General features: G+C 51.9%; 2 long non-coding RNA genes across 3 annotated transcripts; one reads left to right on the top strand and one right to left on the bottom strand.

Moving 5' to 3' along the window:
• Positions 1-5,225: 5,225 nt before the first annotated feature.
• Positions 5,226-7,829, top strand: LOC123579128. Its single transcript, XR_006702637.1, has 2 exons — positions 5,226-5,772; positions 7,151-7,829. It is a non-coding gene; the product is annotated as an uncharacterized LOC123579128 (long non-coding RNA).
• Positions 7,830-19,261: 11,432 nt separating this feature from the next.
• On the bottom strand, positions 19,262-34,871 carry LOC123579127. Of its 2 annotated transcripts, XR_006702636.1 has the most exons (4): positions 34,728-34,871; positions 33,384-33,894; positions 22,105-22,190; positions 19,262-20,831 (listed from the first exon to the last, which is right to left on the bottom strand). It is a non-coding gene; the product is annotated as an uncharacterized LOC123579127 (long non-coding RNA). The 2 variants fall into 2 exon arrangements; XR_006702635.1 differs by lacking the exon at positions 22,105-22,190.
• Positions 34,872-64,716: the final 29,845 nt, after the last annotated feature.

Genomic DNA, 64,716 nt, shown 5'->3' with positions numbered 1-64,716 from the left:
CTAGTTGTTGGGATCTCTGTGCCTTAAAACTGGCAGCAATTCCGTGGCCTCCGAAGCAGAGGTCCAAGAAAGCTGAGCAGCCCGACTGCGGCTGATGACAGGCGGCTGTGGGTGCCTGGCTGAGCGGGACTTGCAAGCCCTTTGCGGACCTGGCCTGGCCTGACCACTTCCCAGGACTCAAGACCTCTGGCTCCGCGAAGCTGCCTATGTCCGACTCATTCGGATCCTCTACCTTTAGGGGGATGGGTGGGTGTGTCGAGTCACGGTCTTCCGGGAGCTCGCAGGTGACAGAAGGCCCAGAGTTCTCTGAGGCCTCCCCTTCCTGGGGGTGAGGCAAGACCAGTTTGAGTTTCCTCTGGCCTCACAGACCCGGCAGGGAGGTACAAGAGAGCAGGAGGGTGATTTCAAGGCCCAGGCTCCATGAGGAAACTGAGGGCCACCCAGCTGGAGGGCAGAGCTGCTAGGAAAACAGCAGTACAAGGCCTCAGCCACAGAGTGCCTTCACTCCCCTGGGCCGCAGGCCTCCTGCACCAAGAAAGCTAGGATGTGCACCCAGGAAATGCCCTGGCTTCCCCGTCGCCTCCTAACTGGGAACCCACAGAGTTGCTGCCAGCCAAAAGCCTGCCCAGCTCCCATGCCAGAGGGCACCCAGCCCTGCCCCTGAGGTGCCCGGTCACGGCGAGGAGCAGGACAGAGCTCGAGCTCCTGGCCTGGAGGATTTAGGCCACACGGAGGCAGAACGTCCAAAGCAAAGTGATTCTGGCCCACTGGACCTCAGTTTCCTCATCTGCAAAACGGTAACAAATACCATGAACATCACAGGCCTTTTGTGAGGCTTACATGATTATCACACATCAGGCACATACGTGGTTGGTGCACAGAGACGCCGGTCGCCTTGCGGAGGCCACCCCCATTCTCGGCAGCCAGTGACCCAGGTGACACGTCAGACGGCTTCCTGGGAAGCTGTGCTCCCTGTCTCCTTTGCCGATCGGCCGTGCCCGGAACTGGGAGAAAGGCCTTTGTCCCAGCCATCTGTTCTTAAAGGATAACCGCAAGGAATGTAGGAGAGAACGGGGACCTGGGCTCATCCTCGTCTGGGCACCAGGGGGCCAAACACGGAGAACAGAGCAAGAACAGGTGTCCTCAAGTAGCTGAACAGAGGAGCCAGGAGCAGGGAAGTGGCTGTAAGGGGCCTTGAGGATCCAGCGGGAGCCCGGAGACTAGATTTAAGAGTCGGTTATAAATAGCAGCTAAAAACTGTCCATGACATGTTAGCCAGCCTCCTGCACGAGCTCCGTGGGGAACTGTATTTTTCAGACGGAGAAGCTGAGGCCCCAGGGCTCATACACGCACCTACTAAGTGACCAACCTGGGTCTCAAACCCCAGTCCCCAGAGTCCTCTGGATTAAGGTCCCGGCTCTGCCGCTAACTCACTAAGGGAGCTCAGGAGAGTCCCTGCTCCTCTCTGGGCCTTGGTTTCCCCACACTGTTGATGACGGGAAGGCCTTCCCCGTCCTAAAGCCCCAGATCCCAGGACTGCATGGTGGGCCAGCACCAGCTCTCCCTCCCCTTTGGGACTAGCCACTCCCACGGGGAACCCTCCAGCCATGCTTTGGCACTGATCCCCAGACCGTCCTGCCCTGGGCAAACAGCAGCCAGGACCCCCTGCCCCTGGGAGTTACCCCAGCTCTGAGCGCTCAGCTTTCTGGAAGAATGACCCCATTCTTCTCACTCATCGCTGTCCCCAGTGATGCCCCCAGGCCACTTCCTCTCCCTGCCCCTGGAGACAATGCCCCAGGCCCAAGCGAGACCCCTGCTCCCCTCCCAGCCCCCCGCTCCACACACCCCGGCACACACACGCTCACTCTCCCCAGGCTTTCGGCATCAGGCATCTGCTGCCCTTCTGGAATCTGTGTCAGGCAGAGCAGGGGCGGGCAGGCCTCCAGCCTCAGAGGCCCAGGGCCCCTGCATGCCCTCTGGACCCCCCAGGGTCTACCCAGGTTGCTTGGGAAACCATTTCAGGTCATTTGAGATGATTAGGAGTCTTAACTCCGTTCTGAGCTAACCAACATGAAGAAACAAACCCCTGCCTGTCAAAGTCTGGCCGAAAGAGCTCTCCGGGGGGCCTGGGAGTGGAGGCCCACCTCTCAGGGGCTGGCTCTTCTCCGCTGCCTTTTCATTCAGCTCCACAAACATTTATCAGGGGAGCTCCTACTGGGCTGGCATCAGCGTCTGGGGAGGTTAGAGGGAACGGGTGGGTCGTGTGGAAGAGAGAGGAACCCCAAGAGGGAACAGCCAATTGTGTCCTCTGTTTCTACGTGGTCCTAGGATGGAAAGGAAGGACCCAAAACGTTGGCCATCACTCTCTCGTGGGAGGCAGACATTCTCATTGTCCTTCCCTGGGTGTTCCAATTTAGTGCCATGAGCAATTATGACTTTAAAATTGGATGACAAGGGTGTCTGGGTAGCCCAGTCGGTTAAGCGTCCAACTCTTGATCTTGACTCAGGTCATGATCTCATGGTTCATGAGTTCGAGCCCCGAGTCCGGCTCTGCGCTGAGCGGAGCCTGCTTGAGATTCCCTCTCCCTCTCTCTCTCTCTGCCCTTCCCCCACGCATGCTTGCTCGGCTCACTCTCTCTCAAAATAAATAAATAAATAAACTTTAAGAAAATGGAAGACAGGGGCGCCTGGGTGGCTCAGTCGGTTAGGCATCCGACTTCAGCTCAGGTCATGATCTCACGGTCTGTGAGTTCGAGCCCCGCGTCGGGCTCTGGGCTGACAGCTCTGAACCTGGAGCCTGCTTCAGATTCTGTGTCTCCCCCTCTCTCTGCCCCTCCCCTGCTCACATTCTGTCTCTGTCTCAAAAATAAATAAAAACATTACAAAAAATTAAAAAAAAAAAAAAAGGAAAATGGAGGACAAAGGTTTGCGGGCTTGTATTTCTCCAATGTAGAGAGGATTTATTGGAGGTGGCTATAAAAGTTATTCTGCTGCCTGTAAAAATTCAGACAAAAGTGAAAACAGTAAAGAAAGTGAAACATCACCCATAATCACTGATTGGGCAGGAGAAATCTTGTCCTGCGTTTTCTGGCCCACAGCAACATAAGGCCTCAGGAACCGATGTGGCAGGGGCCTGACTGTGAACTCCCTCCCACAGTGGGGCTCGGGCCCGGGCCAGTGGGGTGCTGTGAGCCTTGGCTTCCCTAAGTCTGTGCTCCTCAGAACCACCTCCCAGGGGAGGTAGGGAGCTCTCCACCAGGAGAGGAGTTTAACAAACGCTGGCCTGTGCCTTCTCCTGATGCTAGGAGGCACACGTTCCCAGACATTGGCCAGCATGCAACAGTCAAATTTCACCCAAATCTGGCTTATCAATTTGATATTGCCAATTTTTAAAATTTGTGTCTTATGGCAAGCAAGGATTTTTTTAATGTTTATTTATGTATTTTGAGAGAGAGAGAGAGACGACCGTGCATAAGCAGGGGAGGGGCAGAGAGAGAGAGAGGGAGAGAGAGAATCCCAAGCAGGCTCTGCTCTGTGAGCCCAGAGCCCGACACGGCAATCAGTCCCACGAACTGTGAGATCATGACCTGAGCCAAAATCAAGAGTCGGATGCTTAACTGACTGAGCCACCCAGGTGCCCCCACGCAAAAGGATATTTGAAAAGAAAATCAGCAACTATGCGTTATCACCACAATGTCATAAAAGAGTGGATATTTAAACAGCAAAAGTAGGAAGGGCTAACTCTCAGAAGAAAAAGCTTTATGAAAAACTCAGGGGCGCCCGGGTGTCTCAGTCGATTAAGTGTCCGACTCTTGATCTCAGCTCAGGCCTTGATCTCAGGGTCACGAGTTCAAGCCCTGCACTGGGCTCCACACTGGGAGTGAACCCTACTTCGAAAAGAAAAAAACCAAAACAAAACTCAGTAAACTGCCTCGGCTTGCCTTATCTTGCCGTGGGGGACGCAAGCCTTAGAGGAAGCACTACATTGTGGAGCCACCCCTTTCTTTGGGCCTCAGTTCTCCCATTTGTCTAGCATTCTTTTTGCTTAAAGTTTCTGAGTCCCTTCACCCCGCTATGATTTCTCTCTCTTCTTTTTTTCCTCTTTTCGGTGACAAACTGTGTTGTCCCAGTGATCACCTTCCAACATACTGTACCTAGCAGGTTGTTTGAAAGCGCCAGCACCTGGACAGACCAATAGAGTGACAACCTGGCAGGAACAGACGGTGACACGTTCACGCACAGGAGGGGGCAGAGAGCTGGAAGGGAGGGAGAGGGAAGGTGATAGGTAGAGGGAAAGGCAGAACCCACCGGGGGTGAGAGCCTCTGTGATGTTCTAGAAAGAGGTGTAAGGTGTAGAAGAGGCCGTGAGAACATTTCCAGAGGTAGAGTCATTTTCTAGATGGTCTCTCTGAGCATAGAAGCCAGATGATGTCTGCCAGCGAGGTTGGTTCACAGGAGGGGCCCCACTAGGAACCCCACATGGAGGATGGAAGGAAGGAGAAGATTCTCCAGCTTGCCTAAGTTACCCGGCACCGTTGCTCCCCCAGGAAGCCCATGGGACACGCTCTGAATGCCCCCAGCCGAGGCCTATCCTCCTGGGGCTGAGGTCTCATTAGGAACGCAGGACGGGAGCCAAGAAGCTTCCAGTCCCTACTTGTGCCTTCAGCACCCTCCTCTCCTTCAGCACCCGTGCACGCTCTTCCCAGGGTCTCCCCATCCGAAAACTCTGGCCACCCAAATCAGGGGGAAGCACCGGGCGGTGGAAGTCAGGGCCAAAGGGGGTCTGGATCCTCTCATTCATCCCTCACAGGGGGAACTGAGGCCGGAGGAGTAAAGCCAACCCCATGCCAACAAGTTAGCGGCTGAACCAAAACAAAAATATTTCTATCCCTAATAATAATGATGATGATACGTGTGTGTTGAATCCCAGTCCCCCGTGTCTCACTCCAGGATGTAAGCTGCAGGAATGGATATTGGAGCTGGTGGACTTTCAGATCCCGTGGCCTGAGGTGAGGAAGAACCTGGGAAGAGAGGAGCTTCGGGCGCCTCTCGGATCGTCCCACGTGGGCGCCCTCACCGACGGGCGAAGCCTGCCGCGTGCAGACAGCTGAGCGCCTCCCGACGTGGACATTTCTAAGCGGTTCGATTTCCTCTTCTTCCCGACCCTCCGCCCCACCCCCACCCCTCCCCGCAAATGGATAACAGGAAACAGCCAAAGCTTCTTAACTTTTCTTTAATCTTCCCCTCTCTGGCAAACGGAAAAATCAAACGGTAATTGTCTGGGTGATCTCATTATTGTCAACAAAATCCCCGCCTTGAAGTCAGAATCCGCTGAAACGCTGACACATTAGACACAAAAGGAAACCATGCTTGCATCTTGTTCAATAAATAAATAAGGCTGGCGGGAGCTCGGCGCGGGCCTGGCACGCGGAGGGGCCGGGCTGTCGGAAATGCCGGGACCGCCAGGCAGAGCGGTAGGACCTGGAAACCGCGGCCTCCGGGAAAGACGGGGGCCGCGGGGGTGGACGTCCTACCCCTTCTGCCTGTGTCAGTCCAGGCCCCGGCGGCAAACAGATGGCATCTTCCGGAGGGACGGCGAGGGGACTTTGTGACGGGGCCATGCACGCGGGAAGGGGAACGGACGTGGGCCGCGAGGCACCCTGAGAGGACCGAGCACCAGTGGTGAGCGGTGACCCCAGCGAGGCCCGAAAGGACTAGGATTCGGAGCAGGTACCAGAACCCAGAAGGGGTGAGCTCTGGAGAGGCCGCCAGGTAGGAGCTGAGGCCCGGCAGGGAGAGAAGCAGGGAATGAACGGCTTGACTGATCCCTGGGTGCCACGTCCGTTAGCCAAACACAAGCCAAAGTGGGGGGGGGGGGGAGGGGGTCACCCCCCCATCCCCCCTGGGACACCACCCACAGCATGCCACACCGGGGCCAACCTCAGCCCCTGCGCGCCCAGAGATGGGAAGCCCACCCTGGCCTCCCCTGCAGGCAGCCCATCCACGTTTGAAACATTCCACACCCCAGTTCCCTTGGGGCAAAACCAGGTTCAGGGTGTGGGGAGCAAGGCACACACATACTAGGGCGGTGAGCTGTAGTTTAAGGTCAGGAGGGGGAGTCTGGGAAGGCCGGGGCACAGCTGGCTAGGAGGCCTGCTTCCCTGGTCAAGGCAGAAAAAAATAAGGGTATCTCCCATTTGATCCCCTTTTGATGCCGACTGGTCTTGATTTTTCTGCCTTCGTATCAGAATCCTAAAAAAAAAATAAATAAATAACAATGTCACGGCAACAGATTGCGGATCACCCTTATGGAAAACGAGATACTTTAGGGGACTGAGGTATGATGGGGGTGTCACCTCCCTGCTCCCTTCCTCTCTGGGACGTTGCAAGCTTGCAGGGATAGACCAGGCCTCAGGAGAGGTCCCACGTCCTGCTTACACACAGGGCTCGGTGTTGACTTTGTGCCCTCTGACCTCCATTTCGCTCTGCCCCGCAAGGCAGCCGTGGAGGGGGTGGCAGGAGGGACAGGCATCCAGAGACCCGAGTTCCCACCTGCCTCTGCCACTTCCTGGTTGTGTGACCCTGAACAAATCTTTCCCTGCTCTCAGCCTCAGTGTCCCCATCTTACAAGGGAAGGACACTTTGATTCGGATCTCTACCAGCTTAAGGCCCCAACGTGGAGAAGAGTGCCCTCCCTCCCTCTGCAGAATCCCCCTCCCTCCCACAACTCCCTTCTATCCAAAAAGGAGCCACTGGCTGCTTCTATACTGAAAAGTCTCATCTTACTTTTTGTGAAAAAATTCCCGCGAGCGCTTTGGATTTTTGCAAAGAGCCTCTTGCGTGTTTCACATTTGGCAATTTGCAGACAGTGCCCCCTGTCTTGCCTGCTCAGCCGGAGCCCGTGCAGAAGGAACGAGGGAGGACCCAGGCATCCCTGACCCACTCCTCAGCCCAGAGACTTTCCAGATCCCCCCCCCCATCCCTCCTCCCTTGTGCCATCGCTGCATGTCTTTGGCAAGATGGTTCACCTCTCTGAGCCTCAGTTTCCTCACCTGTAAAATTGGGGTACTCATAGTAACTATATGACTGACAGTACGTATAGCACTGGCTTGATGCCTGGCTCACGGTCTGTCCTTCTGTCTGTCCACAGACAGCTACTGAGTTACCAGCCTCAAGTTCTGCCCTCCTGGGAGGCTTGGTGCACTTGGCTTTCCTCCGCAAAACCAGATGGTTCTGACGCTTGCCCGTCCAGTCCCTACGTGGGCCTCCCACACGCCATTCCCCGTCTTACTTCTCATACACCGGCAGGAAAAATCCTCCCCGGGAGACTATGGAAATGAGGCTGAAAAGCCTTCTACAAAATGCAAAGGACCTCATGCTTCTAAGGAACTAAGAAAATATGTTTATCTTTTCATCTATCTATGCCTTGTCACCTTGAACAGGTTCTAAACTCTTTGAGGGTAGAAAATAAAGGCAGGAAACTAATGTTTATTGAACACTGTGGGAGACACTGAGTTCTCCCCAGTACCTGGTTCACTTTTCCTCCCCAAACGTACAGAAAACTGTATATCCCAATGTCCTTGTTGTTAGATGAAGCCATGTAAGTAGTTCTGTGCAATTAATTGAGGGCAAAAGGGCTCTTCCCAATTCTTTAGCTAAACTCTTCCCCTGCCACAGTGAACATGGGGGCTTCTTGTTGAAATGGGGGAACCAGAATTTGATCTTCTGGATCACGTATCACACGCATGGGGGAAAGCTGCCCTGGGGAGTGGCCTAGGTCTACAGCAAACCTTATAAGAGTGAAAAATAAACTCAGTCTGTTGCGCATCCAACTTTGGCTCAGGTCATGATCTCACAGTTTGTGAGTTTGAGCCCCGAATTGGGCTGTTGTCAGTGCAGAGCCCACTTCAGATCATCTGTCCCCCTCGGCTCTGTCCCTCCCCCACTCATATCCTCTCTTTCAAAAATAAATAAGCATTAAAAAAAAAAAAACAACTTCTGTTGTGTTAAGCTACTGAGCTTTGGGGGATGTTTGTTACTGCAGCATAATTTCACCTGGACTGACTGATACAAACACTATTAGGTGCAAGTATGTTCATATACATTATTACCTCACTTAATTCTCACCACTCTTAAAGTAGGTATCTTATTATTATTATTATCATCATCATCATCATCTCTGTTTTCCAGATGAGGAAACAGACAGACTCAGACATGTTAGGTCACTGGCCCAAAGTCAATAAGAGGTAGGTAGACCCAGGGGTAGAACCCAGGTTTGTTTGCCTCCTGAGCTCTGGGTCTTAACAAGTAGGCTCCACCACACCCAGAATGGGGAAACTGGGGAGGCAGGCATGTAAATGGCTAACTTGATATAGAAATGCCCCTGGTCAGTTTGGGGTCTTTGGTGAGTAAATCATCATCCTTCAAGTGTGGCCTTCAAGAGTCTGGGAAAAAATGTTCCCAGCTAAAAGTAGCTACAGCAGAGGGTCCCAGCCAAAGTCCAGCCAGAGGCTGGCAGACTTCTCCGATGGCTTGAAATTCCTGCTGGCCGGGGTTCCACTGGCATGGAAGTGTTTATGCTTGCCTCATATTAGTTCTCCCACGCCTTCCAGGGCCCTAGCCCGTATTTGGGATGGAAAAGAGAAAATGAATCCCGGTGGGGATTCAAAGGCATCAGAAAAATTCCACAGGGGCCGCAGCATCTCCACACGGGGACCAGGGCTCCAAGCAGTAGCATCTCTGGGGCTTCATACCTGGACTCTTTGCACAGCAGGGCGGCCGGCCCGCAGGACAGGAATGCCCTCACACACTAGTTCAGAAGAAAGGCACTTTTGGAAGGACCCTTATGAGGGCGAGCACACTTCCACAGCCAAATTAAGGGCAGGAATCGAGAAAGAAGAGAAGATCTAACTTGTTTCTTGTCCGTTGAAAGCGGGCCTTTCTTTCTCCCTTCGAGAAGGTGCTATGGGATTGGATTCCTTTGGCTGTGAGAAGCAGACACCCCAAATAAAAGCATCTTCGTGGAAAGAAAAATTCCCAGAAGACCATGCCGCATGTACCCTTTTATGATGCCTAAAAGCAAGCAGCACAAAGTAACGTACTGTTTGGCCGTACATTTATATCGGACAAAACCACACACACACACACACACACACACACACACAGGAATAATAAATATAAAATTCAGGGCACTACTCAACAGGGGGGCTCCGGGGTGGGGTGATCAGGGGGCTAGTTCGAGAGAGAAACACGTACCAGGGAGTAACTACAATGGGCAATATTCGAGTTCTTGAGTTTTGAGTTGAGCGACGGGTTCCTGGATGTTCGTTATATTAATAAATATACCAGTGGCATGTCATAAGCCAAGGCTTGTGATTAATCCAATTCTGTCTACCTGTTAACTTAGGTCTGTCCTTAAAGGGGGCCTAAATAACAATCAACACTAATATACCACTTCCTGGGTGCTAGATGCTATAATAATCGCTTCACACATGCAAACCCATTTACACCTCCCAGCAGCCTTACAAGGTGGATCTTATTCTACACTCATTTTACAGACGAGGAGACTGAGGCAAGAGAGGTTAAGCGTCTCGCCCAGGGTCACACTCCTAATGAGTGGTAGGTAGCTAGGCTGCAGAGGCGTCACTCTTGGTCGCTACACCGATAAGGATGTTGACACCTCGTATAACCACAAGCCCAGAGTGGAGCCATTTGCAGGGCGGGTCAGTTCCGTGGCTCGGCGACATCATCAAAGATGCCGCCGTCACCGCATCCCGCACGGCCACGACGTCCTTGCGTTTTCAGGCAGTCACGTGCAGTTTGGTAAAAAGAGTAATTTCCTCTGGTGTGCGGCGTTTCATTGGTGAGGAAATCCTTTTCCAGATCTAACTTTTGAGACCGAGCTGAGTCCCACGCCCAGATTCAAACTGATCATGGGCCACACTAATGGGGTTAGAACATTCACAGTTCACCCCCTGAGACCGTGAGGGTAGGAGGGAACGGCTGATGGCTCAGAGCCTGGAGCCTGTTTCCGATTCTGTGTCTCCCTCTCTCTCTGCCCCTCCCCCGTTCATGCTCTGTCTCTCTCTGTCCCAAAAATAAATAAATGTTGAAAAAAAAAATTTAAAAAAAAAAGATCTCCCAAAAAGGTGGACTGGGGGAGTCCGAGCCCAGATTCCCCAGAAAGCTGAGCCTGCGTCAAAGCTTACCTGCTAACGTGTGACTGACAGACACAATCCCAGGGAAGCAAGAATGACGGGCAAGGGTAAGTGAAGCCGGGAAGGGGGGTGAGTGGATCCCCCTTCAGAAGTGGCGAACTTACTCCCCAGCTCTGGGAGTGCTGGGGGCAGGTGGCCCCCAACTGCCTGCCCTCTTAGGAAATGCTCTCCTGAAGTCCCCTGTCCCCTGGTTACACCCCCTTCTGGGAGCAGCCCCATCGCTGGCTGATCAGCAGAGGGGCATAGAGGCCCTGTCCCTCACTCACCCCGACTCAGGACAACTCCGAAGGGTGCCTCCAGCCTCGGGTCTCCCACTGAGACTGCATCACCCCCCACTTCTCCTTGAGTCCGACCTGCTGGTCCACAGGCCGGGACCCCAAGTGCACGCCCAGTAAACTTCCCGCAGAGGGAAGGGAACCCAGAGGGGCAGAAGGAAAGCAAAATTGAAACGTGAGCGTGACCTAGCTGGTCCCGGCTTCCCGAAAAATCCAGCGGAGTGACGTCTTCACAGAGGACCCGTGGAAGAAGACCCATCTCAGAAAAGTCTGTGGAAGCGAGGACGGTGGGAAACTTCTGCCTCCTGACTCTCACTCGTCCAGGTTTGCCTCTTCCGTGTGCCACTCGGCCCCTCCAGGCAGCTGCCAGCGCCCCCGTGGGTACCGCTGGATCTGCGCGGGAGCTGCTCCCTTCCCCACCTGGGCAAGTACAGAGGAGGCCATGCCACAGCCCGAGCTTTGCCCCCAGGGTCGCCGACACAGCTAGCGGTGCCAAGAGATGCGATGACAAGAGATGGTGGCCGGGGCTTCCCACGCGCCAGAGTGGCTGGGGCCACTCCGGCTGGGGACGGAGCAAGGGACCCAGGGCCAAGAGCAGATGGGGTCATATGGATCTGGTCGAGGCCTGGTACACGGAGCCAATCTGAGTCCCTGCTCTGGACTGGGGGGCATGAGGGGAAAGTCCGCGAAGAGCAGGAGAGTCACCTTCAGGGTATTTCTTCTGGGCTGAGGAGCCTGGGCCCCATGCTGAGGGGACAGACAGACAGCCCTATGGGACAGCCACCTGGCACCCTGAATGCCCTTCCCGTCCCAAGGCACTCAGCGGAGCAGCAACCGTTCCTATTCTTAGAGCGTCAGGAGATTTTATTGAGGTCACTTGAGGGGCTCTATCTCTTGTGGCCACAGCAGCTTCGTGCAGAAAGCAGGGGGGCCTGAGTCTCCACCTCCCGCTTCTAGAGGAGTCCAGCGAGAGCCAGGCCCCGGATTTAAGTTGGACGGTTGGGGAAAGAGACTTGCTCCGCAGAGTGTGCCGCGAAGTTTTTCCTCCAAGCGCGGCTCTGTCTATCTTGGCGACCCCTGAGGCGGCCCTGGAGCAACTGGGGTTGGGTGGGAGAGGAGACCACTGGAAAGCCAGGGAGGAAGCCACCACCGCGGCAGCCACAGTGAAGAGAGCACTGGAGAAAGAACCCAGATGAACAGGGAAACCAGACTCAGTACAAGAGTCGCCCCTTATCCACGGGGAAGATGTTCCAAGACCCCCCGTGGACGCCTGGAACCGTGGAGATACCGAACCCTACGTACTCGGTTGGGTGTCTGACTTTGGCTCAGGTCATGATCTCACAGCTTGTGAGTTTGAGCCCCACGTCGGGCTCTGTGCTGCCAGCTCGAAGCCTGGAGCCTGCTTCCGATTCTGTGTCTCCCTCTCTCTCTGCCCCTCATGCTCTCTCTCTCTCTCTCTCTCTCTCTCCTTCAAAAATAAATAAACATTAAAAAAAAATAGAAGTTAGGCACAGTAAGAGATTAGCAACCATAACCAATGATCAAATAGAACAATTATAACAGTTTACTGTAATAAAAGTTATGTGAAGGTGCTCTCTCTCTCTCTCTCAAAATATCTATTGTGCTGGGTTCTCACCCTTCCTGTGATGATGTGAGATGATAAAATGCCTACTGATGAGAAGAAGTGAGGTGACTGATGTAGGCATTGTGAGCTAGTGTTAGGCTAACTATCGACCTTCTTATGACATGTCAGGAGGAGGACCATTTGCTTGCAGAACGTGGTTGACCGCGAGTAACTGATACCGCAGAAAGCAAAACTGACAATAAGGGGTGGGGGGTGGGGGGATGCGTTTCAGCCTTGAGCCTTTTTATCTACATTCCTTCTTCCGTCAAAAATTACCCTTCTGAACCCTTGTGCACTGTGGGTGGGAATGTGAATGGCACAGCCTCTATGGAAAACAGTACGGAGTTTCCTCAAGCAATGAAAAATAGAACTACCCTATAATCCAGCAATCCCACTTCTGTGTACCTACCCAAAGGAAACGAAATCATTATCTGGAAGGGATATCTGCACTCCCATGTTCACTAAAGCGTGATTCACAGTAGCCAAGACACGGAGGTAACATAGGCATCAGTCAACAGGTAAATGGATAGAGAAAACATGAATGTTAGTGAGAAGGCATAAACTTTTGGTTGTTAAGATGAGTAAGTTCCGAGGATCTGATGTATAGCATGGTGGTTCTAGTTGATCAAACTGTGTAATATATCTGAAATTTGCTAAGAAAGGAGATCTTAACCATTCTCATACACACACGCACAGACACACACATGCACAGGTGACCATGTGAGGTGACGGACCTATGAATTAGCTTGATGGTGGGGATCTTTTCACAGTACACACATATCAAATCATCATGTTGTACACTTTAAATATCTTACATTTGTTGTCAATTATACCTCAGTAAGGCTGGAAAAAAAATTACCCTTCCTCAGCACCTCTCCTTTGGGGCCCTCATAGGAGATTAAAACCAAGCTAGAAATAAACAATCCAATTTATTTCTTTAAAACAATCCATTTTGGGGGCACCTGGGTGGCTCAGTCGGTTAAGCATCCGACTTCGGCTCAGGTCATGATCTCGCGGTCCGTGGGTTCGAGCCCCGTGTCGGGCCCTGTGCTGACAGCTCGGAGCCTGGAGCCTACTTCGGATTCTGTGCCTCCCTCACGTCTCTGCCCCTCCCCGCCTCGCACTCTCTCTCTATCTCTCAAAAATGAATAGACGTTAAAAAAAGTTTTTAAACGATCCACTTTAAAAATGAGTTAAGGGCTTGAGTAGTTATTTCTTGAAAGAATATGTGCAAATAGCCAATAAGCACACAAAGAGATGCTCGACATCACCAATCATTAGGGAACTGCAAATCAAGACCACAACGACATGCTACTTGATATTATTAGGATGGCTGTTATCAAAAATATAAAAAAAAAAAACAGAAGTAAAACAAGTGTGGTAGGGATGGGGTAAAACAGGAGGCCGTGCACATTGCTGTTGGCAATGTAAAAACAGTGCAGCTGCTTTGCAAGACGGTAGGAAAATCCTCAAAAAGTAAACACAGAATGACCATATGATCCAGCAACTCTACTTCCGGGTATTTCCCCAAGAGAAGTGAACACAGAGACGCAAACAGACGTTGCGACACCCATGTTCATAGCAGCAATATTTACCATAGCAAAATGCAGAAGCGACCCCAGTGTCCTTCAGCAGACAAATGGATAAGCAAAATGGGGAATGTGTGTACAATGGAATATTATTCAGCCTGAGAAAAGAAATTCTGACACCTGCTACAACATGGGTGAATCTCGAAGACACAGGCACTATGGTAAGTGAAACTAGCGAGTCACAACAGGACAAATGCTCTAGGTTTCTACTCATATGAGGTACTTAGAGTAGTCAGATTCATAGAGACAGAAAGAATGATGGTTTCCAGGAGATGAGGAGGGGAAGGTGAGAAAGGGGAGTTAGTGTTCCATCGGGACAGAGTTTCGGTTAGGTAAGATGAAAAAGTTTTGGAGACCGATGGTGGGGATGGTGGTGTGTGTATAGAATACCACAGAACTGTGCACTTAAAAATGGCTGTCATGGGCGCGCCTGGGTGGCTCTATCGGTTGAGAGTCTGACTTCGGCTCAGGTCATGATCTCTCCGTCCAAGAGTTCAAGCCCTGCGTCAGGCTCTGTGCTGACAGCTCAGAGCCTGGAGCCTGCTTCGGATTCTGTCTCTGTCTCTGTCTCTGTCTCTCTCTCTCTCTCTCTCTGGCCTTCCCCCACTGATACTCTGTCTCTCTTTCTCAAAAATAAACATAAAACAATTTTTTTAATGGTTGTCATGGTACATTTTACGTTATGTGTCTTTTACCACACACACCAAAAAAGGAGACTATTTGGTCAAGTGCGAGGCCGCTGTGCCCTCATTCATTGTGTAGATGAGGCTGAGCAGAGAAAGAACAGCCGTGACAGCAGAGGCAAGAGAGAACTTAGGTGTCCTGACACTCCAACCTTCAGCCCTGGCCCTTCAGTTCAAGCTTCTGAACTCCGTGACCAGCATCCCGACGCACGTCTTTACACAAGACCCTGCCCTTCCAAGGCTCTGGAGATCCACCACCTGGATCACGGACCCATATTCCCGTCAAGAAAGGGACAGGCGTAGGAGATTCACAGCTCCAGGCGGTAGGTAGGTATGCCAAGACATAGCCCAAGCTTTTCCAGAATGTTCCTTAACGTGAAAAACCTTGGAAGTTCCCCTGTTGCAATTCTGACCACAAATCCCTCATGGCGCCCTGTTGGCAGTTCATTGAGGAGTTGCGTGGATTTCACGCCTCTCTCGGCAAATGTGGTCTGACTCCCGGCTTCTCTAGCCAGCCAAAACCCTGCAAGACTGCCTGGTTTCAGAACCTATCTCAGAGTATCTCTCTGACATCTACACTGGGATGGCAAAAAGTTGGCACATGGACCACTATACACCCTCCGCTGCCCATGGTAGGCATCACTAATCAATCAAGAGTCTATTCCCCACAGAGCAAGGTAAATGCCCCTGAAGCGTATGGTCATAGCCTCCAGCTGTCCAATCACTCAGCAGTGGCACCTGAGGTAAGATCCAGTTGCCAGTCACCATCTATGCCAATCGAACACATTCTAGGCTTTTGGGAAATCCCTTCTATCTTGACCTCAATTTCTTCACCTCTAATGTGAAATGATTTTTATGTCCCTGCCAGTCCTGCCATCCAATGAATTCTATTAATGATGGACTGAACAATTCTACATTGTGGATGGCAGAGAGAAATTCCATAGGTTTCAAATGAAATTCTATGGTGTTTTTACTTTTTTTGGGGGGGGGGGGGCAATAGATCTGGCCTCCCCATTTTATCTGCATCAGGGTAGGTCGTGAAGCCAGACATCGGGACCTGATTGTGCTCCTAGCCAGCGAGGTCACCAGTGCTTTCTGGGAGCCATTTCCCAATTCCTGGAAGGCCCCAGAGCCAAGTTGGTTCCTAACACTTCTCTTCGAAAACCTCCCAGAAGGAGAGAGTTAGGATTAACATTTCTGTCCCTCACATTGCCTCCCACATGGCACCCGACTTGTCCTCTGTCCTGGAAGGGCGGCTATGTCCCTGCAATGGCGCACACATAGTGTTTCTCATTTGCCTGCCGGCCAGCCAGCCAGCCAGCCAGGCGGCCCTCTCCACCCAGCCCCTGGCCAGCCAGCCAGGCTGCATCAGAGGGAGGGGAGAGGACAGGGCCGCCACTTGCCACCGCGCACTATAAAAGAGAGAGTATTAAATCTTGGCCCCCATCAGAGAACTGCCTTAATTAGGGTGGCGCCGAGCAGGACGCTGTAATTAACTGTGTGTCTGCGTTTCCATTTGAAACATCCATTTCCAGATCTTTGTGATCCAGTCTTCCAAGGGAAGCTCAGCCAGAAGCTCGGCACCCGCGGCCTCAGCAGGGGAGGGATGGCCGCTTTCCCTGCTCTTTCCCCTCCTTGCCCCCCTCGGGATGAGTCTCTGGAGGTGGGAGCCGCGGGTCCTTCTGATAAGGGTGTTTATTGTGGGCTCAGCGCTACTGGCTCCCAAAGCGAGGGAACGGTGTCAGCGCAGGTAAGATGTCCGTTAGTTTTGTTTGGCCAGCAACCATCATTCCAGTAACTTTTATTTTCTTTGCAACAACAGCTCTAGGGACAGGCCATCTGTAGCTCTAGGTCCATGATCTAGGCTGGCCAATCAGAGTGCACATCCCCTGGCCAATGAGAGTGTACCTCCCCTGGCCACAGTGATTGGTTCAGAATTGGTCATGTGACCGATGCTGAGCCAATAAGTGTCTGTGGCAGGACTCTGGCTGGAATAATTGAGGAAAGGGGTATTTGGTGCTGGGGCCACATTTGCTGCCTCGATGGAAGAGTCTGCCTGAAGATAAGGCCAAATTGGAAAAGGTATTTTTAAAAGATGAAGGGTGACAGAGAGAAAGAGAACTGATGACATCCTTTTAAATAACTGAAGCAAAATACTCGGCAGACTTTTAATTATATGAGAGGCAATACATTCCCCATTTTTGTTTATGGCGACTAGAACAGAACGTCACTTGCAAGGTAAAGAGATCTGGTTAAAACAGGTCACTACATGGGCTCCATGAAATGCGGTCAACACGGATGTACTACACATCCGTGGTATGCCAGGCAGCGTGGAGAATACACCAGTAGACAAGAGTGGGCACCCAACCTTAGGGAGCTTCTGGCCTCATGGGGATGAGGAGACGTTAAGGGTAAAACCAGACTCACTGTTCTAGTGCCCCCCACGCATTGATGGCTTATCTTCCTTCTGGGTAACTTGAAGCACCGCCTGTAGAGGAGAGTGTCGTCTCTTTATTGGACAGCTGCTCTTGTGTCTACCCAGAAAGCAGTCCCTCTTAATCTGACCACAGTTCCTTGTGCCCGAGTGACTGGTGTGGAGTCACTTGTATGAATCAGCCCCTGGTTCCTAGAGTGGCCACATAACCAGATCTGAATCCTTAAGACACTATGCCCCCAGCCACAGTGACTAATGTAGGAATGAGCACAGGAATCAAAGTAGACTCATCATCATCATCAATCCTGGAGCTTTTTCTGGAATTGGTGGGGAAAAGATATTATTTTCCCTGGAGGTGCTAAGTAGGATATGGGCCTGATGCTACGGTTAGGGAGCACTCTCTGAGAATGAAGACGACAGAGAGGAAATTAGAGCCAAGAGAAAGACAATCAGAGAGTCTCTGTCCTGATAGCAAATATAGTTTGAGCACCTAGAACCAGCTGTGCCTGAAACCCAAGCTTTTGGATAGTTTGAATGGGACTTCTGTAAGTACAAACCTAAATAATGTTGACTAATGCCCTAGGACTGAAGCTCCTGTCTATCAAGCCTCAGCCAAGCTTTTCATTCTTATCTCTAATAATAAGCTTCATACCCCAACTGACTGAACTGCTCCTCGTGCTGCAATACACCCAGCACTTTGTAGCACTTTTAACTGCCCATGAGAATCCTGCCCATCATTCAAGACTCACCTCATGGCTTCCTCCTCTGAGAAGCCCTCTGGGGGGCCCTCTTCTGCACCATATAGCAGCTCTGGTCCCTTGGACCTATAGATACACACCCCTGGCTCTCACCTTTCTTGTTGGCCAACGAACTCCAAGAGGGCTGAGAAGTGGGTGGGACAATTTCCCCATGACCTCTTTCGAGCCTGGTTCCAAGCCTGAAACCAAATCCATTGCCAAAATTTTCAGCCACAGGCCAATGAATTACATTTTTTTTTCTTTCCATAAGACTGAGTTGGATTTTTGACTCTTAGAACAAAGAGTCCTAACGGTGAAGGTGTTTTTCCCTTGTTACAAAAGTAATACATACCATTGAAGACAAGCAGAAAATTTGATACACAAAAGAAACTAAAAATTACTCCTAGTCCCCCCACCCAGAAATGACTTTGAGTACAATAGAGTAAATGTCCCTTTAGGCTTGTTTCTGTACATATACATGTAGTATTTATTTAGATGAGATCCCACTTTAGTGCTGGTGGGTGCTTTTTATGTGTTTTACTCTTTTTTTTTAAGGTTTTATTTATTTATTTTGAGAGAGACAGGGACAGCGTGAGTGGGGGAAGGGCAGAGAGAGAGAGAGGGAGAGTGAGAATCCCAAGCAGACTCCACACTGTCAGCACAGAGCGCGACGCGGGGCTCAAACTCACGAAACCATGAGATTGTGACCTGAGCAGAAACCAAGAGTGGGATGCTTAACGAATGAGCCACCCAGACGCCCCTATGTTTTTTTTACTCTTCATTGAAATAGAACATGTATACAGAAAAGAGCCCAAATCACAAGGATGCAACTTCATAAACTTCACAAAGTGAACACATCTGTGACCAGTGTCAGCCAAGGACCTTCAGCTCTTTTCCAGTTCAGCCTGCAATTGCAGAAGGCATTGCTCTCCTGGAAATCGCCTCCTTGCCTCTCTTGAGGAACAATCCATTTGTTTCCAGTGTTTCACTATTGCAAACAATGCTGCAGGGAACATCCGCTGTACTCACGTCATTTTGCACATGGGAGCCTATATCCCAGGATACATTGCTAATAATAGCTACCATTTCTTAAGCCCTTTCTGCCAGGCACTGTGTTAAATGCTTTTAATGGCTTAGCTCACTTGAGCCTTTTAACAATTAACTGAAATAGGGAGTCTCATTGTCCCCATTTTACAGAAGTGGGACTGCAGGGTCAAAGGGCAGGCACAGTTTGCATCTTGACTCACATTTTCTAGCTGCCCTCCATACGACTGTACCAATTAATTCTCCCTCCAGCGGCGCAAAGGGTCAATTTTCCTTCCACGCTTGCCAGAGCTGGATACTATCAATTATTTTAATTGCCAGTCATGGCCAAACAGATAGGTGAAAAATTATAGCTCATTATAGACATTTGGTCATTTCTTTCATTTTTTTTTTTTTTTTTTTTTTTTAGCGAGACTGTTTATTTATTTTTGAGAGAGAAGAAGTGGGAGAGGGGCAGAGAGAGAGGGAGACACAGAATCCAAAGCAGGCTCCAGGCTCCGAGCTGTCAGCACAGAGCCCGATGAGGGGCTCAAACTCACAGACCATGAGATCATGACCTGAGCGGAAGTCTGACACTTAACCGATGAGCCACCCAGGTACCCCAAGGTGGTTTTTTTTTCCATTCTTAAGGTGATTTTTTGTGACCTAAAAGCCTGTGGGGGTTTTGTGGAGGGTTTTTGTTTTGGTTTGGTTTGGTTTGTTTTTTTTTTTTTTTGCATTGGTATGACGTGACAATCATCAGCCATTCTCTTTATGATTTCCCATTTGTAAAGTGAGGAGGGAGGGATTAATCTGTTTTAAATGTGATCCACTTGCCTTAGGGGTTCTGGGACTCCTCATGGGCTGCTTGGGGAGGTGGCACCTGCAAAAGGGTCTCGCCCATCTCTTTCCTGGGCTCCTGGTCCCACTCAACCCAATCACTTGGATATTGGTTAAGGGTGCCCGTCCTTTGAGCTGCGAAGCTCATCCACTTTTGCCGACCAACCAGCGAGGCTACTCTCTCACACAGACTTGAAGATGGGAACCCCTCTCTCTCACAATCTCGGGGGCGTCTCTTAGATCTTCTCTAGCACCCCTGCCCTCTGAGTTCTTATATGACCTGGTCAGTGTGGGGTCATGTCACCATCCTGCCTGCCACGTCCTGTCTTGTAACTGCCTCAGATAGGAGCCCCAGCCGCTGCTTCCCTGGACTGTCCCGCTCTCCACCAGCATCAGCATCATTCACGCAGAGCTCTTGGTGAATATCAGCCTGGATCAGTTTTCAGGCGACGGGGTGGGGGGTGGGGGGTCATAGCATGGTACCACACAGGAACAACCCCGAACTAGGCATTCCTGTACTTAGAAGCCCTTCGCCTGCCATCTTCCTCCCCAATCTGTGGTCTTCCACTGGCCCTGGTCCTCTCTCACACACTGGACACCTCTCGTTCCCGTTTGCTGGAATCTTCCCTCTAGGACTCTATCTAGAAATTTTATTTTCACTGGATTATTAGGCTACGTGTATCTGGCCCTCCTTCCACCATCTGCCTACTTATATATGTGTGGAAGTCATAGATCCCTGGTTTCCAAAGTGTGACCCCAGGGGTCCCCACGACTCTTTCAGGGGTTCCACAGGCTGAATTATTTTTGTGATAATACTGTAGTGGGTTGAATGGTGGTCCCCAAAATGATAGGCCCATGTCCTAATCCCCAGAAACTGAATAGAAACTTCTTTGCAAAAAAAAAAAAAAAAAAGGTCTTTGCAGATACAATTAAGGATTTTGAGTTGAGGAGATAAGCCCAGATGATCTGGGTGGGCCCTGAATCCAATGACAAATGTCATAAGATAAACACAGTGCTATGAAAATGGAGGCAGAGAATGAAGTGACACAGCCACAAGCCTAGGGACATGGACAGCCACCAGAAGCCAGCAGAGGGAAGGACCAGGTTCTCCCCTAGAGTCTCTGGGAACCACACAGCTCTGGTAACTCCTGGACGTCAGGCTCGCGGCCTCCAGAACTGTGCGAATACATTTCTGCTGTCAGTCACCAAGGTTACAGTCATTTGTTACAGCAGCCACAGAAAACTAATACAAATCCCGCGATGGCCGGTGCTTTTCTCACTCTCGTTCTCCCAGGATTTGCACAGCGGAGTTTTCCAGGGGCTTCATGACATGGGATATTGGAACAAATTGAACGCAGAAGCCAATATGAGAACCCAGCTGTCTTCTATTAAGCCAGACATTAGGAGACCTGCAAAAACAGAAACAGTGCCACTCTTCTTACCAAATCTCTTTTGTTTTGGAAAATCGAGTTCTTTTTCATTAAAAAAAAAAAAAAAAAGTTACTTATGTTAACCTAAGGTGGAACTTTTTAAAATTTAATACATAAATCTTTTTCAGCATTCTCAGTTTGAATTTCAAATATAGTAAATATTGATAGCTCCATGCCACAAAAAAACAAGTTCTTTGGAGTCCTCGATAAATTTAAGAGTGCAAAGCCGTCCTGAGATGAAAGCACTTGATTATGATCTTAAGTAGATCGTATCTCCCTCACTCTCTGGTCCTACCCCTGCAAAATGTGCAAAGACAGCCTGCATTTGACTGCAAAGGACAGAACACCCAACTCGAAGTGACTTACACAGCAAGAAAAATGTGTCATCTCACAGACCAATGAGTCCAAAGGGTGGGCCTTCTGGGTTTGGTCAGTTCATTGGTTCAAGTGCATCACCACTTCCAACCACCATGTTTCTGCTGGTTCTGCTCTGCCACACTTAGAGACCTGTCACCTCATGGTTACAGAATAGCTGCAGCTGCGCCAAGTATCATGAACTCACACAGTAATAGCCAAAGAAGGAAAAAGGAGATATCCTGTTAACCTTAAAAGCAAAACTGCCAGTTATTTTACAAGTAAAAATGGGTTTATTTTTAGGGAATAAATGGGAAGAGCAGAGAATTGCAATTTGGGACAAGAAAGCTATAGCAAAACCATAAACAAGTCCAGAGAATGAAGGAAAGGTACCCTCAAAGGAAAACAAAGGGGGAAGTAGGGAGGGCTATTATAAATAAGAAGTCTATGGGAGTACACTGGGAGTTCAAAGTCTAGTGGCTTTTCATTGGCTGAGTTGTGACAGTCTCCCATTGGCTGGGCTGTTGTCAAGATAAGAGGAAACCTTCCTCCTGCTGCAACAGCTAAAACAGTATTGACCTGCAGGGTCCTCCTCAGGCCTGCTGTGTCTACAATTGGCCCAAGTGGCAGGGCACAAGAGCTCCCCCTACTGGTGTCCCAATTCCATTGTTTTAAGTTTATTTATTTTGAGAGACAAAGAGAGCCAGGGAGGGGCAGAGAGAGAGAGAGAGGGAGAGAGAGAATCCTAAGCAGGATGTGGGGCTTGATCTCACAAACCATGAGATCATGACCTGAGCCACAACCAAGAGTCGGATGCTTAACCGACTGAGCCACCCAGGTGCCCCCTCCAAATTCCACTTTAAATAAGGTTTCCTTTATTCAGTTTCATAATCCTTACCTTGAGCCTCATTTTAAGCCAAGGAGGGCCCCTTCCCTGATTTTTTCTCATGCTTCACTGGCCAGAATCGCAACACAGGCCCATCTCTGCCAGGAGAAAGGCATTATTATGATTGGCTTAGTCTGGTCAAGACTGACCTCTTCAGAAAGATAGTCTCCCACGAAGACTGGAGTTTTATTAACAAAGAAAGGGGAGTCAGGCTGTAGGAGATGGTCATGACACCCACCATCGTGAGGGTCTGTGGAAACAGGCAGCCACATTCATATCAACCTGGCCCTCCACTCATCAGGTATTTAGGCCACAGCCAGACATGAGCCCCGCTAAGGCCCTGCCCTCACTCCCATCCCCCACAGCAACACCAGCCCATGAGCCCCAGACCCACGGTACCTTAGTGCCTCTCACAGCGAATTAGTTCTCCGTGCCCTCAGCCAGTGACCAGCCCTCCGGTCCTGCCCCCTTCCTTTGGGGACAACTATATCAGAGGCCTCATGCACCCTTCCTGGCCCCAGTCTTGTTTGGAGGCCACTCTTGTCCGTTTTGACAGGTTTTAAGAACTTTGAATGTCAGGAAGGTGGTCCTCCCAGGAAACACCCAGAGTGTTTTAGAAAATGTCCCATGTTTTTCACATTAACCTTAAGCTCTGCACTCTTTTTTTTTTTTAGCTCTGCAGTCTTTAAAATACTGTAAAGTTCTCCTTACCAGCCTATCACACACACAAACAGGTGCACACACACACAGACACACACACATACACACAAACACCCACAAGCACACACACACACACACACACACACACACACACACACACACCAGGGTTAGGAATGACTCAGATTCTGGAATCTTTGTAATTTATCTGCTCGGCATCTTGGGCAGGTAACTTACCCACTCAGAGTCTATGTTTCTTTATTTCTAAAAAGAGGGTTATGATACCTATGTTTTAGGATTACTGGGGATTAAATGAGATGATGTATGTAAAGTCACTCATTGTCAAGACTCAGAAACTGCCAGTTGTCACACTGTCATTGCAACTCAACATCTGTACAGTGTTTCTAAGCCCACAGAGTGCTCAACCCCATCTTATCATCTGAGATTCACTGCACCCTAGGAAGCCACCAGGGCAAGGGTTATGCCCCCATGTTACAGGTGGGGCCGTTGAGGGCCGGAGGGGCCAAGTGATTCTGCCAAGGTCACACAGGCAACTCAAAACCAGTTCTAGTAGCCAGGCTCTCAGATTCCAAGCCCAGGGCCCCTCCCTGACCTCCAGCTGTGTGACCCAGATTGCTCAGCTCCCAAATGCCTGAAAAGTTGTGCAGGAATCAAGTCTGGGCCTTGGTGCCCACGTGGCCAGGAGTAGCAAGGGTGGCTGCAAATACCCAGGAGAGGGGAAGAGGGAAGTCGCTTCCAGTTCACGGCCCATGACCGGAGAGCAGTTTCTTAAAGGACCCAAGTAAGGAGAGACCTTCCAAGAATGCAAACCCAGAATACAGAAATTAAAAAGATGGGCACATTTGACAACATAAAAATATTGATCTCTTGTGAGGCAAAAGATACTATAAGCCAAGTTAATAGACAAACAATAAATTCAGAAAAATATTCGTGATGCAGAGGACAAAGGGTTACCAGCTATAATATACAAAGAGCTCTTACAAATTGAAGAGAAAAGGGCAAACAACCCAAAAGAAATTATGGCAAAGGACATGAATAGGCAATTCACAAAAGAATGAAGCCAACTGGCCACAAACAAATGAAAAGATGCTCACACTCATTAGTGGTCAGGGAAATGCAAATTAAGCTGACAATGAGATATCACACAGGCAAATTTAAAAGAACAGTAACCAGTAATGCAATTGCTGGCAGGGATTTGGAGAAAGCTACATTCATCTGTTGTTACTGAACAGGCAAATTATTGTAATCTTTTTAAGAAGAAAGCTGGCTACAGGAATTAAAACTTCAGGAGTTGTATTAAAATTTTGCATTAAAAAAATATATATCTAGGGGCGCCTGGGTGGCTCAGTCAGTTGAGCTTCTCTTTTTTTTTTTTTTAATGTTTACTTATTTTTGAGAGAGAGACACACACAGATGCAACCAGGGAGGGGCTGAGAGAGAGGGAGACACAGAATCTGAAGCAGGCTCCAGGTTCTGAGCTGTTAGCACAGAGCTGGACGCAGGACTGGAACATGAACCATGAGATCATGACCTTAGCTGAAGTCAGACGCTTAACCGACTGAGCCACCCAGGCACCTGGAGTGTCTGACTCTTGATTTCAGCTCAGGTCATGATCCCAGGGTCATGAGGTCGAGCCCCACATTGCGCCCTGCACTGAGCGTGGAGCCTACTTAAGATTCTCATATTCTCTCTCTCTCTCTCTCTCTCTCTCTCTCTCTCTCTCTCAGTGTGCCTGGGTGGCTCAGTCAGTTAAGGTCCAACTTCTGCTCAGGTCATGATCTCCTGGTTTGTAAGTTCAAGCCCTGCATGGGGCTCTGTGCTGACAGCTCAGAGCCTGGAGCCTGCTTCAGATTTCATGTCTCCCTCTCTCTCTGTCCTCCCCGCCCCGCTCACTCTCTCTCTCTCTCAAAAATAAATAAACATTTAAAAAAATTGTTTTAATTCTCTCTCTTTTCCCCCCTGCCCTCTCCCCCACTTGTGCTCTCTCTTAAGTGTGTGTGTGTATTTGACCCAGCAATCCATACCCTAGAAATCTATCTGATAGAAATTAAACTACCATATTCTAAGGACACATGACACATTATTATTCATAATAGCAAAAAAAAAAAAAAAAAAAAAAAAAAAACAAAGCATGGCAGAGACTGGCACACAAGGAAGACCTTGTTTTCCAGCCTCCCTGGCATTTTGGTTGGGACCACGTGACTGAGTCTTGGCTAATGGATTGAGGGGGAAAGAGATCTCCTCTGCCTCCCTGCTCCTGCAGTTAACTGAGGAGACCCCATGATTGGCCATGGAAGGAGCGGGAGCCCTGAGTCCCTGTCTGGAGAACACCACCCCAGGGCTGCCCGACCACGCTGCTCTGGGACACAACAAGAAATAAACTCTGGTGGTGATAAGGCACTGCAGTTTCTGGACGTCCACGTGGCAAAGCCTGGCACGCTTCAGTGCGCAGGCTGGGTGTCCGTCAGTAGGAAGTGACGGACCAAATGACGCCATAGGACACCCTAGACTCAGCCTGCACGAAGAATACATTCGAGCTTGACCCAGGGAAGGCCACAGCAGAGGAGGAGAAAAGCGACATGCAGGGAAGCGTCTGCAGTGCCTCCCTTTGGCAATCTACACAACAATCGAGGAAACCCTCTAACCGCGCATGCGTCCCGTGCACCTGCGCGCGTGTGTTCTGCGTACGTGTGGCCCCCTGAGAACGGACAGGAACACGGAAGGATCCTTCTGGTTTGCAAGCATGAGTTGGAAGGGAGAGGGAGAAAAGAAGGCGGGGGAGGCCAGACAATAAAATGGAAAAAGCGCATTACCCGTTTGCACGACTACATTTTTGCATTTATGAATGGCAGATGTAAACAACAACGTTTCCGTATTAGAGAACAAAACCAATCTTCTCTAGTTCAAGGGGGAAAAAGGTGCTCAGGTAGCTGGTGCATCTAGAAGAGAAAGGGCTATATAAGCACCAGGAGCGGGATTCAGGAAATCTAATCCCGGCCTCAAATCCAATCACGCCTCTCTGTCTGAAGGAGTCTGGTCCGGACATCTCCCGGTTTGAGAGGTGGCTAAAAACAAGGAGAGAGGAAGGTAACCAAACTCTAGGAACCATGCTGGTGTGGAAGCTGGAGCCAGAGGGTGGGGGCTGCCTCCCAGTCTTCTGAGAAAATAGGCAGCCTTCAAGTCAGCAGCACAGGAGTTTAGCCAGCATGTTGGGGAGAATCTTCTGGGACACAAAAGACCTTAGAAGTTACTAGAGTCCAAAGTCACAAACCAGGAGCCCAGAAGCCAAATCCAATCCATAGTCAGATTTTGTTTGATTTGCACAGTGATGTCCAAAGAATGCAAATTGATTGCCAATACACTTGAATTGGCAGATTTCTCTCTCTCTCTCTCTCTCTCTCTCACGCACACACACACTCCAAATTTAGTATCTCCAGCTTATAGTGAAAAAAGTCAGATTGTCTGGCCACATTCCTAAATGGCAGCACTGGCCCAGGAGCTAGGGAGTGGCTCCCCACTGTAGACAGAGTGTGAGCTCTTCGGTTTGCTACAGTCCCCACAGTGCCCTGCTGCTGCACCCACTTATATATTAACCAGCCAGCCCCGAAGTCACATTTGTGGGTGTGACTCCACACCTCCATCAGGTGTGACCCCTCCTACCCACCCGCTCTGGCTAAACAAAGTGGAACTCACATTCTGTGGGCTTCGGCACCAGACAGACGGGTCCAGACTCTGGCTCTGATGCCCCTTAGTATCTGCAATGCCTGGGCACCCTGTCAGCCTGGCTAAGCTGGAACCACATCGCCCCCGAATTTCCAAATGGCTCTGAGTTAGCGTTGGCCGAAACAGACCTGTGGGTGAGCTGCAGAAGGTGAAAGTCTAGTGCAGCCATGTTCTTCTTGCTCCCGAGGCCAGTGTAGGGCTCCGGGCCCTGTGGCCACTTAGCCGTGCTACCCCTGAGCCACTGCCCCACCCTGGCTTCTCCAGCAACTTCCAGACCTCCTCCAGCCTCTCCCAGTACTGGCCGGGCTGTGGTGCAATTTTCTGGCGAAGGGCACCAGCTTCTCCTGTGGGTCATCCACGGCACCCAGGTTGGAGAGGATGAGAGACAGACCCTGTATCCAGTCTGTTCTTGCAGTCATCCGCACCCAGCTTTCCTTCCCGGGAGGCTCGCGGAGAGGGACTCTGGGCTCAGCCCCAGACGCAGACGCAGATGCAGATGCCTGCGTGATGCTTATGGCCCAACACCCATAATAAATCCATTTTCTGTATCGCTCGTAGAGGTTCTGCTTCCCTGATCCAACCCTGACATATCTGGGTGATCTTCGACAAGTTACTTAACCTCTCTGAGCCTCACTGCCCTTGTGCTGAAATGCCAATGATAACACTACACCTTCATATGATTACAGCGAGCACGAGATGGGCAAATGTATGCAAAGTGCTTTGCTGGCAGGAAGCAAGTGCTCAATAAATGCATGTACTTTATTTTTTTATTTTTTTATTTTTTTTTAATTTTTTTTTTTCAACGTTTATTCATTTTTGGGACAGAGAGAGACAGAGCATGAATGGGGGAGGGGCAGAGAGAGAGGGAGACACAGAATCAGAAACAGGCTCCAGGCTCTGAGCCATCAGCCCAGAGCCTGACGCGGGGCTCGAACTCACGGACCGCGAGATCGTGACCTGGCTGAAGCCGGACGCTTAACCGACTGCGCCACCCAGGCGCCCCGATAAATGCATGTACTTTAAAATGACTGTGTGTGTGTGTGTGTGTGTGTGTGTGTGTGTGTGTGTGTGTGTGTATGTATGTACTTTATTGTTTTTTAAAGTAGGCTCCAGGCCCGGTGCAGAGCCCAACCCAGGGCTTGAACTCAACAACTCTGAGGTCAAGACCGGAGCCAAGATCAAGAGTCAGACACTTAACTGATAGGTGCCCCCCACCTGAGTGTTTTTAAATGGGAGCTGTGCGTTTACCTGTATGACCTTGAGAAAGAAAGAAACTGAAGACACCTAGTCTGGTCTCTCATCATCTAAAGTAACAATACCTCTGGGGCGCCTGGATGGCTCAGTCGGATAAGCAACTGACTTCGGCTCAAGTCATGATCTCACGGTTCGTGGGTTCGAGCCCCGCCTCGGGCTCTGGGCTGACAGCTCAGCGCCTGGAGCCTGCTTCAGATTCTGTGTCTCCCTCTCTCCCTGCCCCTCCCCCACCCATGCACGGGCGTGCATGTTCTCTTTCTCTCTCTCTCTCTCTCTTTCAAAAAGAAATAAACATTTTAAAAAATTACAAAATAGTTCTTTCATTTACATTTAGTACAGTCTCTCTTAGATAGGGTCCCCGGGGACCAGACAATGAAATGGAGATCTGTACAGGGGTCAGGAATCATCCCAGAACCCCCATCCTGAGGCTAGTGAGGTCAGGGTTGGGCAGAGGGAAGGCCGGGCTGCCGTGCCTGGAACAGAGGCTTCTGCCGACCCCCAAGGGAGCTTTGGAGTGCCAAAGGCCTTCAGAGCTGTCACAGACATAGGCAGGCCCTGGAGGCCTCATGGTACACTTGGACCACCCCCAGAGAGTGGGCAGAAGCAGGGGCAGGGGTGCTCCCCACGGTCGAGGGGAGGGACTCACCGGAGCCGGCAGCGCCAGCGCTCTGAAGCCGAGGGCGTGAACCGCCATCCTGCAGGTGCTCTGGGCAGCACATCACAGCATCTTACTAGACCCGATGTCTTTTAATCTACTGACCATCAAACAAGATTAAGGGATGGCTGTTTATAAAGTCAGACTCACTGTCTTGCTTACTCTGTGTCTCACTGCCTGGCAAGGAGACACCTTGAAAACTTTGTGCCCTGAGTGGGAGATTCTGGTCCGTGGGGGGGAACGGCTGAGAGGCAGATCCTCCTTGCAACAAGAATGTGGCACTGATCACTGGGGTCCAGAGTCACCCAGCTGAGGGTAATAAATAATCAGCACGGGAGACAGACATGGCCTGACCATCTGAGCCGGCCAGACTGTGATACGTGCCACAGCAGAAGGTCGAGCCTGTGATCTTTTCCTCTCACCGGCGTGCCACGAGGGCACGGGCTTTGCTTTCCTTGTTGCTGGGTGGCCTGTGCATGGCACAAGACCGGCATAGAGTAGGTCCTCAAAATGCATCTGTGGAATTAATGACAGGATCACTGGATTCAGTCTTGAGCTGCATTTAAAAGCCCGTTCCTGGGGGGCCTGGGTGGCTCAGTCAGAGAAGCAACTGACTCTTGATTTTGGCTCAGGTCATGATGTCACAGTTCGCAAGGACGAGCCCTACATCAGGCTCTGTGCTGACAGCATGAGCCTGCTTGGGATTCTCTCTCTCCCTCTCTCTCTCTGTCCCTCTCCCGCTCGCATGCACTCTTAATCTCTCTCAAAGTAAATAAACATTTTTCAAAAATTAAAAAAAATAATAAATAGAAAATAAAATAAAAGCCCATTCCTCTTTTCCTCCTTATCTTTGTATCCTCGTACAGATAAAAGACACAACAGGTGCAACCAGCATTTTCTCTGCAGGATGTGAAAATGCCTCTGCTCATTCTGATCGCACCTTTTGCCCACGTTTCCCCCAAGTCCAGAAATGTGCTGCTTCTCTTCCTCCTGTAATGCTGAGTTCCCCTTCCTACAGAAGTTTTCCACCACTATGTGACCCACCCCCCAACACACACACACACACACACACACACACACACACACACACACACCTCCCTAAAGAGCAACTGTGGTTTCTGAAGGTCAGGACAGAACAACCAGAAGGAAAGGCTCAGAGTCTCAGCTCCTCTCTTCCCACCTCTGTCTCCACAGGCGTCTGCCCCCCCCCCCCGTGTCGCCACAAACCCACACAAGGTGCTCTCCTCAGATCTGATAGAGTCGTCCAACCAGCCGTAGTGACTGATTTCAGGATCTGCATGTGATACGATTCTGGCCAACAAGGCCTGAGGAAAGGAGGCTGGGCCTCTTGTGAAAAGTTTCCTCACTGATGAAATGAGATGTACAGGAAGAGACAGCCCCTTTCAGGGGCCAGATATTGTTACATTTGGAAGGGACCCAGGACCCGTGGCTGCCATCTCGTGCAGATGAGAGCAGCCAGCCTGAGCAAGCAGATACAGAAGAGGATTCTGAGTAACTCGACCCGACTGTAGGGACAGTGTGGCTACCCTCCTAGACCCCCTGGGTGCCTTCTGCCTTCCCGTGCAGCTGTGACCCACTCCCCGCTTCTCTGCTTTGCTCCCAATGGTTTGCACCTGCAACTTCCTTCGGGGGCCTGCCTTTGCGCCACTGGAATCACTTGCTTGCAAAGGAAGGGAGCCATAGTCCGTGCCTGGGGGGGGGGGGGGGGCGCTTTGCTCTGTCCTGCTGGACATGGCCAAAGAAGCCCGTGGTCCCCCTGTCACCGGCAGTCTTCTTACAGTCATCTGGCTTTGTAGGTAGGAGGCAGCAGTAGAAAGACAGAAAGAATGATATTGTTGAGCTGCTGATTATCATGGGCACAGCCCACCCTATTTCTAGACTTCTGGGTGGGTGAAAGAATAAAGCTCCTGGCTCTTGAAGCCAGCTTGCGGGGGGGGGCGGGGCAGGCAGGGGGTTCTGGGGCATGCAGCCAGAGAATTCTAAGTTACTAAAAGTCATACTCTTGTTAGCGTGACTGCTACACACACACACACACACACACACACACACACACACAATGCATGCACACACTCAACGATATGCACAGAACTGCAAGATCAATTTTCAAAAATCCAACCACTTGCCTGCACACCAACCAAACCGATTTGAAGTAGAATAGCACAACCACTGTGGAAACCAGTAGGTTCAAAAAATTAAACATGAGAATTATCATTTGATCCAGTAATTCCACTTCTGGGTATATACCCAAAAGAATTGAGAGCGGGGACTCAAATGCCTATTTGTCCACCAATGTTTACAGCAACATGACTCACAACAGCCAAGAGGTGAAAATAACCTAAATGCCCAACAACGGATGAATGGATAAACAAAATGTGGTACATCCATACAGTAAAATTATTCAGCCTTAAAAAGGAATGAGATTCTCACACACCTGTTACAATATGAATCGATCTTGAAGACATTATGCTAATTGAAATAAGTCCGTCACAAAAGAACCAATATTGTCTGACTTCATTTATATGAGATACATATAATAGGCAAACTTATAGAGATAGAAAAGAGAGTAGTGGTTTCCAGGGACTGGGGGGAGAGGGGAACAGCGATCATGTTTAGAGGGTCAATTTGGGAAGAGGTAAACATCCGGGACATGAATGTGGTGATGTGGCAATGTGAATGCACTTAACGCCACTGAGCTGTATACTTTAAAATGATTACAATGGCAAATTTTTATGTATTTTACCCCAATTTTTTCTAAAGATTTGAAAACCTATGAGAGAAAAAATATTCTCTTCACAATAACAACAACACACAAGCCACCTTGGAATAAACCCAAAGCAGAAATTCAGAGGACTCTGGAGAAAGCCATAAAACTTCACTGAGGAGATGTAAAAATTGATCTGAATAAGTGGGGATATACCATGTTCATGGAGGAAAAGACCCAATGTCATAAAGAGGACAAATCTTCCCAAATTAACCTATGATACAATGCAATTCCAACCCAACAGTATTTTTCATTGAACTCACTAAGCTGTTCTAAAAATTCCTATGGAGGACCATAACCCAAGAACAGCATACACCCAAACAAGTACACAAATTAGAAGTAAACAACTCAATGAAGTTTTACAAAGTGAACACACCCAGGTCACCCAGACCCAGATCACAAGACAGAATACTGCCCCAGAAACTGCCCTTTTACCTCCCTGCAGTCACTACCATCTTTTTTTATTTACTCATTTTTAAGAGAGCGGGGAGGGGCAGAGAGAGAGAGTGACAGAGGATCCGAAGTGGGCACCATGCTGACAGCAGAGAGCCCAATGCAAGGCTCGAACTCACAAACCGCGAGATCATGACCTGAGCCGAAGTTGGATGTTCAACCAAGTGAGCCGCCCAGGCGCCCCCGTACCATCTTTAAGGGTACTCCACTCTCCTGGCCTCTATCCTAATCAACAAGCTTTGCCTGGTTTTCAACTTTCTATACCTAGAATCATACCACATGTACTTTTTGTATCTGGTTTCCTTCACTCAACATATGATTGTGCAATTCATCCATATTGTTGCCTGAGTTGTTGATCGTTTATTCTCACTTCTGTGTAATATCCCAATGTACGACTATCTCACCACATATTTATCCATTCTACTCTTCACAGGCATTTGGGGAGTTTCCAGCTTGGAGATTTCACAAAAAGCATTCTGATACTTGTCTTTTGATCCACATTTATGCACAAATTTGTTGAGCATATTCCTGAGATTGGAACTACTGGGTTAAAATTTTTTTTAATGTTTGTTTATTTTTGAGAGAGAGGCAGAGAGACAGAGTGCAAGTCGGGGAGGGGCAGAGAGAGAGGGAGACAGAATCCAAGGCAGGCTCCGGGCCCTGAGCTGTCAGCTCAGAGCCCGATGCGGGGCTCAAACCCACGAACCGCAAGATCATGACTTGAGCCGGAGCCGGAGGCTTAACCGATTGAGCCACCCAGGCACCCCAAGAACAATTTTTAAAAGAGCAGAGGATGTTTGTGGTGGCCAGGGTGGGGGGGGTGGGTAGTAGGAATGGGGTGGTCTTGCCCTACTGGAGATCAAAGTAAATTATAAAGCTATAGTAATTAAAAGGCACATATACTAGCACATGCTCAGATCTACACACACACACACACACACACACACACGAGCACACGCAGGCATGCCTGAGGTACTCATGTACAGGCATACATCCATACAGAGGCATGCACTCCCACCCCACATACTCCACGAGTCAGCAAAGACAACTCACGGCCGGACTTCCCAGACCAGATAACTGACTGTTGCGGTCCCTTTCAAGTGGTATCAGAGCACAGGCCTGCAAGTATCCAGGAGACGGCTGATGGAGAAGGGGAGGAAGAGAGAGCGCCCCCCCCCCAACCCGCCCACCGGCTTTAAAGGGAGAACAAAGTGAGCGGGATCAGAGGGTGCAAGGTGATGGCAGCGATGCTGAAGCCATTTATCACTGCCAGATGTGTGAAGGGTCAGGCTGCGGGGCCCACTGGGAGTGCCAGCGGGGGTGCACGGACCCCAGACACAGCGAGAAATAACCTGTCCAGTTGGCGAGGGACCAGAGAAGGGCTGCCAGGACTCTCTTCGTAACAAAATGACAATGTGCTTTCTTTTTCATCCAGGCCAAAAGGGGCCGGGGGCCAGGGCAGAGGCAGCGACAGCTTAATAAAGGGCCGTCAGTCAAAACTCTAAAAATACCCTCCCGCTGCCAGCAGGCTTACTCCTGCACCCGCCTGCGGGCTTCCTGCCGCCTGAGTGGTCCTTTGGGGACACATAAGGACAAATGTTTGCCCAGAGAGACCTGGTGTCCAGCAGCACACATGGTCCCACTGTGGCATCTGCCCTCTCCCCTGCCCCCACCCCTCCAGAACCCTCTAGCGGGCACACCCCCGGCCAGAAAGGGGCTCACGAGGGTCCCGGAGAGAAGGCACACCTCCGCTCTGGCTTCTCCATCCTCTTGGAAAACGCGAACAGATACCTCTCCTTGCAGGTGGCTCTCGACCCCAAAGCCAGCCAAGTTTCACAGGGGATCCTGGGGACTGCCAGTCAGACGGGGGTGGCACCACAAGCTTCAGGCGAGCTTCTGGCCTGCGACCAAGAACCACCTCTGCTTCTGCCAGATTCCCAGTTTGATTGGGGAGGATCAATCCCTGTCCTCGGGAAGATCCCAGAAGCACAGCCTCTGCTCTGGAAGCATAGCTGGTCTGATGGAGAAGGCTCAGCTCTTGCCAATGCGATGAAGGAGGTGCAGCTTCCCAAAGACAGGTTCCCACACAGTGGCAATAGCAGACTTTTAACCAGATGTTAGCGTCCTCAAACTTTATTGCGTGTCCAATTCACCAGGGATCTTTTAAAATACAGATTTCACTCTGCAGGTCTGGGGAGGGGCCTGAGATTCTACATTTCTAATAAGATTCTGATGATGCCAGGCCTCCTGGTGGTACCTGAGTAACGAGATAAGAGATGAGATGTACCCAGGGTGTAGACAGCTAACTTCTATCGGCTGTTCTGCTGACAGAAAGAGCCCTGACCTGGGGCTACCGGGGAGGGCTCCTTGGAGGGAGTAGGGTAGAATCTGATGGATAGAGGGAGAACTCTGGAGCCAACTGGCCTTAGGTTCAAATCTTGCTTCTGGCATTTATTAGCTGTGTGGCTCTGGGCAAATTTCTTGACCTCTCTGAAGTGAGGGAAACGGCCACGCCCACCTCACAGAGTGGTGTGGGCAGACGAAGCACTAGCACACGCCTGGCACACGCCTGGCACATGGGAGAGGCTCGAGACACGCCAGCCACTGCTTCTATAATAAACTATAACCATTGTGCCCACAACGGGGAGGGCCGAGCATCAGAAAGAGCTGGAAGAAGGCTGCTCCTAAAGGCAGGGATGCAGAGAGGCCCTGGGAGTCAGATGGCCATAGACGTGCCGGACCAGCCCTTGATCTTTGTGAGCCTCAGTTTCCTCCCCCTGTAAAATGGGGATCCTGGCATCGCCCGTCTCTAGACGCAATGAGAGGTCAGGAAATCACACACTGACAGCAGAGCACACAGTAGGCGCTCCATAAAGCGCTCTCCGGGGTGGGGGGCGGGGGTGGGGGACCGCGGTGCGAGGGGCCGCCCGCCCCGGGCCTGGGGCCGGACGAGCGCAGGAAGCCAACGCGCCCGCCCCGCCCCCACCCCCACCCCCACCCCGAGGCCGCCTTTGAGCCCGGCACCGCGCTTTGAAGTCCCAGATGGGCCGGGAGGAAAGAGGATCCCCACGCCCATCCCCCAGCCCGCACCTGGATAAACACGCGCCGCCGGCCCCGCCGCCAGCCCCGGACCGACGGCCTGGCGGCAGGGACGGCCAGGCGGCCGGAGCGGCCCGGCAGCGGCTCACTTCAAAGCGCCCGCGGCCGCCAGCGGGAGGGGCCCTAATCAGGCCCGGCTGCCGCCGCGCGGGCGCTCCGCCCCGCCCACCCCGCCCCGCCTGCGCGGCCCGCGCCGCCCGCCATCTGCTCCGCGTTAGCGCGCACGCCGGTGGGGGCGGGGACGCCGCGGCGCGGTCGCGGGCCGGCGGACCGGCGGGGCTGAGGCGGTCGGCGTCCCCTGCGAGTTCCTGACATCGCCACTGCATTCATTCCGTCGCGGATTCAGCAAGTACTCAGGGCGTGCCTGGTGAGGGTGGGGGGCAAAGGAAATACAGTTCGTTCGTTCATTCGTTCATTCGTTCATTCATTCATTCAACGAATATTTATTGAACTCCTACTTCTAACAGAGCCTAGGGATACAATGCATTCATGCATGCACATGCATTCATTCAATCGATAAACAATTTTTGAATGTCTCCTATGTGCTGAATGCTGGCCTCAGGTTCATGTCCCTCCAGCCCCGCTCCCTGGCGGCACCGAGCTCTTTCTCACCTTCATGTGCTAGCACTTGTTCTCTTTGCCTCGAATGCCCTCCTGTGACCTGAACAAACTCCTACTCATCCTGCAAGAGCCCAATTTTTAAAAGTTTCCTCCCCATCTCTCCCAGTCCCCATCCTACACCCACAGCGTGCCTCCCTCCTACTAGAGAACATATAGCCTTGACTGACAGCGATTTATTCCTTTGCAGGATCTGTGTGCCTTCCAGACTGACAGCTCCAACCTCGGCCCCACCTATCACCAACTGTGTGGCTCTGTAACCTCTCTTTGCCTCAGTTTTCTCATCTAGAATCAAGAAAGGACAAGATCCCCTTCGCAGGGTTATGGGAAATAAGACAGGTCAAACACAAGGCCAGACCTGGGCAGCAGCCTGGGAAAAGGCAGGAAGGGTGATCTGATTCTCTCTTACAGTCCTGTGGCTCCAGGAATCAAAGCTCAGTTCATGCTCCCTCCTCCAGGAAGCCCTCCTGACCTCCTGAGAACAGGTTTCCTTCTGCTGAGATCCCTGCCAGACTGACTCAGCCTGCTGGCTACTGGTATCCAGGCTCTTCTGGCTGCTTGGGACCTGCCAGGCCAGTAGGCTGAGCTCCATGCTCCAGAGAGCAGGGAGCTCACATTGTGCATCTTTTCTCCCCCTTCAGTGCCTGACACATTATGTAGCATGTTGCACACACTAGATCCAGTAAATCAGGGCTCAGGTAAATCAGATCCAGTAAATCTCAGGCTCCTGCTCTGCCCGGTAGGGAGCTCAGTCTAGTAGATAGGCCACTCAGGTACTGGGTTATAGCCCCTAGGAATGCAAGGAGGTGCCCGAAGCAGCAGCTTCACCCACCACAAGCAGGAGGTGGGGAGTCACAGGCTGCCTGCCCGTGCCAATCTGTGGGCTGCTAAGTGCCCAGGAGCTGAGAGTAACCAGACCTTTGGCCGTGAGAGCCACTGAGGACTTCTTAGAACCCTGGGGAATTCTAAAGAGGCAGCCTCAGAGACTGAGGGTGGGACGCCTGTCCAAGAGGCCAGCAAGCCAGAGCCACCAGAGTTCCCAAGGAGTCTGAATGAAAGGGACTGGTTACCCAGAGACACTGGCAGGCATACAGACAGTCCGAAAAAGCACTGACAGCCTTGGGTCATGACCCATCTTGGGCTCTCAGGCCCTCTGCTTCCTGCCAGCTCACAGTCTCTGTCCCTGATGTGGCCTCTGTGTCTCTCTCGGCCTATTGCTCACCTGTAGGGCAGTGGGAAGGAAGTTGGTAGATGAGGTACTGGGAAAAGTCCCAGCACAGGGCCTGCAGGCCATGAATGTGCTGTGGGTGTTTGCGGGGAAAGGGGTGGTATTTTTAAGTCCTAGACTTATGGTGAAACGCCTGGGTTCAAGTCCTGACTCAGCCACTCTCTAGCTGGAGGCAAAGTGGGGCTTCCCTGAGAGCATCAGAGAAGACAGGACAGCGAGTCCTCCGGAGGCCCCAGAAGCAGAGTGCACGGCCTTGGGCCACTTGCCCAGGCGCCCCAGATTGTCCTGTTGGATTCTGTCAGGGGAATGCCTCACTTTGGTAAGCTGGTTCCCATGCAAGATGGAGCAAAGCTGCATATTCTGGACTTTCTGTGGGTACAGGCTTCTTAAAGGGGTCAGAACCTTGGGGAGCAGATCCCAAGGTGAGCATTCTAGCCCGTGCAATGCATTCAGGAAGTGAATCAGGGAAGCAGGGTGGGGGAGGGCAGGACCAAGCAAGGTAATTTTTCAGGCCAGCCCCACAGAGGGCAGCTTCTACCTGATCCCACAGGGAACTCTGAAGGGCCCAGGGGAGGCGAGTGAGCTTTCACACACCTGCTCTAGCGGAGGACAAGCTCCCAGGCACTTCAGACTCTCCACGGTGTAGACAGAGAGCTGCCGCCCGCCCCTAGGAGTCCTCCAAAGGAGAGCCAGCACAGAAATGGGGCTCGGTGCCCAAAAATGATAAAAGGGACCCAGATGACTCTCCACTAACCCAAGATCTTCTTCGATTCTGCCCCCTTTGAATACTTTCTGGAAAAAAAAAAGCCTCTGGGGGCAAACCCAGGGCATGGCAAGCATGAAGAGTTCTCCGGATGTTCAGGGCAGGTCCAAAAGGTCTGATGGACCTGGGGCTCAAGGTCAGGGCACCTGATACTGTTGAGCAGGGGGCCTTGGCACACGTGGCCTGAGGCGATGATTCACAGAGCCATGATTTGACCCCGTTACTGCCCACTTGAAAGAGCCATCCTCTCAAAGTCAGGAGAGGCCAGGGCTGGAGGGCCCAAGAGTGCCACATCTAGCACTGCCATCTGCCAGCTGTGTGTGCTTGGGCAAGGTAATTCCCCTCTCTGAGCCTCCGCTTCCTCAGCAGGGAATAGGGATAATTATAACAATTACTGAGCACTCACGATAAGCTAGACACTGTGCCAAGCTAGTGTTAGACTCCTGGGCTTCCCAGGACTTATATCTCATTTTTCACAGGGGTGGGGGGGCCTATCCAACCTTACCAACCAACCAGCTATTTCAAATTCCATTCTCATCACCAATGAAAAAACTGCTTCTAACCGTTCTCACGCTAATACACAAATTCTTGATGTTGATTTTGATAATGATACTGGAAGTGTGGATTCCTGATGAGGACCCTTCATATATCGCTTAACCATCCCTGGCAGGGGCACCATGTGCAGATGTACAAGTTGTACACTGTACAACTCCAGCAGGTACCGTGACAAAACCATAGGATGAATGGCGCCCTCTGAAACTTTGCACCAACTCCCCCACAGCCTGGAACCCAACAGGTTGGACTCGTGATTTCGGCAGCTCCTTTTTCTTTAATGTTTCTTTATGTACTTTTGAGAGGGGAGGGAGGAAGAGGACCCCAACCATGCTCTGCGCTTGATGGAACCGTGAGATCATGATCTGAGCTGAAATCAAGGGTTGGACACTCAACCGACTGAGCCACCCAGGCACCCCCTGATTTAGGTAATTCTGATGCTGACCTCCACCCCCTAGGAAGTAGACTTGTGTTCGCACATTAATCACATGGATAAGAACAAAGCATTTTTAAGGTAATCACACAGGCAAGAAAGCAAGTACTTAACCCCAGGCTTGGCACAGGCCAAAGTCAGTAAACAGTACAGTTCTTATAGTTTGCCTCCAGCCTTTTTCTGCCCAAACGCCGGCACTGGAGTGGGCTTTCCAGGTCCCAGTTCCAGTTTGGGGAACTTGTAGGAGACCCCAGCAAGCTAGGACTCCCCAGCCCGGCCCCCAGCTCCCATTGAGAGTGACCCCCAGAAGTCAGTCACTTCCCCGGAGGGGAGATAGGGTTGGGTCACGATGTCCCTTCTCTTCTCAGGGTTCAAAGCTGCCGCCAGCCCCCACGTGGCCAGCTTGATTTGTTTCTTATCTTTAATTTTTTTTTTTTTAATCGAGCAGATCCCCTCCGGTTACTTTTGGTCAGCATCTTACAGCATCTTTGGAGCGGGCAACAAAAGCATTCTTTTTGGAGCCTGCGGGGGGCCCAGGGCAGAGCCACTTCAAAGGGAATGCAAAGCGGCAGGCAGCGATGTCCCTGTCATTGTCCGCCCCTGCGTGTCTGCCCCCCATTGTCCTGAGGCCGCCCTGAATAGGCAGGCACAAAGGCCACCGTTCAAAGTGGGCACCCCATGCTCCATCAGAAGGCCAGCCTTTGCCTCTGCTCTGTTCCCTGCACACACACAGGTTTCCAGCCAGGGGAGGGGAACCAGCCTTGAAGTGGGCTTTCTTCTCCTCTCTCTCTCTCTCTCTCTAACCTCTCTCTCTTCTTCGCCACACACACCCCCACCTCAATCTCTCCTCCTAAGCCAAAACTTATGATTACATTTTCAAGTAGCCTCTGTTTGGCAACCTTTCCATCTTTTTCTACAGAACAAGGAGGATTCGCCCCAGGCTGCCGGGCCTTTCTTGCAGGGCAGGAGCCCAGGTGCGACTGTGTTGCCTTTTGATGGGGGCTCAAAGAGAGGGGCAAATCCCACTCCTGGCACCAGGGGGTCTGAGACCTGCTAAGCTAAACGGGAATTGAGAAATAGACCATCCAGCCTCACTTTTATGGAAGAGGAAACTGAGGCCCAGGAAGGAGAAGCAACTTGTTTATGATTATCCACATTTGAAGGCAGCTAAGGCTCAGAGAGTTTAAGTAACTTGTCTGGAGTCACACGGCCAGTAAGTGACAGAGCTGGTTGTCCCCGCTCTGCCAGACTCCGTGGGATTGGACCTCCACTTAAGGTTGGCTTGGGACTCGGGGGAGGCGGCTTTAAAACACCAAGCCTGAGCAAGTGGCCCAGACTTGGTGGAGCACGAACTCATCGTGCATTAACTGAGGGCCAGATTTTCATGAAAATTAATAAGAGCCATTCCCTGCCCTCAAGGAGCTTACAGTCTGGTGACGGGAGGGGACAAATACAGAGAGAAACTTGCGGGAAAATGGAGTGGCAGAGGCTGACTGGGGGCTGGGAAGGGCGGGGCCGGGGGCTCACGCTTGAGGGCGCCTCAGGGTGCGTTGAGCTGACCTGTCTCCCTCTCTCGTTTTCTCTCTCTCTCTCTCTCCCAATCACACACACACAGAGAGAGAGAGAGAAAAGGCCTGAAGCAATCCCTGAAACACCCCTCGTTGGCCCCAGAACCCACTCATACCCACCTGCCTGCCTGTAGTCAGAACCCACAGAATGAGCTTCTTCCAGAAGCGAAGGTGGAAAAATCCATACTTGGCACACACCAGGGTCATTTGTCTGGAACTCTGACCAAATTGTACCAAGAAGCCAATAAAAATGTTAAATGTCAAAACCCGCTCATATTGACGGAGCACTTCCTGGGTGCCCAGTGCCGCCCTATTCGCCTTCCATCCGCCGTGTCACTCTCGTATCAACCCTGTGAGACAAGGACAGATATGAAGAAACAGATGAAAACAGTCGCCCTGGGCCTCAGGGAGTCCCCTCCAGGGCATCTTGTTCACAGGCTGAGCTCTAACCACTGCGCTGTGCCACTTGGGCCAGGCCGGCTTCCTCGGGACAGCGCTAATTAATTTGCTAAGACGTGTGCAGAAAGCAATCAGCACTTCGAATGGGCTCCCCTTACCTTTGCCTCGTGGCCTCTTGACAGGTTCAGCTCCTGCTGGGAATCCCACCTCTGTGTGAGGCGCACACACGCTCTGCTTAATCTCATTCCCCGCGACAAATCAGCCTAATGAAATCTTCTCTTTCTGTAAATTAATGCGTAGAGGAAACAGCTGAGTGTAAACAGAGTTGTAGCGTCGCCTGTTTAGACACCATTGACTTTCAAATCAGCCTGCTTCTCCAGCCCACACGGCAGAAATAGAGTCAAAATGCAAATGTAGCGTAAGCGACTCTATAATAAATGCTCATTCAACATTTATTCTTTTTCAAATCATCTCTTAAAGCCCTTTCATGCTAATGTCTAAGAGATGTGACATTAGAAAAATTGCTTTGACATGCTAAGGGGCTCCAAGATTAACAAAAAAAGAAAGGACAAGATAAAGCTTTCGGAAGACCTATTTCAGAGGAATTATTCCTGCCTTTGAAAGTGTTCCAAGGTTGCTGCACATTTCAGCTTGTTGGCATACATGTAAATGAAGTGCTACAAAAGTCCTCGGCTCAATTCCACTTGAATGAAAGCTCCCAGCCGCTGGCAGGGAGGGCGGCCAGCCTTCAGGGTGAACACGGAAGGAGGCTGGAGGGGGCTTTCTTACCCTAAAGGCAGAAGAGGGCAGGCTCCAGCCCAAGCCACCGATGGAAATGGCAGGGGCCGCACGGTTGGTGTGACCGGCACCCGGTGGCCATGTCAAAGAAGCCACGTCTGCGTCGTTCATCAAAAGATCCGGCCAACCCACAGCCGCTGGCCCAACCCACCATCCTTGCTTCTCCCCTGCTGTGTGAACTTGAGCAAGCTGTCTACACGCTGGGCCTCTCTTCAAAGGGAGATAACCAGAGAACCCACTTAGACAGCACTCAGTGACATAACGCACAGAGTGTGCTTAGCCAGGTGTCGAACACTTAGTAAGTGCTCGAGAAATTGTGGTTGATGTCATTATTATGGCTTGGTCTCTTAAAGCCCTGCTGAAGTACAGATGAAGTCAAGTCCACAGGGTCAAGGCCGAGAGCGCTGCATGGTCCATCTTGCTGCCCTGCCCCCTGCCAAGCCCAGCTTGGGCAACCCACTTCCCCAGTGGCCTCGCACTTGTCACATTTTATGTCATAGAGTCACAGTGTCCCTGCTGTACTTCCATCAAACCATTAGGCTTTGAACAAAGGGCCAGTGCGATATTCCTGGACACCACAGTTCAGAGCGAGTTGGACATGCTGTGGACATCATTCTTAGTTACCGGAGTGTCTTAGAATTTCCTGGAGAGGAAGGGAGGGAACACTTCCTGAGCTTCTGCTATGGGCCAGATTGTGTCCCCCCCCCCAAATTCATACTTTGAAGTCTTAAACCCCAGGACCTCGGAAGGTGACTGTATTTGGAGACAGGGTCTTTAAAGAGGTGATTCGGCTAAAACGAGGTCATTGGGGTGGGCCCATACCCACATGACAGTGTCCTTATAAGAGGAGGGAATTTGAACGCAGACACCCGGGGGCAAGACGAGGTGAAGATTCAGGGCGAAGGCAGACATCCACAAGCCCAGGAGAAAGGCCTCAGAAGAAACCAATCCTGCCAGCACCTTGATCTGGGACTTCCAGCCCCTAGAACTAAAAGAGGATGAATGTCTGTGGCTGAAGCCACCCCACCCCGAGGTCCTTTGTTATAGCTGCCCTAGGAAACTAATGTGGCATCTTCTGAGCAGGTCATATCATCAATGTTGGTGACAGCCCATTCATGTCGATATTATTCTCGTTTTTAAATATTTCCACATTAGGGACGTCTGGGAGGTTCAGTCAATTAAGCATCCGACTCTTGATTTCAGCTCAGGTCATCATCCCAGGGTCGTGGGATCGAGCCCCGCGCCGGGCTCCATGCTGAGCGTGGAGCCTGCTCGGGATTCTCTCTCTTCCCTCTCTCTCTGCTCCTCCCCCGCTCACACTCACTCTCTCTCAAAATAAATAAGTAAACATTAGACAAGCAAAGAAATAAATATTTTCACATTAATCACAGTTAGACAGATGGCTACAGTTAACCTTACACTTGAGGGGCTTGCCACAGTAATACCCACACGGGAGCCCCACGGGGGTGTCCGTCTTCCCTGGTGCCGGTGGCCGGGCTCCTTCCACGTTTAGTGCAAGATGGAGAAGAGGCAGCGAAGGATGTGCCTCGGAGGGTTTACAAGACAAACCCCTGAGGTGGAGGCGTCACTTCTGCCACATTCCAACACTCGGTCACACGGCTGATCCCAACCACCAAGGATGCAGGAGAGTGTAGGTTCCCCGCGTTGCCAGGAGGAAAAGGGAACCATTTAAAACAACCAGCTAAACGGTCTGTTACAAGAAAGGAGATTCAGAGAGATGATGTGAGCTGTCAGGAGAAACAGAGCAAGGGGTGGCTGGATGGCTCCGTCAGTGAGGCGTCGGGCTATTGGGCTCAGGTCACGATCTCACGGTTTGTGAGTTTGAGCCCTGCATTGGACTCTGTGCTGACAGTGCAGAACCTGCTTGGGATTCTGTGTCTCTGCCCCTCTCTTGCTCGCACACACGTGTGTTCTCTCTCTCTCTCTCTCTCATTCAAAATAAACTTTAAAAAAAAGAAGAAACAGAGCAAGTAGCTACAGAGTGAGACCTGTGACCTGCTCGTTGGAGACCTCGTCACCTTCACCACCACCATCCCCATGCCATCAACAAAAACAATAAGCCCTTACTGAGCACCTACTATGTGTCCGATGCTGTTCCAGGCATTGTGAACCAGAGCTGCATAAGACACAAGGGTGCTGCCTCTTGGAGGACACAAGCTACCCCAGCCAACCCAACCCGGGAAAGAGAACACCACCCTGACCCGCCCTGTGTTAGTGAGCGCCACGGACGGTCAGGGCTCCCAGAAGCCTCCGGGGCACTAACGCTGAGGTCCTGGCTGAAGGAGGAGGGGTTGGGGCTGCTGACCGTGCAGGAGAAGAAGTCAGGAGGAGAGACAGGAAAGGTGACGGGTGGGAACAGAAACGACCGGGACCCACTCTGAACAGGGCCGTGGGGTGAAGCGAGCCTGGCAAGGCGGCCGGGGCTGAGTTGTGTCCGAGCGGTGGCGAGGTTTGGGGCCGGAGTGTAGTAGAGGCTGGTGCTGCCCTGCCCGTAGCCTGCGCGTCTTTCCTACTGAGGGTTTCTCTGACGGCCAGAGTCCCACATGTCCACTCCGGCCACAGGACAGCACGGCTGCAAAACCAGCAGTGCCCCAGGGCAGCCACCCACCTGTGTCAGAGGGGCGGTGGTGTGGAAATACTCCGGGGGTGGGATAGCCCAGAGTGCATGTTCTACACCGGCTCCCAGGGCTCCCCTACCTCGCTTGAGGACATGTCCTTCCCTTTGTCACATTGCCACCCTCCCCTCCCCATCTTGCTATCCTGCTCTTTTGCTGGGGTTTCCCGGGATCATCTTGCAGATAAGCCACTGGCAATCACAGTGTCACATGATTCTGTCCTCATCGTGAGGGTGTGCCAGCAGATATCCAGCAGGTGACAGCCTTCTAAACTCACTCCTCATCACAGGAGCCCAATGGGCCCACAGATGCATGGTTGGGGGAGGTGAGCTCAGTCCCCCAGAGGGGACCCGGGGACCTTTCCAGCCCCCTTGCCTGCCCATCTTTTCAGAGCCCCCACCAGCTGTCCTGAGAAAGTGAGCATGACTTAGCCCTCTGGGCGGTGACCACTCAGTCTCTCCAGCCTGGCACCTTGCACGTCTGTCCCATAACTCTTGAGGCCCAGGGGTCAAATATGGACATAGCCCCCTCCTCTCCTCCCATTCTGGACCCCGATGGAGCATCTCAAGACTTGTCCCAACTCTCTCCCGTGAGATCTCCACTCAGTTGTTTGCCAGCCTACAATTCATGCGCAAAGTCCTAGACTTGCCGACAGTCCATCTGGGAAGGTCTCCAGGCCAACCCCTCAAGGTCTCCCTGGGGCTCTCATCACCCCTGACTCTATAAGTCACCTTGTGCTGGCCCAACTTGAGACAGTCACTTTCTGCAGATGAGGCCAGCCCTCCTTTGGGCTTGGGATGGGAAGAGGCGACAGGGGCTCCCTCTTGGGACAGCTTGATATAGCCTGGGGCAAGAGCGTGGGCAAACATAGCTTCCGGGGAACGCACCCCTTCCCGATGTAGATACTGCAGACCGTTAAAACACACCAGAACTGTCAAACGCGTGCTGAAGCAGCTGGCAAAACTGTGAAACCCCAGACACGATTCTATGTTTTTATGGTGTGAAAATCACAAGTGGTTTATCAACAGGGGAAATGTAATTAAAAAAAAAACAACAACTATGCGCCCAGGAGAGGAGGGCTGGATTCACTAGTGCCCCAGGGTTGGGCAATACAGTGAGGCTCTCTTGCTTTGGGGGTCATCTGTGAATACCTTCTGTGGATTACACCCCCAAACCCATAATTTTTTTAGTTCTGCAACAACTCTTGTCTTAAGCGGGGCTTCCCAGAAGCAAACTCTGAAACCAGGATTTGAAACAGGGAGTGCATTCAGGGGGTGATCCTAGAAAGCACCTGCAAGGGAGTGGGGGGGCACAGAAGCTGGTCAGGGGGTGCGTTAGTGAGCAGGTCCCCTGTGCGCAGCCCAGGCTCACTCCTACTGGGGATTGCGTAGAGCCCACCTCAGGTATCCCACCAGCGGGGTAAGAGTGCTGTCAGACATTGACTCCCCTGCACTTCCATTGTATAAGTCCCAGCAGCCAGAGGAAGCATCCAGAAAGAGCCACAGATGGTACAGAGTGGGGGGATTTGGAAGTAGTGAACAGGTGCAGGGTGGGGGGATTTGGAAGGAGCACGGGCTGCACCTGTTACATCTGTGGGAAGAAGGACAGAGCTTTGCGCCCCTACAAGTTCACCCAGCCCCGTGACCGCTGCCTGTGCCCCCTAAAGCAAAGGCCAAGGGTATTTTTCCGTGCAGGTGGCAGCTTCATCTTGCTCCCGAGGCCCTCACACAGTGCAGGGCGGGGCTCTCTCCCCTCTGCTCAACACCGGGACTGATGTCCAGCCTCATGCATCTTGAAGTGCTGAAATGAGCCCTTCTCCCAGGCATGGCACCCCCTAAGCACTTTGGGCTTCCTCTAACAGCACGAGACAGAGGGATCCATCCCCCTCCCAAGGTCACTGCAGGGAAGAAGAAGTCTAGGAGGAAGCTCCTGCCTGTCCTGCCTAAGACCCTGGACGATGTCAGATGGCATGTCTCATGCATCCCTGTTGTGATGACTGTACCAAATCAGATCAGAGAGGCAGGTGACCAGACCTCCGGTTTGCTGTGACTTCCCACAACCTGCTCCCAGAACGGGGAAAGATGGGGAGAGGGCACCTCCTTTTCTGATCTTGAGTAAGAAGGGAAGGCCCCATTTTAGGGAATCGTCAGGGAACAGATTCTCAGAACCTGAAGACCAACTCACACCTTCCGGCCTCGAATCCTGAGAAAAACCTCACCCGGTGAGCTGAATGTTCCCTGGGGAATTCGGGTTGCGGGGGAGCCTGGGAGGGAAGCCAGGCCTGAGGGGAGGGCCAAGGAGGGCCTGTCAGAGCTCTACCACACTGTTCCTGGGCCATGCATTCCCTGGATCACAAGTGGACGGAGGGTCGTCTGATGCCTTGACTGCATGCTGGTCCCCAGGCAGGCTGCACCTGTTCAGATGCCCACGCCTAAGTATTTTGAGTCTTGCCCTATTTCATTGGCCCTGTGAGTCACCTCTCTTGGGAATTGCCCATTCCTACCCTTTGCCTACTTTCTATTGGGTTGTTTGCCTTCTTTCTTATATTTGGTAGGCTGTTTGGATGGTGCAGGTAGGAACATATTTCTATTACGTGCTTACAAATATTTACTCCCAGTTTTATTTTTTTTTTAATTTAAAATGCTTGTATTTTTTTAAGTTTATTTATCTTTGAGAGAGAGGGAGCAAGGGAAGGGGCAGGGGGGGGGGGTGGACAGAGAATCCCAAGTGGGCTCTGTGCTGACAGCAGAGAGCCAGATGTGGGGCTCGAACCCACGAACCGTGAGATCGTGACCGGAGCCAAAGTCGGGCTCATAACCGACTGAGCCACCCAGGCGCCCCACTCCCCGTTTTAGCTACGATGTCTTTTGTCTCATGCATGGCCACTTGTTCTGACTCAAAGTCTGAGTGGTTCCTCAGCTGTCCTGTGGGGGCTGCATGGACTCTTGGGCTCTGAGCTAGGAGACCCATCACTGATCCAGAGGCTCACAGGCTGGTCTCCAGGTTCATCCACATGGTGCTAGAAACCACAGATAAGGCAGCATGGGGTGCTCAGAGGAGCACCAGTCATAAGTGAGCCCTCGCTGACAAACACACTTGGGAGTGTCCTCTAAATCCGAGACATGAGAGCCTCGGTGACCCCAGGCAGATGTCCCGTGAGATTCGCCAGCCCAGACCTGTAACTTGACAAGGAATCTGCCAATGAGAGGCTGGGAAGGCCCAGTATGGGGAAATCAATCGATTACCGTCGTCTGCCGAGCCCCCTGCAGCCAGGTCTGGGCTCTGCCTCATGGGGGGGCCAGTGGAACCAAAACCCTCCCCTGAGAAGCTTCAGTACAATTGGAAGCGAGGAGATAGTCCCATGGAGCTATTGCACAGTGGTGGAAGCCTTGGCCTCTGCCTCTGACGTACCGCTGTGTTACCTTGGACTAGTTCCTTGACTTCTCTGAGCCCCAGCCTTCTCATTTGTAAAATGGGCCAATCATAGCATTTACACGATAGGATTGTTCTGGGGGCGAGATGAGATGGTACTTGTAACACAATGCCTAGCACATGGGGTGGGTTGTACAAACTTTTTACTCTTGCCATGTGAAATCCAAGGGGGTAACAGGAGGCCACCTTTCGTAGTAAAATCTAAATTTGGCGGAGTTCGGCTCGGGAAAGGGCTTGAATCGGGGTGGGGGGGAGACGGATAGAAATGGGCCAAAGAAAGCTGAGGCAGAAGTAAACCAAGGGATCAGCCCTGGTCCTAGACACCCAGGCTGACAGAGTGTAAATTTATATCCACGCTTGCCTTCCAGGGCAGGCCGAACAGTGCTGGTCGTGCTCAGCCTCTCCTCCTGCCACTGCTCCAAGCAGTTCAGCTCAAACTTGCACTCCTACTGAGCCATACCAAACCCTAATGTTAACAGCACTGTCCACTCCAGAGGGCAGTTTGGGGACCATCCCTTGTTACTCAAGCGGACCATCCCTTGTTATTCAAGCCGTGCACGGTACACTCCTGAGGCCTAGCAAATTTGACTTTGCCATCTTGCTTCGTTTCCAGAAAAAACCCTACCCACTCCCTTAATAGGGCCACTTAAGCCCTATTAAGAAGCCTTTACTTTTCATGTTAGAGTAGAAGAAACAAAGACTCAGAGACTTAAGTGACTTGGCTGAGGCCACACAGCAGGTTAGAGGCAGGGCCGGGCCTCCCAACTCTTCCCTCCCAAGAACCCATCGGGTCCTCTGCGGCTGCCCATTGTATGGCCAGTGCATCCCACGTAGGAGCTTTCACCCTCCAGGGCCCTGGAGCCGGCCATTGGGAGCTCCGATGAGGGAGCCCAAGGGTGGGCACCAGATTCTGAGGCTGGGGCCTGCACACCCAACCCCAAACACCCCCGCCCACCCCACCACCATCCCCACTAATACATATTTTATGGGGCTGGTCTCCCTTCCTCGCAAACGGTGTCATTAATCTGCTCCCTGGCTGTGCAGAATAACATCCCTCAAGAACAGACCGCTTTCTGAATATTTTATCATTCCTCATTCCTTCTCCCCAAACTAATATATATTTACACAGTCTACCTCCTGCAGGAGAACTATATTGTTTTCTCTCAGTGCCCGAGAACTTAGACACAGAATCGCGCATAAGTAAAAAAAAATATATGCCTTGCTATTGATGTTGAAAGCAAGAACCAATCACTTATCAAGCTGTGAGGAAAGCCAAGAGGAAGATTTGCATATGGTAAAAAATAAAAAAAGAAAATAAAAAAAGAAGAGGGGAGAGAATAAAACCGACCCTCTCCCCACAGAGGGACCAAATGAGAGGAGACAGACATCTTTTCTCCTCTCTAACAGGTAACCTCAGAGTTTCTGACCATCCTTCCAGCATTTGGCAAATCTCAGCGGTGGGGAGAGCAAAGTGCTATTTTGTCAGCAAGGTCAAAAACTTCCTACGTGGGGATCCAAACTGGAGAGACCAAAGTTCTTCCCAAGTTTTATAGAGCCATTTTCATCATCATGGAATATTTATTCCAAGGAGGGTTCAACCATTTGTGCGGCCCTTTTGTTTCCTTGTGCATCAGTCTGTCTTGATCCAACATGACAGGGTCATGGGATGGAAAGGTAGATACGGTGATCACCACAGACAAGGGAGGGAAGACAGACACAGAGAGGGTGTGTGCTAGGTGCACGTTGATTGAGGGGGTGGGGGAAGCCATTTCACAGTTCCAGAATCCCATTTAAAGAGAAACTTTTGTTGAGAAAAATATCTTGCTGGGGCACTTGGTGTGTGAGGGTTAGGCTTTGATGTGCATGTTCGGAAGATGGTAATAAACTGAATTGCCCTGCATAAGGGTTTCGCAGGGATCGAGGGCTTGCTGGAGAAAACAGTAGGCGCATAGCAGGAGCTCACATAGAAAGGCATCGAGTGAAAAATGTCTATGGGGGCAAGGGCTAAGGGGCTTTTCCAGGGAAGGATGACCAACACAGATTTGAACCGGTCAGTTTCTAGAACGTGACCTTCCTCCTCCTGAAACCCCCAACCAGCTAAGTCTGCCGTGCCAGGGAATGACTAGTGTCAGTGGTGTTTGCAGGGCACATGGGGAAAGAGTCTGGGTCCACTCTGGGGCTGGGACAGGGACAGGGAAGGACACAGTCATGGAGGAGAGAGAAAGTAAGAGAGGAGATGGGGAGGGGGACAGGGAGCCAGAGCCAGCAATGACCGTGAAACTGTCGACACCTTAACCTTGCAGAAATCTCGGGAGAGCTTGGTTGCCCACCCACCCCCCACTCCAAGATGTGAGTATAGGATCTGTTTTATGTGCATCTTATAAACGGAGTGCCCTCCGCTGACAGGTGGATTGCTCAAAGATGAATCAGGAAGCTTCAGCTCAAGGGAGCTCCCAGTTTACAGTTTAAAAATAGAGACGCAGGCAAGAGGTCAGGCGATGTCTTCCACATGAGGGGACTTGGCTCAGAACTCAGAGCTGGTGGGAAGTAGGGTAAGGATACAGCCTCCAGACGCCCAAAGCAGTGGCCATGCCCTCACCAGCCTCTCTCACGCCCTGGTGGAAGAGAAGCAGGCTGGTCTGCCTCAGCCTCTCCCTTCCCCGTCTAGGATCAGTCCTTTACCTTGAAGGCCTTTTGCATCTAAAGGGCATGAAATAGGTCAGGACACCTGCATTCCAAGCCTCTCAGCAACCCATGAGACTTCCGCCCCTGTCTGTCTCCAAGTGCCTCTTCTGACCGGTGAACCTCTCTCCTGTGGCCCTTATCAGTCTGTGGCTTGAGTCAGTTACAGCTGCTCACAAGAGCACCTGCCCATGCCCCCCCCCCCCATCTTCCTCAGAGCCGCTGTGGATCTCTCTCCCACTCCCTGGGGTGTTTCCCCCAGCCCTGGCCTAAGCAACATGGCAGGGGCCACGCAATTTGTGTCCAGGGTCCGCGGGGACAGACAGACAGCAGCCGCAGACCAACCACCGAATGGGTGAGTGGGGGCTGCTGCACAGTTGGAAGCTGAGTTCTTACAGAGGACCCCAAAAGTCATCACGACCAGCGCCCTTTCTGAAGTACTTAGTCTGCACCAGGCTGCAGGTGTCCTCACTGGATACTCGCAGTGAGGATTCAGTTAATGATGGTGGTACCGTCATTATCCCCATTTTATGAATAAAGAAACGGAGGCCCAGAGAGGTGAAGCGGTTGCCCAAGGTCACGTAACTGGCCGGAGCTGGGATTTACATGGCAACTGTCTGACTACAAATCTTCCAGGCTCTTCAATGCATTGAATTATAAACACTCCCTGGGGGTTTTCTCCTGCAAAGGAACCATAAATCTGGATCGGGCTCACTTGGCCTGAAACCTTGTCCCTTTCCTACGGACAGGGTTTCTGTCACCTCCCCAGGGTCAGTACCAGGCAGGAGGGCTCCAGATGGAAGAGCAGATTTGTGTATAAAATGAAAGGGGGGGGGGGGGAGGAGCAAGGGAGGGAGCAGGTTCTCAGCAGTTTGGCAAGGTCACTGGCTGGATTGGCTTCCTGGGTTTTCCAAGCCCCAGGTTGGCATCAGGAGGGCAGTGCAGGGGGAGGAGGGGGAGGGAGAGGAGGAGGAGGAAGAGGGAGAGGGTGGGAGGAGGAAGAGAAGGAGGAGGAGAAGGGGGAGAAAGAAAAAGAAGTAGGCAGAGCCGGTGGGGAGAGCCTGCCGCCCCAAATAACTTGTGTGCACCAGGGCACCAGCTCCCCCTTCACACGCCATCTGAGTTATCCTGGCGAGGAGGCAGGGGCCCAGGAGGTCTGTGATGCTTGGGGGGGTTCATGCCGCTTAGATGGACCAAAAGAGAAAAGAATTTTGTTCCACCCACTTATCTCCTAACCTTATAAACTCAGGATTAGTAGATCAAAGGCGGATTTGGCACAGCTGAGGGACGACAGTCGCTTCGGAGAACAGTTTGGGCTCCATCCTTCATGATCAAATGAACTTAAGTCATTGATAAATAAATGACGTTTTGAATTCCTCTAATTGGGCGTGGGGGTCAGGCCTGAGCCACGCCAGCCCGGCCATCTGGGCAGAGTTAATGAGCTAGAGAGGGCTACGGGGGATCCCAACAGCGGCCATTAGAAGGGATTTCGGGGAGCACCTTGGACAGGGGCAGGGGTCTCTCGCTCTCTGAAGGACCTGTGCTCTGAAACCAGAAGAGATGGGTGGAAACTCCCAGCACTGCCACCAATGAGCTAGGTGACCCAGAGGGTTCTTGTAACCTGTCTGCATTTCCTCAGCTGTAACATCATGTTAACAACTAGCTTGTATTGAGGGGTTGTCACTCAACCCAAAGCGCACGCTCCCAAGCACGGCTGGAGCCCAGCCCAGGGTGGCGTGGGGGGTGCCTGCAGCAAGAAGGAGGGCAGAGTCTGAGCACTAGGCCAGCCTTTAAGCCAGTTCCCCCACTTCCTGGCTGAGCTACTTCATTACATTGTGCCTCAGCGTCCTCATCTGTGAAAGGGTTACCATGGGAAAAAACAGTTACCACAGGTAGAGCTCCTGGGGAGCGCTTAACCAATGCTCGCTGTTACAGCCGTAATGCCGGGTCAAGCTTGTGCTGGTCACTGCCTGCAGATCCCAGATCCTATCTCGGCTCTTCTGCTCGGCCCCGTCTTACAGGAACTACATTTCCCAGACTCCTTTGCCACCTGGCTTCGGGGTTGGTTTGGCCAATGCGAGGCATGGCAGAGAGTAGGAGGAGGGAAAAGCCGAGGAATTTCTCCCCTCTCCCACCATCTCTGTGTTTCCTGTAGTGTTTCCAACAAAACCACCATCGGGTCTACGATCCTGCTCCCCCCAGATTGCCCCCGCCTAGATTCTAGCCCCTGCCCCAGCTCCCGGGCTCTGGTAACACCATCTCTGTCCCAGGCCCTGGGGTAGGAGCAGCTTCCGGCTCTTGCTAAGCTCCTGGCCGGCTTAACTTTCTCTGTTGGGCTCCTCAGCTCTCACATGTCTTACCTAGTCAATGCCCTCCATGGAATTCTCTCTCACTGACATACCTAGAGACTGGACCTCGGTCATGTATCATTTATCAGTGCCGTGATGATCCAGCAACCTCTCCTGGCCGTTTCAAATCGGGGGGCCACACCCCCCCCCCCCCCCCCGTTGGATGGATGCCTACGTGAGGGGTTACTAGCCTGTGACCAATCTGCCAAACGCAGGGAGGGCTCACAGGTCCGGCACCGGGGAATCAGGCCATCTCTTTGCCAAACACCTTCACATCCATGACAGCTTGTAAGTCGCGTTTGGATGGCTGGCCCTATTGACAGGCAGACAGAGGCCCAGGATGATGAGGTACTAGAAAATCTTGGGCTGGAGGAGGCCTGGAATAAGGTCAGCACACGGGGCAGTGCCCTTGGGCCAAGTGACCTCGAGGAAGTGCCCTCCTCCCTCTGGGCCTCCGCTTCTCCATCTGAGAAATGAACAGCTTAGCTTGAAAGGAGTGCTCTCCACTGCTCCTTCCACGTCCACATTTTGTTGCTTCTGATTATTCAGCGAAAGGAAAAAAAGAGAAAAGACGAAACACCCCTGAGTTGTGGGCTTGGGCTCTTAACCTAAAGAAGTCACCAGGTCAGGCCTCAAAGTGTGCAGAGAATACTCCTTTGGGGCAGACAGGCTTGGGTCTGGGTCCTGGCTCTGCCGTAACTCCCTGTGTGGCCTCCAGCTAATCACTCTCTTCTGTGAGTTTCAGTTTCCCCATAAAAATGAGGCCCAAAGGTTGTGAGGACTAAGCAGTGATGGGCCACAAAGCTCTAAGTGAAGACTAGATGCTCCACACACGTGAGCCACAGTGCCACCGAAACTCATTTGGAAGCAAGGCGGGAGGGGGAGGGAACACCGGTGGGCACTTGACAGATAAAGATGGTCATTACCTAGGCTCTGCTGCCGATCTCCCCTGCAATGGACATCCTACCAGGTGGAGACGCTGCCCCGGAGGAGGCTGGGAAGGATTGAAGCTGGCACCCCCAGCAGCCGGATTACGTTTTGCAGCAGCAGAGGGATTTCGAAAGGCTGACAAAAGTTCCATCCTCTCACAGAGTGTCAGGAACGTGCTCCCTCCCCTCCTCTCCCCAGGACTTAGCCTTACTCAGAGCCAATACCTGGACAGGGAGGGAGCTCCCCGTGGGAGGTGGCCACACAGGTGACTGAGACGGCCGGCTGCTTTATTTGGCCACACAACAGACAGCCTGGAATGATGAGACCCACACGGGCACCCCGCACCCCCAGCGGACGCCTGGCTCGGGCCGCTGCCCCCGGTGCCGGGCACAGAACGTGTTAACATTGCCGCCGGCCACCCAGCAAGGCAAGGAGTCGCTAGGTGAGGCGGCTGGACAGGTGGGTGACCAGCCTGCTTCTTTCAAGCTCCCAACTCCCTCGCATGCTCTGGCTAAAAATAATACCTCCCAAGAGACCTGCCGCTGTTGGCGCGGGCGGACCATGCATAAAACATATAAAACATCGGCCGCTCAGGTTTCCTCCTCTGAATGGCTCCATTCAGAGCATGCAGGGGTGAAAGGTTTATGGGAGGGATCACTTGGCTTCCTGGAAGGACTGGAGCAGACTGGCCTCTGCCTGGGCCCCAGCCTCCCTAGCACCTTGGCCCCAGTGGCAGCCTGCCCGGAAGGTTCCCAGGCAGGGGCTGGCTGGGGGCAGCTTTCTTCTCCCAATTGTCTTTTCCTGGACCCCCTTAATGAAGAAAGAGAACTGCCCTGGCAGGTGTCAGACAACCCTGAATTTGAATCCTGCTTCTTCCCCATTCCAGCTGTGTCCAAGCACACTCCACGTAGCAGGTGAGGAAATGCGCTCAGAGAGGTTGAGTGAGTTGCACAACGACACACAGCCAATTGTCTGACTCTGAGCCATTTACTGCTGCACACTTCAGTCATGGTCCAAGAATAGAGTAATTTAAGGGAATGGGCCATGGAGGGAAGAAATGTCCAGAGGAAACTCATATGGGCTCCATGATTCCTGAGAGACGTGGAGTCAGGACCTTCCCACAAGAACGGTTCTCTGCTTCCTTTCTCCCTGCCTCTTTCTCTCTTCCCTTTTCTTTAATCCATATTGTTTCCTTTCCTGACTTTCTCTTTTATTCACTCAACAAAAAAATCCTTATATGTTCTTAATAATAAAAATACATGCTCACCAATAAAAAAACTTCAGGTTTCCAGAAAAGTAGAGTTAAAAGGATAAAAATTTCCCATAATCCCCCTGTCCCAGTTACCTGTCACCGTATAACAAACCACCTCAGATTTACTGGCAGAGAACGACCGTGTAATCATGCTCACAGACTCTCTGAGTCAGGAACTTGGACAGGGCACAGCAGGGATGGCTTGTCTCTGCTCCTTGATGTCTGAAGCCTCAGCTAGAAAGACTCAAACAGCTGGGGACGGGATCCATCTAGAATCTTCATTCACATGTCTGGCTCCTGGGCTGGGATGATTCAGCTGAAACTGTTGACCTAAGTGCCCATTCATGGCCTCTTTATGTGGCTTAGGCTTCCCCACAATATGGTGGCCTCCAAGGAGTTGTACTTGTTACCGAGAGGCTCAGGGCTCCAAGAGAGTAGGTTCTAGCAAATGAGGGAACCTCCATAGCCTTTTATGACCTAGTCTTTTTTTTTTTTTTTTTTTTTTTTTTTTTAATTTTTTTTTTTCAACGTTTATTTATCTTTGGGACAGAGAGAGACAGAGCATGAACGGGGGAGGGGCAGAGAGAGAGGGAGACACAGAATCGGAAACAGGCTCCAGGCTCTGAGCCATCAGCCCAGAGCCCGACGCGGGGCTCGAACTCACGGACCGCGAGATCGTGACCTGGCTGAAGTCGGGCGCTTAACCGACTGCGCCACCCAGGCGCCCCTATGACCTAGTCTTAAAAGCTGTATAGTAAAGGGGCACCTGGCTAGCTCAGTTGGCAGAGCATGTGACTCTTGATCTCAACGTTCTGAGTTGGAGCCCCCTGTGGGGTATAGACATTCCTTTAAATAAAGAAACGAGTTACATGGTATCACTTCTGCCATATTCTAGCAGTTACAGCAGTCACGAGCCCTCCGGGATTCAAGGGAGAGAGGCTGTAGGTTCTGATTCTCAGTAGGAGGAAGGTCAAAGGATACGAGGTCTCGTTTTAAAATCACCACACCCCCAGGGTGCCTGGGTGGCTCAGTCAGGTAAGCGTCTGACTCTTGGTTTTGGCTCAGGTCATGATCTCACAGTTTGTGGAATCAAGCCCCGCGTCGAGCCCCGTGTCAGGCTCCATAGTGAGTATGGAGCCTGCTTGGAATTTTCTCTCTCTGCCCCTCCCCTGCTCACACACTCTCTCTCTCTGTCTCTCAAAATAAATAAATAACATTTTTTTAAATAAAATAAAAATCACCACACCCTTGCTCCAAGATAACAAACAATGAGGTCATGGCATATTTATTTCCTTCTGGATACTTCATTTTGTGTAGGTGAGCCAAAACTGCATAAACTATTTATGACCTAATTTCTTTTTTTAACTTCACTTTGGATTACAAGCATGTTCCCTTGTCATCGAAAAGTCTTTATAAACATCCTACATAATAGTTTTTCAGACTCTAAAGTAAATACATGTTCATAATTGAAATTTTTTTAGTATTTTCTTTTAGAAATTTTTTTTAACATTTATTCATTTAGAGAGACAGAACCTGAGCAGGGGAGGGGCAGAGAGAGAGGGAGACACAGGATTGGAAGCAGGCTCCAGGCTCTGAGCTGTCAGCACAGAGCCCGACAGGGGCCGGAACCCACAAACCGTGAGATCGTGACCCGAGCCGAAGTCAGACGCTCAACTGACTGAGCCACCCAGGTGCCCCATAATTGAAATTTTTGTTAATTATGAGAAGCCTAAACAAGAAATAAAATCACCACTCTCTCACCTACCACCCGAACAATTTTGTCTCAGCCCGTTTGAGCTGCTGTCACAAAATACCACTTACAAACACCGGGATTGGAAACAACAGAAATCTGCTTCTCACAGCTCTGGAGGCTGAGAAGTCCAAGATCGGGGAGCCGGCCCGGGTGTGTTTTGGTGAGGACCTGCTTCCCAGTTCATAGCCAGCACCTCCTTTTAGTGTCCTCACTGGTGCAAGGGTTGCAGATCTCTCTAGGGTGGGGTCCACCCTCTAGACTCAAGTACCCTCCGAAGGCCCCGCCTCCTAACACCATCACCTTTGGGGGTTAGGATTTCAACATACAATCTTTTTTTTTTTTTAATTATTATTATTTTTTTTTAATTTTTTTTTTTCAACGTTTATTTATTTTTGGGACAGAGAGAGACAGAGCATGAACGGGGGAGGGGCAGAGAGAGAGGGAGACACAGAATCGGAAACAGGCTCCAGGCTCTGAGCCATCAGCCCAGAGCCTGACGCGGGGCTCGAACTCCCGGACCGCGAGATCGTGACCTGGCTGAAGTCGGACGCTTAACCGACTGCGCCACCCAGGCGCCCCTCAACATACAATCTTTACAAGGATACGTTGGACCACAGCAAGTTTTAATCCCAACTTCTTTTCCCTTAACATGATAGGACAAGGAAGCTCCCGCTTCATTCTCCTACAGCGTCCTTTCGAATAGCTCCCTCTCATTCCGTGGGTATCCAGAACTAACATTGCAAAGATCGCAATGGCAGAGGCTGAAGTTGCTTTTTTTTTTTTTTTAAGTTTATTTTGAGAGAGAGAAAGAGTGCACAAGCAGGGGAGGGGCAGAGAGAAAAGAGGAGAGAGAGAATCCCCAGCGGGCTCCGTGCTCTCGGGGCACAGCCTGACGTGGGGCCCGACGCCATGAAACACAAGACCTGAGCGGAAATCAAGGGTCAGACGCTTTGCTGAGTGAGCCCCCCGGGCGCCCTGAAGCTGCTTCCGATTTTAGCGCTGTTGTAAGGGTCGACAACATCGGACTCCTTGAGCACTGACCAGGTGCCAGGCGCTGCGAAGAGCACTGTCTTCTCAACAGCCCTGTGATCACTGTCCCCACTTGACAGCTGCAATAATAATATTTACTGGGCACCCGCTATGGGCCCAGCCTTTTTCTGAGTGCTTTATGTGGATAACTCACTTAAATCCTCACTACCACCCATGAGTCAGGTGCCCCTACGTGCCACAGACAAAGGAACAGTTCCAGTAACGGTGGAAACTGCACCCTCACCTAGGTCTCTCTGACTCCAAAACCGGGTCTAAACCCACTGCACCAAGCACGCCGGGACTGGCTTCTACCGGGAGAGGCTGGCCCTCAGTGCGGAGGAGAGCGGGTCAGCTCCCCGAAGTGCCCGGGAGGGAACAGAGGCAGGTCCGTCCTCGGGAGGCTTGACATGACCCCACCTGGGCATCTGGAGAGAGGCTGGGAGGTGTGGACACAAGAGGGACTGTGTCCAGCACAGAGCTTTCTTGGCCTTTGGTGGCTTTTAGGGACAAAGAGGTGCAGAGAAGTGAGTATGGCTTGAACAGACCCAGCTTGTTCTCTGTCCCCTCTATAGGAATTTGGAGCCAGTGATAGTTTCCATCGCGGCAAGGCCTTTCAGATGCACCCGCTCGGCCTCCAAAGTGCTGTAAGGCCTGGTCCCTGCCCACCTCTCCAGCCCCATCTTTCAGTTCCCTGTCGCTCTTCACTCCAGCCTCACCCGCCTTAGCTCAGGTCCTTGGGGTCACGAGGCTTCCTCCTGCCACCAGGCCTTTGCAAGTGCTGTTCCCTCTGCCTAGAAAGCTTGTCCCTCCCTTGTACACCCTCATAACTTCCTCCCTGTTCAGGTCTCAGCTCAGGCACCCCCCAAATCTCCCAGAGTGCCTTTCTCTGACTCCCCACACAGTGAAATCCTATCATGGAGCTAGTTCGAGTGTCACAGGGGATCGTGTCACCCGACACCCCGCTGGACTGTAAGCTTCATAAGGGCAGGGACCACATCTGCCCTCCTCATCGGTGTGCACCTGGCAAGGCCTAGCAGGTGCCCCCAGAGATCTGTCTGGCTTGGGGGTAAGGGCTGACAGCTACAGAGCCCAAGGGTGTGCCACACTCAGCTCTCTGCATTTGTATCAGCCTGTTTTAATCCTCACAAGCGCAACAGGGATCGTTATTATTGCCTTCCCCGGTGAGGCTCAGCAAGGTTGTCGCTTCCTCAAAGTTCACAAGTCGCTGAGGTTGAGGGACAACGGCAGGCTTGGCAGAGTATGGCTTTAAAGCTGACGCGTGGAGGGGGCGCCTGGGTGGCTCAGTGGGTTAAGGGTCCGACTTCAGTTCAGGTCATGATCTCACAGCCCGTAAATTCAAGCCCCGCATCAGGCTTTCTGCTGCCAGCACAGAGCCTGCTTCGGATCCTCTGTCTGCCTCTCTCTCTGCCCCTCCCCCCCACCTCCCTCAAAAGTAAGTAAACATTTAAAAACCTTTGTAGAGCTGATGGGTGGAGCCATTGTCCTCAGTGGCCATCCCAGCTGGGCCCATGAGTGCCTGGAAATCCCAGCACCACCTGCCGCCAGCCGGCCACCAGAGTCAGGTAGCCGATGGCTTTGATGACGTGACTGTGGGGCCAGGGCGGCCCACATGTGGACAAGCCCTTCTTGTTTGCTTTGTCTCCGGTTCCCGCTCGGCAGCGCCTGCCAGGGCCTGCCAGGACTGCGCGTTTTCTATCTAATGGTTAAAATTCTTAGAAGTATTATTCTCTGCTTTGCTTGGCACGGCCACAGAACATACCTCTGATGCGGCAGGTAACTGGATAGGGTCTCGGTCACAGCAATTTGCTGAACACGAGGTTTTGTGCACAAAAACATTACGGCACTCGGGGGTGTCACTCAGGAACACCGCCAGTCGTGGTCGGAATCTTGTGCATCAGAGAGGAGGGAGCAGGGCCAGGGGGCCCAGAAGAGGGAGGCTTGCATGGAGGATGTAGGAGTCCCCAAGATCTCAGCAAGGTGGGCCACAGGACCCACCCCAATATTAATATTCAGCCTAAGCCAGTCAGATGGGCTTGGGATGAGAACCCAGGCCTGACGTCAGATGGGCCAGGGCTTGGGTCTAGCCTGACTGCCCCAGCTGTGTGACCTCTGAAAGACAATTAACCTCCCTGAACCTCAATTTCCTCAAATGTAAAATGAATAAAATCAGAGGCCTTACCTCCTAGGGCTTCTGCAAAATACACACAGGGCAAGAATTTTTTTTTTTTTCAGTTTACTTATTTATTTTGAGAGAGAGAGAGAGTGTGTGTGTGTGTGGGAGTCGAGGAGGAGCGGAGAGTGAAAGAGCCCGATGCGGGGCTCGATCCCACGAACCTCAAGATCAGAACCTCGGCCAAAGTCAGTGCTGAACCAACCGAGCCACCTAGGTGCCCCGGCGTGAGATTTTTGACTTTTGGGTCACCGCTGTATCCTCCAGGTCCGGAGTAGTGCCTGACATGTAGTAGAGACTCGATAGATATGAGTTTACAGACTCGAATTGCTCAAAGCTGCGTTCCCAGTGCCTAGACCAGTATGCAGCATGTGGCGGGTGCTAAAAACATATTTGTCGAATTGACTTAATTATTCCCAGCTGTCCCCGAATACCAGGCAGAGCACAGGGCAGGTCGTCCTTGCTCAAAAGCGTTTTCCGGGGCGCCTGGGTGGCTCAGTTGGTTAAGCGACTGACTTCGGCTCAGGTCAAGATCTCACGGTCCGTGAGTTCGAGGCCCGTGGCGGGCTCTGGGCTGGACGGCTCAGAGCCTGGAGCCTGCTTCGGATTCTGTGTCTCCCTCACGTTCTGTCTCTCTCTGTCGCTCGATAACAAATAAACTTAAAAAAAAAAAAAAAAAAAAAAGCATTTTCCTGAATGACTGAATGGAAAGCATTCAGGAAAGGACGAAGGATATAGCGCTTAAATTACGTGAGCTGTTGTTCATTGTCCATTCAGCAACTTTTCATTGAGGGCTTGTATGTGGTTGCTTTCTGACGCCAACTGGGTGTGCAACGATTCCATGTAACTCTGACTCTGAGTGGCCAGAGTTGGCACCAGACTCCACAGGTTAAGGGCTCAGCCCCACGAGACCGCCCTCACTTCCGATGCCAGCCACCACTGGGGTCCCCCAGGGACCCACACTTCCACCCCAGCCACTAAAATTCAGCACAACCCCCTCCTCGGACTCTATAATTCACAGAAGTCAGGAAAGGGGGTTACTTCTGATCGCTGGTTTATTTTAAAGGACACAGCTCAGGAACAGTCAAATACAAGAGAGGCACAGGGCAAGGTGGGGGTGGGGGCAGGCACAGAGCTTCCAGGCCCCCTCTGGGCACACCACGTGCACCACCCCCCCAAGCAGCTCAAGGTGTCTCCCACCCCCGAAGCCCTCCGGAAGTTCTAGTTCAAGAGTTCTTATAAACCAGCCTCCAATTCCCTCCCCAGAAGTCCGGGGTAGGGCTGAAAGTTCCCACTTCTAATCACTATTGGGTCTCTCTGGTGACCAGCCCCGCCTCCTAAAGCCTCCTAGGGACCTCACCCTGAGTCACTTCATTAGCAGAAACTCAGGTGTGGTCAAAAGGGCCCATTAGGAAAAGACACTCCTGTCACTCAGGAAATAACAACAGTTTCAGGAGCTCTGTGCCAGGAACGAGGGACAAAAACCAAATCTACCACAGCCTTTATTACACCACAGCCTGCCACATGCTGTCACCATGCTGGGCACTGGATGAACAAGCCGGAAAGGTGGGGGCAGCGGTGGGCGGGGGTGGGGGGGGAGGTTCCAGCCTCCTATAGGTTACAGGCCATCAGACTCGATCCCCAGCTCCCACTCATCACAAAGCTTCTTGTCAGGGGCAAGTCTCTGCCAAGTCCCAGCGCATTGCTGGCATTGAGAGAAAGACAAGAGAGGGACATTGTCCCTGTCCTCTCCGAGCTCACACCCCTTGGCTGGAGAGAAAAGACTGGCACAAAGGAAATCATCAGGAGAGGGGAGAAGAAAACCGAAAAGGAAGAGCAAAGACAGAGGAGATGCAGAGTCTCTCTGAGAGCCAGGAGATGACCATGGGTCAACCCCAGGGTCTGCCAGTTGGTGACTGAGGCTGTGGACCTGGAATGGGCTGCGGGTCCAACCGAGCCGGTCGGTCTCTGGAAAGCTCCATGGAAAGAAAACATATCTTGTTATGGGGTGGTTGCCATGGCGTGGTATCCAGCTGACATTTTTGTGCTTCTAATTGAAAGAATTGCAAACACTCTGGGCATCACCAGTGTGTTCCAGAAACTGTGGGCAAAAAGAAGGGCGTGACGACAGACAAAGAGACAGAGAGGAACCGAGGAAGAGAGAGACATCGGCCCCTCCTTGACGCCCCACCCAATGTGCTCTCCATCTGTCCTGTTGCCAGCTGGGTTCTCTGGAAAGCAGGGCTGAGAAGTGAGAAACACAAAGTCGTTATTCGGGCCAATAAACCCAGGAAAAGATGCTCAACCTCATTAGCCTGCAGGGAAATGCAAATCCAACCACAGCGAGAGATCACTTGACACCCACAAGGATGGCCAGCATGAAAAAGACGAATAAGAACAAGTCGGGGAGGAGGAGTGCGCAGAAATCCGAACCCTCCGGCATTGCTGGTGGGAACGGCAAAGGTTGCAGATGGAAAACAGTCTGGCAGTTTCTCGAAAGGTTAAGAGTTACCATACCACCCCGTCATCCTACCCCTCGAGAAACAAAACTTGGACATGAATGTCAGAGCCACATTCTTCATAACTGAAGAAAAAGCGGACAGGGCACAAAGGCCCGTGGACTGGCGAATGGGTAAAGCATGGCCGAGGTGGACGATGGAATATTACGCAGCCAGGAAAAGGGGTGAAGGACTGGTACAGTCTGCGGCATGGATGAAAATGTTAGGAGAAGGAAGCCGTGAAATGCCCAGAATAGGCAAATCTATAGACAGACAAAGTACCGTCGCGGTTTCCAGGGGCTGGGAGGCTAGGGAGGGGAGGCGGGAAGGGGGTGTGACTGGTCACGAGTCCTAGGTTTCTTTTGGAGGTGATGAAAACGTTCTAAAATTGACTGTAGTGACCACCGCACCCCGGTTTGAACATACTACAAACCACTGAGGGGTTCCCCCGCCTGCAGAAGGAAAGGCAGGGCAGAGAAGCAGGACTGGGGGGCCGTCACTCCACAGTCCCGCCTGAGGAAGGCCCGCCAGCCCCCAGGGAGCTCCAGAGCAAAGACTGCCGGGTGTGACCAGGTTCCGGTACCACCCCCCTGCTCAGTCACTGGCAGGGTAGGGAGGGGGATCCCCAGAAAGGTGCCAGGTGGGCTGGAAAGCAGAGGCGGCGGCTGCGGGAGCTCACAGCTGGGGGCCCGTGATTCAACCCTGCTCCTTGCCACTGGGCCGGATCCCCCTTCCCCGCAGCCCATAATGAGCAGCGGCCCCGAGTCTGCCACACCACTGTGACGCCACACCCCGCGGAAAGGGGCACAAGGACCCCTCCCACGGTCACGGCGCCCCACAGCTCCCACAGGACATTCCCAAGAGGTATTCAAGCCACGCGGCCGAGCCCCCCAAGGTAGTCTGCAGACACTCAGTGAGCCTCTGCTGCGTGCCAGGGTCCGGTCCTGACACTGGGATACAGATGCGGTCCCTGCCCGCACGGGGTTCACATCTGTGGAGGTACAGCAGCACCCACAAAATGTGTGGACCCATCAGCCACGGGCTGTGTGGCCCCCGCCCTGCCCTTGCGCCCCAGCTCTGGCTTCCACCTGCCCACAAAGCCGCTGGAACTGCCTGAGGCCAAAGATGCCCCCCCTTAGGTTCCTCCAAGGTCCCGCGATGGGGCTGGGCTCTGCGCAGGGGTGGGGGAGCCCTTTCTCCCCAGCCCAGTGACACCCTGAGTCCCACGGGCCCGAAGCCTCACCTGGGCACCCAGTCTCACAAACTCTCCCTTGGCGGCCTCGTCAGCTTGCACCTCCAACTTCTAGCTCCCCGCAAAACCCAGAACTCAGGACAGCCCAGAGGAGCAGACGGTGGGCAGCCCATCTTCCCCTCTTTCCTGGTTCCTGCTTCCTTCCAAATACCCCATACCCAGGCCAAACAGAAGTTTCCCTGTATATGTTCATGGAAACCTGGAAACCTGTGAGTGTGTGTGTGTGTGTGTGTGTGTGTGTGTGTGTAGTGTATATGTGCACCACGGGTATGTCTCCAGTCAAAAATGTCCCATTCTTCCCAAGGCCAAGACTACACTGTATACGCTGTATGTTAGCTAACTAGACAAGAAATTATTTTTTTTAAATGCCCCATTCTTGGGGCGCCTGAGTGGCTCAGTCGGTGAAGCATCCCATGAACTTCGGCTCAGGTCACGATCTCACAGTTCATGGGTTTGAGCCCCGCGTCGGGCTCCACACTGCCAGCACAGAGCCTGCTTGGGATTCTCTCTCTTTCCCTCTCTCTCTCTCTCTCTCTCTCTCTCTGCCCTTCCCCCACTCTTTCTCTCTCTCAAAATAGATAAACTTTTTTAAAAAAAATGCCCCAACCTCACCCATCAAACTGAGGGGGAACTAGAGCTCAGGAATCTGACTCTAATCCAGCGTCTGCCCCAGAATTATCAGGCAGGGAGGCACTGCTCACCCCACTGCTTCTCTGGCCGGCCGCAGAGGTCACTCCTGGAGCACAGTGCTTGGGTGGAGGAGGGGTGCTGCCAAAGTGGGGGAGTCTCTGTACGGGAAGCTGGGTGGCCGCAGCCCTCAATGGGGCCTTCTTGCCCCCAGACACAACCTGGCTTGTCCCCCTCCCCTGGCTCACCCATCTACTTTATGAGCTAAGATCTGGTCCTTGGGCCCCAAGGACAGTGGCAGTCACTGGGGGGCAACTGGATGGCCTGGGAGGCTCCTTCCTGCCTTTTCCCAAGATGGATGTGAGGGCCACCCAGGCCTGTGCAAGGCTCAAACCCCCTGTTTCTGTGGTTCTGGACCGTATGTCCAATAGGGTCAAGAACATCACCTAGGGCAACCAGGAAGGGCTGTACTGAAAAGAGTCCAGCCCTTGGACTCTGACGTGGCCCCCCGAGTGCTGGGCCCCCACCCCAGGCCAGGGCCTCTGGATGCTGCCTGTGCAGCCCGGCTCTAACCCTGGTTAGGAGGAGTCCTCGCAGAAGACCATCTGGAACCAGGGTAGAGAGGGACCCAAGTGCCACACACTGCTGAGAAGGTAGGCTGGAGTCTGGCTGGGGTCAGGAGATCTGGGTTCAAGTCTCCAGCTTGCCCCAGGGTCCCTGCTCCCTCACTAGGCCTCAGTTTTTCCCACCTGAACTATGAGACAGCTTGAAGTTCCCTGCAGCCCTTTGCAGCAGCGATGCTCTGGGATGATAAGTAGACCCACGGGACATCCTGGCAGTGACCAGTCCCCAGGGATAGGCCAGCCCAGTGAGCTCTCCAGGCTGGTGGTCTGCCTCTCAGCATAGCAGGATCTTCCCGCCCACCCCACCAACACACCCAATGCATCAATCACTGCTGAGTCTCCAGGCTCTGAGAACCCCCACACTGCTC

This window comes from Leopardus geoffroyi, chromosome E2, assembly GCF_018350155.1.
Source record: "Leopardus geoffroyi isolate Oge1 chromosome E2, O.geoffroyi_Oge1_pat1.0, whole genome shotgun sequence".
Taxonomy (NCBI): Eukaryota; Metazoa; Chordata; class Mammalia; order Carnivora; family Felidae; genus Leopardus; species Leopardus geoffroyi.
This window is presented reverse-complemented; position numbering and strand designations above follow the sequence as displayed.